The sequence below is a fragment of the Pristis pectinata genome, chromosome 2, assembly GCF_009764475.1.
Source record: "Pristis pectinata isolate sPriPec2 chromosome 2, sPriPec2.1.pri, whole genome shotgun sequence".
NCBI lineage: Eukaryota > Metazoa > Chordata > Chondrichthyes > Rhinopristiformes > Pristidae > Pristis > Pristis pectinata.
In genome coordinates this window covers 61,973,900-62,045,988 of record NC_067406.1, presented here as the reverse complement: position 1 = coordinate 62,045,988, position 72,089 = coordinate 61,973,900, and the positions used below count along the sequence as shown (strand labels likewise).

Below are 72,089 nucleotides of genomic sequence, written 5' to 3'. Positions count from 1 at the left end.
CCCATATCTCAATAACCACCTCCAGCTCTATAATTCCTCAAAATATCTGTACTCCTTCAATTCTCAACTCTTGCTTGTCCCTCATTTTAAACATGCTACAATTAACAGCTTTACTTTTAGTTGCTATTCAATCTGAAATTCTATCCTTAAACATTCATGTCTCGTGGTGTCTCTCTCCAATGCTAAGATGCTTTTTTAAACCTATGTATCTCCTGTCAAAGTTTTTTTGGTCATATATCCTAATTTTTTCTATAATGAGGTCTAGACATGAAATTTTGTTAAGCTATTGGTAAGTGACTTGTGACTCTGTTAAAGAAATCGTACAACTACAAACTGGCATTGTGTTTTGTTAGTGGAACAAAATGAATCTGCATCCATACAGATACAAGTGGATTCAAGTCAGTGTATCTGGCTGGAGAACTGTGGAAATCAAAATTAAAATAAATCCTGCTCCTGGAAGCCCAAAGGATGATGAGATGTGATTTTTTTTAGTGGCAGGGGAGGTTGGCATGGGGGGGGGGGTGGGGGTTGGTGTGGGAATTGGGGAGGAACTGGGGGCAGTTCAAGGTAGAGGTATATAAGCAGTCCTTCTGAAGGTACTCAGATGCCAGACTTTCCAGCAGCCAGGTCTGCCTCTTCTGGTCATGTTTTGATGAGGTGATTTCCTTTTGATCTGCAAACTCTGGCGAGTTAGCACTGGAGGCCAGGAGTGGGCTTGCTGATGGATTCATGATCTACAATTTTCAGTTCTACTGTAACCTTATGTAGCAGGAAAGGAAAGAACAAATTAATATACAGCTTTATAAATAAACAAATACTTGCAAGCAATATGGGGCAGAACTTTTACCTTGAATGGCACTTTCGCTTCTGGGTTTTTAAGGCAAACACGGAGAAATTTAGTTCTCATAATAAAATATTAAATTAAATTATCGATGCTTTGCCAGATATCTGTGCAACACTATTCAGTAGTACCAATATATTTCATATGATTCCAGGTCTTACATCAGAATTTATACTCAGAATTGCTGTTCCAAATTGGACATTGGTTATTCTGGAAGTTGATATTATGATGTACATAAGAAATAGTTTTCTCCATGATCATATCCATGTTTGACTGTCTCACTTTACTCCCTGACTCGATTATGGGAAAACTGACTCGTAATTTTCCCTTTCACAGTCACTTCAAAAAGTTAATGAAGTTAGTCTAAATACGTCTAAAAAACTGACTGAATAAGTCTTGTCTCTTCTTCACCAAAAAGACAGCATGATTACATTTGCAAAGCATTGAAGGCAACAGCTTTGCAATGAGACATTCCTGACAATGGATTCCCATTTGAAATTTGCAGTAAGTGGTTCGCTGTTCATCCAAGTGTTAGAAACGATTCTATGTGGCTTGCATGCCAGAGGTAACTTTTCACTGAATACTCTCAGCTCATTGGAGATATTACCTTTTATTATGGAGGGGACAATCACACATCTTTATTCATTTATATGGGACCAAGTTAAATGCTCATTGTTCACTCCCTGCATTCAAGTTAGAGGGTCATGCAGTATCTCCCACCAGGGACAAGAACATATAATCAAGGCAGTTATTGGGGATGCCATAATGAGATTGCAGGCTGCAATGTGATGATTCCTGCCATTTATTCCATTGACATAAGGAAATTCAAACTTAGTGGCTGCACGTCTGTCAGCATTCCATCAAGCAGATTATTAAAAGTGCTTGAGAATTTAAACCCTTGCCTGTCTAGCTGTTCAGATTGGCATAAAGAATGTGATAAAACTGACTGAAGAATGGTAAGGTGGTCATTAAATATTCTAATGGATTTTATACTGCAATCAATACCTGTTGTTTGTGGATCCTTACTGCATGTGAATAGTTTTCATTTTTGCCTATGTAATGTCAAATCTGAAAATGCACTATGGCCTATGTTGTATTTTGGACACCCAGACAATGTGAGAAAAAATAGCTGTGTGCACAAGTTAATTCTTCCTCATTTTAAAGAGATAGGTGAACATAACCCAATGACTGTTTATAAGGGACATCTTAATATCATGTCTTTAGTGGAGGATTTCACTTGCTGTCCATTCAGATAAAAGGAACAATCTTATTGTGTAGTACCGTTAATCAGGACAACCATGTCTTATTCACTGATGAATTAAATGCATCTTTCATTCATGTGGGAGGAGCAATTGTACACCTTTAATTCATAATGAAAGGAGTTATATATACTAAGGAAGCGTCATTGATTCATATAAAAAGGGAATTGTATGTTATCCATTCATATATAGGAAGTGATTCCTCCAGTGCCTCCAGTGTAACTTCCCCAACTTTGCTTAGGTTGTTTATCAGAGCAGTGCACCCAGAATTTCTGGACACATCCTTCTGTGAATTCAGGCCAAGTGATGCAATTGCTTCTTAGAAACTTGACATAGGCCCATCCCTGTATAGGTCTTGGTCCTAGAAAGTTGGTTATTATGCAGACAGAAATGGCACCTTGAGAGAGCTGCTATGAAGGTCTGTCCAATGGCCTGGGGCTTCCAGGCTCTTAGAAAACAGCAAATCTTATAGACTTCCTGTGGTTTGAATGCTTCTCAGGGAAAAGCCACAGGGAATTTTACCTCTTCCAGAAAGGAAGGATTTCATTTGTTCAGTGACAATTTTTTTCATATTGTTTTATAATACCTTTGAAGTTTACAATTATTGAAGAAATCAATTCCATTAACTTTAATGAAACCTAGGCAAGGATTTTTGGTGGGGTGTTAGGGGTTAGGTTCTGTGTATACAATAGTGTAAAGTGATAGTCAAGTGGCAGACAATTTCCTTCTCTCACAGTTTTTTTACTTTCGCTGAAATAAATAGTGTGTGATATCAAATGGTTGCTGATTCACTAGCACCCGCTTTGCATTATTGTTTAAATTTAAAGCCTGCCTTAAGGTTGACTCTGCCTATCATTCTGACAAAAGCTTGAATTCATAGCCTTTATTTTTAAATGTCTTGTGTTTTCTCGCACAGGGATTCAAGACAAGGGCTGGCTTCAGGTAAAGCAATGTTAGAGGATAGAGAATAATTAGACTAGGCTCCACCAGAGCAATTCACTCCCTACTTAAAGTTATACATTCTTTATTTGAAATAATTGTTTGATCTTAAATGACAATCATAGATGAATCTCAAAAACTGCAATGCTTTAAGGAGAAGCAAATTAGTTGGAGCATTAGAACTTCTCTGCAACAAGGGAAACAATCTTCTAAAAGTGATATGTAAGAATTATTAATGAAAAATTGACATGGAACATACATCGGCATAGGCACAAAATAGTTTCTAAGGGTTCAATATGGCAGTTGGTATGTGATTGGCCATTCTGTGCAAGAAGAGCATTGCTGTCAATCTTGAATGGAGCTTTCCATTGGCTTCCAAGGTTTGCACATTTAACTTGTCCCTTGGCATTATATAGATTGAATGGCACTGTCCAGAAGCTGGAACTTGGACAGTGAGATCAGTAAGTCAAACATCAGTCATAGGGAACTTCTTGGTAAAATTCTGGGGCACGGGATTAATTTGCATTTGGAAAGGCTGGGGTTAATGGAGGATAGTCAGCATGGTTTTGTTATGGGCAGATCCTGCCTGATTAACTTGATGAAATTTTTCAAAGAAATAACTTATTGTGTTAATGATGCAGTCTACATGGACTTCAGGAAGGACTTTGACAAGATGTCACATGGCAGACTGGATTGAAAGGTAAGAGCCCATGGGATGCAGGGCAATATGGCAATTTGGATCCGAGATTGACTGGGAAATAGGAGATAGAAGGCAAATGGCTGAGGTTGTTTCTGTGAATGGAAACCTGTGACCAGTGATGTACTGCAGGGATCAGTGCTGGAACCCTTGCTGAGCAGATAATTGTTTGGCTGGGTTTATTTTCCTTGGATTGGAGAAGGCTGAAGGGGGACTTGTTTGAGGTATCAAAAATTATAAGGGGCATGGATAGGGTAGATAGTGGGAATTTTTTGCCCTTAGCAGAGGTGTCAGTAACCAGAGAGCATAGGTTTAAGGGAAGGGGTGGGTGATTTAGAGGGGACGAGGAAAAGGTTTTTCCCTCAGAGGAAGGTTGAATTCTGGGACACAGTTCCTGAGGGGGTGGTGGCATCAGGATCTGAAATGCTATGGCATACGAGACTACAGGTCAAGTGCTGGAATATGGGAATAGCATAGGCAGATACTTGATGGTGAGCATTGATATAATGGGCCAAAGAGTATGACTTTATGACTCCATGAGTCTATGAATTTATGACACGGATTAATGGGTTCAGGATCTGATAACTGCCTCTACTCTTCTGCCAGTGCAATCTACTGAGAAATGCACTGAACTCCAATTTCTGTTTGCTCCTGTTTAATGCAACACCTCTACTGGTTACGAACACACAGCTGACTGCTTAGATGTAGGTTACAATAGCCAAACTACAAGGAAATGAAAGTGAATGTGAGTATATTTTTGGAGATTAGTCAGCTAAAATGTACACAGCATTTCAGGACATGCTACCCAGTAAACATCCTGTTGCTTGTTTGACTCAGAACCCACCCCACCTGCGAGATCGTTGATTTCCAGGCATTCCTGGAGTTTAATCAGAAAAACTGGTGTGTCCAGTAACTCCTCCAAGCTGCCAGATCCCAATAACTGGAAATAACGAGTAATTACCTGAGACCAGCCTGCAGTAATTATTCATGAAACCTTAAGGACTCATGCACTTTGTAATTGGAGATTATTACAAAGCAAGTTCTTCACAATGACACTTCAATTCTCTTGCAAGTGCAACAAAAGCCCCTTCACACTGAAGCAAGACGTGTATAAATGCTACAGAAATCATGCAGCCTCTTCACAGATTGTTATCTCTCTTCCCACTCTGAAACGGTTCCAGTTTGTTTCCATTAGATAAGGTCAGTCACATGTACATGGAAACACACAGTGAAATGCATTTTTTGCATAGAGTGCTCCGAGGGCGGCCCACAAGTGTTGCTACGATTCCGGCGCCATCATAGCATGTCCACAACTTCCCAACCCGTATGTCTTTGGAGTGTGGAAGGAAACCGGAGCACCTGGAGGAAACCCATGCAGACACAGGGAGAACGTACAAACTCCTTAAAGACAGTGGCTGGAATTGAACCCGGGTTGCTGGTGCTGTAATAGCATTGTCCTAACCGCTACACTACCACGCTTGCCCACCGGGGTTAACTGTATTTCATGGCTTAATCTTTAAACTGGGGTTAATTTTATTTTATCTTGGCATGTGACAACTGCAGGGTCTGATGTAGAGTTTAGCTCAAAGGAAGCCCCCAAGAGTCTATCAGCTGTGCAAATTGTGAGTGGTGGGAGGAAGGTCGGAGTTATGACAACTTGGTTTGTAAGTCATTATGGAAACAATCAATTAATTATTCATGATTAAGTTCCACAAATAACTACTTTATTATTACCATCAGGATCTTGACTCATTGATAACAAAGGATAAAAAAGATATGGAGGATAACTTGGAGATGATAGTTTTCCATTGACATCATGGCTTGACTTTCTCAGCATTAGACACTGGAGGTGAAGGAGCTGTTGTTAAAGAAGCTGCTTTGCTTCCTATAAATTTCATAGAGGAATGGCATTGAGCCCAGAGATGGGATCAGGTCGTCTATCTTCTATAATGCTGGATACCTTCAGTGGTTTTTTAATAATTTTGTCTACAATTGTTTAATTACCATCTGATGATTGGCCATAGGGAACCTAACTCAATCTTGATCTTTAGCTGAATCCCTAGGAAGTCGTTGACTGTCTAGCCCCTCTGTTGCCCTCCTCTGAAAAAATAATATAACTACCTAGGAATAAAATTATGATCCATGTCCATTGCTCATTCACTCAACGAGAAGCTCTATCTGCCACCACTGCTGAACTTTTCCCTCTTAAAGTTCACCACAATGGAATAGAGAGATGTTGATCACTGGGCTCACTGTCATTCCTCCATTAAATTTATAGGACGCTCAACAGAATCCTTAACAGCCCTCCCCCCTACTTTAGCCTACTTCCACTGAGCCTATTATACTTGATCTGACACTTCAACTTGTTTACAGTGTCCTGTCCACACATGCCCCACCATTAGCTCTAACCCTGCTCCATTTCTTCCTTCCAACTACTTAACTGTGTCCTGTACTTGTCTCCGGTATCATTGCAGTCCTCCCAGCACCTTGGTCCATTTATTCAACACCTTCCGAAATCCAGTGGGCCCAAAGACTGTATTCAAGGTTGACTTTCTGTGTGAATCACTGCTTGACACTAATATCCTTCAAATATCTTCTTTGTCTTGATTACAGCATTTATCACATTGAAATAGATGCTTAATACTGTTAAGGAAATGTCTGGTAATATAACTTCTAGAAATATTAAAACATTAGAGCATCCTGTTACTTCTGCTTGGTAGCTGACTGTGAAGATCCTCTGCTACATCTTCCATATCAAACACAGATAATGGATACACTGTACTAGTGATATTTATAAACATAAATAAGGAGCTGCCTGAGCTCACCATTCAATCTGTTCCACCAAGGATTCCGCCAAAATTTTGGCAGATTATCAAGTGATGAAGTGCACCGAGTGACTGCAGGGGAACACGCATCACAGTTATCACCATATCACAAGTTCCTGATCAGTAAAAAAAAGTCATTGTCAATACGTTCTCCAAGCAACTAAGAAAAGCTGAGATTTCCAAGGCACACTGGAATCCCATTGTTCAAGAGGAAGTTCTACCTTTAGCTTCTCAATAATAAATACTTGCTAAAATAAAAAGATATTTGAAGAATTAATTTAAAATAAGTGGAGGAGATTATATTTTTATCATAAATGCAGAAGAAACATCATGGTCAATAAGCATGTGGGTACCAATGATGTAGGGAGGACAGCTACTGAGGTCCTATACTCAGAACTTCAGGAACTAGGGAGTAGGTTTGAAAATAGGTCTTTAAAGGATTATACCCAGAGCAATGCAGCAGCAAAAGTAGAGATGGGAAGGTTAGGAAGATTAGTGTTTTGCTTGAACCATTGTGTAGGATAGCTTCAGATTCTTAGGGCATTGGGACTGGTTCTAGGAGATGAGACATCTATTCAAAGGAGTCTAATTGCATCTCAGTGGGACTACAACCAATGTCTGACCGGGGAGGTCCACTGTTATGTTTAGGAAAGTTTAAATTAAATTGGAAGGCTAAGAGCATCAGCATAACCGCACGGTAGCGTAGCGGTTAGTGCGACACTATTACAGCGCCAGCGATTGGGGTTCGATTCCTGTCGCTGTCTGTAAGGAGTTTGTACATTCTCCCGTGTCTGCTTGGGTTTCCTCTGGGTGCTCCGGTTTCCTCCCACATTGCAAAGATGTACGGGTAGGTTAATTTGGGTTTAAAATGGGCGGCACGGACTCGTTGGGCCGGAAGGGCCTGTTACCACGCTGTAAATAAAATTTAATTAAAAAAAATTAAATTTAAATTTAATTTAAAATTTATATTTAATTAAAAAAAATAATTTAATGAAGTTGAAAGGAGGAATGACATGCATAAAGAAGTGCAAGTGTTGGATTTTACCAGAGAAGTAAGTAGCATTATATTGGATAGGAGCAGATTAGTAAGGACCAAGAAATACAAACACACATTTTGGAAGTATGTATGTGAATGCACTAAGTGTGGTTTATAAGGTTGGTGAGATCCAGTCATAAATGGTCAAGTGAGAATACGATGTAATAGCAATAATGGGAATATGACTTAACGTTGATGAGACTTGCTGCTTAATATTAAGATACTAAGTGTTTAGAAAAGATTAGTAGGAAAACAATGAGGATGGGGTGGCGGTGCTATTTAGGAGTGTTTGGAAAGAGATGATATGCTTAAGGGAACAAGGACAGAATCTACCTAGTTGGCACCGAGAAGCAAAAATGGGAGTATAGCACCATGGAGGGTATTCTGTTGGCCTTCAAATACTGGAAGAGAGATAGGGAAACAAATCTGTGAGCGAGTTACAGATATGTGCAAAACCTATAGAATGGTGATACCAGGGGATACCAATAGTGATACTGGGGAACTTTGATTAATTACATGAAGGGTGGGATTATGTCACAGGGAAAGAAGAGGAAAGAATTTCTGAAATGTATTCAGCAGAATACTAGTCCTTGACTAGTTTGTTCTCAGCTCAAGGAGAAAGGAGGTGTTGCTGGACCTCATGCTAGGGAGTGAGGTAGGCCAGGTGCATCAAGTGGAAAGCACCTGGGTAAGATCTATACAGGTACCACAAGTTTTAGATTAGTAATGGAGGAGAGCAAGCTGCAATTCAATTAGAAGAGGACTAATTTCAATGTGGTGAGACAAGTCAGAATAAAATGGAACCAAAGATTGACATGAAACATGGCAACGGAACACTGGGAGATCTTTAGGCCGGGGATGTCTTAGGTTCAAGACGGACACATTCCACAAGGTGGAAAGGTTGGGGGACCAAAGCTAGAGCTTTTAGCTGACAAAGGAAAGGGAGAGTATGATGAAGAAAAAAAAATTATACATGATACACGTTAAGTGAATTCTTCAAATGAAAATGAGGTGAAATGCAATAAGCTGAGGGGAAATGAAGAGGAAAATAAGGCTTGAAAGGAGAAATATGAGAATTAAAAATAAGTTAATATAAAAATGAACCCAAAAATCTTTTACCAGCATGTACATAGTCAGTGGGTATTAAGAATGGGGTGGGACCTATTTTGGTGATAGTTGGGAAGAGCACTGAAAATCTGGCAGCTCAGTGATAACCATGACATCTGTCAAAGCCATTTACTGCCCAAACACTCAAGGCCCCACTCCACTGAGAACCAGGAAGCAGGACATAGGGTTAGTCACCACCAGCTGGAAGAAACACTTCAAAGATCTCCCCAACCATGACACTGTCGTTCATGTGAAGATCCTTTGATTCCATTTCACAGTAAACAACTGGCCCAGCTTTGACACCACCCCTGAGAGACAAAAGGTGGAAAGGCCATATGTCAACTAAAACACAATAAAACTTAGGGAGCACAGATTATGTTTATTGAAGTTTTAATACTTGGCAGTGATGAACCTCAGACACAAGTTCACAAACTCCTCCCATGTCTGGGAAGAGGAGGAAATTCCAGGGGACTTCAGAGATGCTGTATGGTGGCCATCTTCAAGAAAGAAGCCATATCTTATTGCGGTGACAACAAGGTCACCCCAGCCTCAACGGTTGACCTGCAGTATACACACAATGATTGTGCGTCTGCATGCACTCGGAGACAGAACTTTAAGTCATCGTCGCTCATTCACTGAAGCATGTGAGAGGATGGAACTTACACTCAGCATTCAGAAAACAAAGGTCCTCTACCAAATGGAGCCCCTGTATAATGCGTCTCCCTGACAATAATGGTCCATGACAAAAACCTGGAAATCATAGACCACTTCCCGTATCACAGGAGACACCTCTCAGCAAAGGCAGTCATCGATGCTGAAGTTTGCCATTGCCTTCAGTGCATCAGCATAGCCTTTGGCCATCTGAGAAAGAGATTGTCTGAAGATCCAGAGCTCAAACATAGCAAAAAGCTCATGGTAATAGCGACTCCTTCCCTCCCTCCTTCCCTCCTACCTGCTTCTGAAACTTGGGCTAAGTTAACTTGGGCTAAGGACAGGCATCTCAAAGTCCTGGGGAGGTACTGCCAACACCTCCAAAATCCACAGACTTAAGCAAACTAATGTTAAGGTCCTCTCCTCGGCTAACAATACCCATTGTACTCAGTTGGCTCCATTGGGAGGCCACATCATTTGCATGCTTGACACCCGATTATTGAACTCTCTGATCTCAGCTCTGTCAATACACAAGATTACAGTGAGAACAGAGGATAAGATTCAAGGATATTCTCAAACCCTTTTTGGATAAGTACAGTATCCCTACAGACTCCTGGGGAATCCCGAGACCATGGCCACTCAAAGTGGTGAAGGAGCATTTGAGATGGCACTGAGAACCACAAGTCCATGGGTCTGAACACACAGAAGCCTAGCGTAAACAATGGTAGGAACACAACATCTCAGGTTTTTAGGATGTAGGTGTGGAGATAGTTGCAGGGCTTGCCATGATATTCCAATCTTCCCTAGATATGGGCAAAAGCCAGAGAATTTGAAAGTGGCAAATGTGAAACCCTTGTTTAAAGAAGGATGTAAGGACTTTCTTTGTAACTACAGGCTGGTTAGTTTAACATTGGTCCTGGGTAACATTTTGGAAACAATAACCAGTGGAAATAATTTAAAATATGCTTGATTTCATTTCAGAAAGCTAGCATGGATTTATTAAAGGTAGATTGTATTTGAGGAATCTAAATTAATTTTTGATTAAATAAAGGAGAAGTTTGGTGGAAAAAAATCTGTTGTCTATGTGGATTTTAAGAAAACTGACGCAGGACTGCAGAGAAGAATGGTTAATAAAATTGACACTCATTGAACCAGAGGGCTGGTGAATAAAACATTTGGCTTGAAAGACAGAAATGGTGGAACCACTGCTTCCAACACAGAGAAGTGTGAGGTGATGCATTTTGACAGGAAATGTGCAGAGAGGCCACATCAACTTAATGGTACCATTCTAGAATATGTGCAGGAAAAGCAGGACCTGAGGGGTTATGAGCATCAATTTTTGAAGGGGCAAGAAGTGGTGAGAGAGGAGCTGGGAAAGTATGTGGGATCCTGGTTTCTTAAGTGAGTGCAGAAGCAGGGAGGTTCTGCTGAATCTTGATGAAGCTCTGATTTGGCCACAACTAGAGCATTGTGTCCAGTTCTGGTCACCACACTTCCAGAAGGGTGTGAAGCTACTCCAGAGAATGCAAAAGTGATTTACAAGAATGGTTTCAGGGATGAGTGATTTTAGCTACAAGGTTACTTTTGAAGGACAGAAGATTGAGAGGAGATTTGGAAAAAGTAGACAAGAATTGGACAATAGAGAAAGAAAGGCTGTTGCCATTAACTAATGATACAAGGACCACCAAGGTTTTGGGCATGGGTTAGAGCGGGTAAGTGAGGAGAGTGGTATTAACCTGGAACTTGCTGCCCACCAGACTGATGGAAGCAGAGATGGTCACTGATTTCAAAAGGAAATCAGACAACCAAGTGAGGAAACAAACTCGCAGGCGGGTGGAGTAGGGGAATGGAGCTGTACGGATTGCCCATGGACTCCATGCCCATTGATCCTTCCGTGATTCTCTGAAAGAAACTCGTGACTATTGGTGAACAGGTTCATGCGGTTTAAACAGCTGTGTGAAATATCAAACACCTCTTTCATCGGTGTTTGATGAAGGTGTGCGTTAAACCAATTCATTCTAGGTCCCCAGGGTCTGCCTAAGAAAAGATACGTTAAACCAAATACAAGGTAACATTTTTGATTCTTTTTTTCCCCTTTCTTTACAATATTTTTATTGAATCCATGAAAAAAATAGAGTACATGCATCATGAAAGAAAATAAAAATACTGCTGAGTACGTTGTATTAAATCGTACTTTTATAATAAAATATTTCAATTTTTTCTTCCTTTATTAACTAACTACTATATGTGATTATTAATTTAGAGCAACATTTTTGATTCTAAACTATTAAATTCATTAATAAATGTATTCATTAAATTCATTAAGTAACCCGAAACGTCGACAATTCGTTTCCCCTCATAGATGCTGCTCGATCCGCTGAGTTCCTCCAGCAGTTTGTTTTTTTTGCTATTAAATTTATTATTTGGTTACTTACATCACTTACCCTCGTTATGCAAAATAGGTACAGTGATGGTGACAACGCTTCATCGTTAGGGAGGAAAATGTTACTGCTCAAATTCCTATTCCATCGTTTTTAAAGGTTCCCGGTGCTATTTCAGCCGCTGGGAAGGCTGTTTGGGATGGACGGGCAGCAGGGCGATGCTCCTCAGTGTGTCCGGCTGGGCACTTCTCTCAGTCGGACTTTTGCGCCCTCTGCTGGCAGTAACCTGCCACATTGCGGGGTCTGTAAGACCCGCCAGCGACGGGTTCGCCGGGAAAATTCAATCCAAAGTAAAGGGAGCCCAAATGCGAATTCATAACTATCCGATGTGGGTCGATTTCAGCCGACGTTTACTCAATGTAATCGCGACTGTTAACTTCGGCACTTTTCCTGATCTCTGCTTTAATTATTAAAGAGCAGCGAAAGTCAAGTTTTTGAGGATTGAAGAGAAACGAAAATGGAATAAACAAAATGAAATTGAAGAAGTATGAACACAATAGTAACTATGTCGGTTTTAAGATGCAACTAAGCACCTTAGACCTGTTTTCCTTAGCATCTATTTCTATGAATATATCGTTAGTTTTCAATTCGTGATATACAATGTGTACTTTAATCAACTTCTGCATTTCAGCGCATAAAACGATTCTAATAAGTTTTTTTTAATAGAATTGGTATTTGTAACTGATAAAAAGGTTTAAATCCGATTCGACTTCTCTTTAATGGTACACATTGCTATAGGAAATAATCCACATCTCCTTATCAGCTGTCTGGTGCCCCATCTCATTCTTTTAAAGGATTTGACTCCGCAAAGCACCAGAGTAAACATAATTTCTAAATGGATTCACCCATTGTGCTCGTCCATTAATTACTTCAGTTCGCGTAAAAATCACCGCGGACAGACAATAAACCATTGCCAAGTTTATGCAATTAGCCCAACGTTCCTAGACTTTGTGATGATTATTGCTCAGCTGCTGAGTCGGTTTCCACCCGCAATTCCTTCATTGAAAAATTGCAGATTAAACAAAATAATTGCGCGAAGGTCAGAATGTCACTGTTCTGGGAGGCAGGAATATCCCTGTAATGTGCCATGGTCAGCGATGCCATTGTCTTTAACAGTGCTCACTTAGGCTCTCGACTTTACAGTTGCTACTCTCTAAACCCGGCCGAGCTTTGTGAACACGGACAAACAGCATTTCGCAAACATAGAGGAGGCGGCGCAAAATGTCTCTCTGTGCTCAAATTTAAAGATCGTTAGGCAACACGGTGTAATGAAACCAGATTTGTCTACTGATCCCGATACTAAATCTGTGACTCGGGCAACATTTATTACCAATTTTGGTAAAGTTGAGAGAAGTTAATCTGTGCGGTTTGTTGATCTTCGGTTAACCAGCTATTTGGACACCATCGATAACTTTCAGTCTTTCTGTCGTCTATCACTACTTAATCTACTTCTGACTGGCACTTCATGATTTACTCTCCTATTGTGGTCATTTTGGACCCTTTTGTTTGTTTACCTTCCCGTTGATTTCAGAAATAGTTCTCAATCTACTGTTTTTCGATACACTAAGGTATTTACTGTAATGCTTCATTCTGGACCATTGCGTGGACAGGCGATCTGTTTTTTCTGTCCCCAGGAGCCGCATCTTGTCTCAGGTAAGCACCAAGCGAGCGCAGGACTCAGTCAGCTGCGCGAGATCTTCAAGTCCGGGTGCGACTGAAACTGTGGTTGCACCAGGCAGCGGAGGTGAGGCGGGTGTGAAGAATTGAGCCACTGGCACTCTGAACTAGCCATATATTCGTGTACATCATCTTGGCTAAAGGTTGGGATCCAGCTTTCTGAAAGAACTCGTCAGGAAAATGGACAATTCCAAGTTTAGGAGAAGGCTTAAGATCTTCCGGAGACTATTACAGCATGATTTTTTTTTAAAACTCCCGTTTATGTGAAATTGCGATTTTATTTCCCTCTGTCCAACTCAGTAGATGCTCCTGTGGGAATTGGGCGAGGATATTGAGCTGGTCTCATGCTGCTTGGCTTTAACACATGATGCAGATTTCGAATGCGATTCTTAGATTCTCCTATCGCAGGCCAAAATCAATTTACAGCCCATTTTGTCAACAAAAGTGAAAGCTATCTTCGGGTACCATAGGAAGACAACATCTGCGTAATGAATTAATTAAAAAAAACGTGAATGGTTGGAGAGAGAATGGAGTTGACGAACGATAGACGTGTTAACATTAAAGACGTAGTTGTGAGCCCAGTCATTGTACAATGAATTAGATGGGTCAAATGGGACATGACCTCTCTCATTCTTCGGTTGGTACATAGAATGATAACGATCTACTCTGATGTTCTCTGGCATTAAAATGTACCTCATTTTAAAGAAACGAATAAGTATTTCGATCATCAGTGTTTGTGTGTGTGGTGGTAGCGGTAGAGAGTTTTTGTTTTGAGAATACTCGTAATTGAACTTGCGATAGAAGGGTCCCTAGATTGAATCCTAGGATAGGAGGCGGGGTGAGGGGCGGGCAAGAGGGGCGACTCTGTTAAAATATTAAGCTGACTGGACCCGTACCCTCTGAAGTTTAGGAGAAGTGATCTCATCTCGCTTTTGATTGAGCAAATGCTGGGATGACGTTTCCTTAGCTGGGCTTTCTAGAACCACAGTCACTGTCTCAAAATAAGGAATTGGCCTGTCAGGACGGAGAAGAAAGCAATCTTTTATTTTGTCCAAGGGGTGGTGAACTTTTGGAGCCCTTTATCCCCAGGGGTGTGGAGGCAGAGATGTTGAGATTGTACAACTCAGAGATCCATAGGTCTTTGGATATTGAGGTAATCAAAGGACAAGGAGTTTGCACAGCAAAGTGGTACTGAGATAAAAGATCAGCCCTCTGCAGGGCAAGGGGCCAAATGGCCCACTCCTATTTTTATTCCTTGTGTTCTTAAACTCATGGTTTGAATGGGATGCAGTAAATTAAATGCGTTTCAGGAGAAAGTAGGTGTTCGAAGATGCCGTAAGAAGGGCAGCCAGTAGAGGTGGTCCAATTATATGCCCCACCTGCTTTTTAAGACATCGCACTGTGAATGCGTTCCTAAATAGTCAAAAGAAGTAGCAGTAACAGATGAAACGAACACAGTGCGAAACAGTTGAAGATGGAGAACCGATCACCAGAGGAGCAAAGGATTGGGACAGTGCATTGGAAATTAATAAAAACTCTTGTTATTGAGGCGAGTCTAAGGCTGAAAGCACAACATCTCCCAGGATTTAATACTAACAAACCACCCCATCTCCAAAATAAATCCTGAGGTCTATAGTCATAAAACTAAGCTCGCACATTGAAGTCAATTGCGCTCTTTGTCACACGTGTTAAGCGTGCTTGAAGATCAACTAGTAAAACAATATCTGAAAGATGGGATCAAAAGCCACAGCAAGTTTACATTTGCAGTGAATTCGTAGGCAGCGCAGAATATGGAAATAACTGCTCACACACACTGACTCGACCCAAATAGATTAAATTTAAAACATCATGCAAAAATTAATACGGACATCCCCTCCCACCCGAAAGAACAAGAAGCATTGGCCATTACTCATATGGAAATAGAGCAATGGTTCTTTTGAGACGAAAAGCACTCACTGCGTGGGGTTGTGGTCGAGTCACAGAGCCTGGACTCTGTTAGTGCTCATACCGAACATATCCAACCTTTGTGTAGAATGAGGAGAATGTTTTACTCAATATTCATCGCATATTGGGATTGATAAAGAAAATTATTATTGTGATAGGTCACTTTGAGTCCCAGCACTGTATGACATACGGTCAGGGAGTCGGTACTAAAGTGACTGGGGACCTTCAATAAACCATCAAGGGACACATATGGTGAGCATTTTAACGCTTTCTATCAGACGCACGGCTTGATAAGAAACAAATAAACAAACAGACCCGTCAATTTGGGAGACATTTTTTTACCCTCCTACCCATTAGGACCACACAGATCCACTCAGATTGCTGGGCAGTTTGTTTAATTGCCTTTCCCGGCAGATTACCCCCATGCAAGGAAGAGGACCCAGCTGGTGCGATTTAACAACCCGCGTTCGGCTAAAGGCACGGAAAGGTTTGGCGGAGAGTTATGTTGGGATTCGCAAATAACACCCCACCGAGAAGCAACAGTCCCAGTGATAATTCACCTTGGCACTGCTCTCCCAAACTCGAGGCAATCAAATGGAGAGCTGGTCTTCTCTCGCTGCACTACATTGAGCAGATTAGCTGCAAAGTGAGGGGTGATTATGTTCCAGGCAGAGAGCTGGTTCTGCACAGTTTGTCCCTTCCTCCTGTTAGATCCAAGATCCGCAAATAAATTCTTACACAAGGGAACTTTTTTTTCGGTAAATATTTGTTAATGAGCGCGCACCAGAGACTACTCGAATGAGACCGGTAATTACAGTTAGATGGGCGAAATGAAGCTGGGGGTCATTCCTCATTCTCCAGTGAGTGACAGACAGGCTCCGCTCGCTGGCAGCCGTCCCGCGGATGCACTGAAGCTTCATCAAATGCATGATCATAAACAGGGCAATGCTTTGATTTCCGTTCTGTGACACTGCTGTTTGGAACAGTTTTGCTTGTTTAAAATGCACATCAAAGCATTCATTTTGAGTAAGGTCACAACACAAATGGAAAAGAAAATCTAAGTAATTACGGGATTCTGGATTGCGAAATATTGTAGCAAATTGCATCTTTATTCATGAAACGGAGTCTACAGTTATTACTCCGACCCACACCTGCGTGAAGCCGTCATGGTTGTACTTTTAATGTTAGGGATAAATCTCGACGTGGAACAAGTTTGCACTGGAGTAATCTGTAAATGAGTGATCTGCCATCTTCAGACTTTATAGGATTATACTGATGTGTGTTTGTGTAAATAATTACATTGCATATTGACGACCTTTCTCGACTGCACGGGTTGTATGCACGCTAACGCTGGATTCCACCCCTCCCCACCCCAATTTTATCTACATTGGAAAACAATCTAACCCAAACTAGGCTAATGCAATCTTTAACACATTGTACGTGATCCAAGAGGCCCATCCACAGTAGCATTGAAGTGAATGGTAGGTCGAGAATTAGATGGCAGCATTACAACAGTAACTATCATGATATTGCATAAATTTGCACCATTAGCTACGAGAGGTTGGACAAACTTGGAGCTTCGGAGGCTAGTGGGCCACCTGATAGAAGTTTATAAAGTTATGAGAGGCATAGATAGGGTAGACAGCCGGAGTCTTTTCCCGAGGGTGGAAATGTCAAATACTAGAAGGCATAGCTTTAAGGTGATTGGGGAGGGGGGGGGGGGGGGGGGGAAGTTTAAAGGAGATTTACGAGGCAAGTTTTTTTTACAGAGAAGGTGGTAGGTGCCTGGAACAGGCTGCTAGGGGGAGCAGATACGATGGCAATGTTAAGAAGCATGTAGACAGACATATGAACAGGCAGGGAATGGAGGGATGTAGATCATGTGCAGGCAGAGGAGATTAGTTTGGATTGGCAGCGTGGTCGGCACAGACATGGTGGGCCGAAGGGCCTGTTCCTGGGCCATACTGTTCTAAGTTCCTTCCTATTCAAACCTAACGAGAGGGGCACTGCGGCCACCGAGCGGGCGCCTCTACAGCGGGCGATGGGAATCTGATCTGACCCCACCGTGGAACAAATGGATTCCCTGGACCTGCCAGTTCTTGCCTCCATCCACTCCAACTGTAGAGTGGCGGAGCTGTTAGGACTGGGGAGCTGGTGTCAATTGTGTTGTTCGGGCGCTGAATTAGCTCGAGGGTGCCATGTTTGGCGATGGGATGTTGAAACTGGATTATCCATGGCACTCTGACCCGACCTATGCAGAGCTGTAGTAGCCAGTGTGCTGATGCGGGGTGACCATCCAGTTTGATCCTTTGGTGAGATCCAGAGTGATGGGCTGGTCATTGGGAGTGGCATTATTCCAATCTATTATTCCAGACAAACCAACGGGCCAATGCACGATGGGCATGTCTGAGTCGCCGCCCAAAGGCTAACCAAGTACTGCGAAATTGCTTGGCGTTAACAGTTCAGTAGCGGAGGCTCCTTCATCACGGCCCCAACTCCCTCCCCATCTCCCGCACATATTTCACTTGTACTCAGCTTGCTCTGTCCTTGATGTTTACATCACCCCGTCAAAGTCGGTGACCAGTTTGTTTCCAGAGACCAGCAATGGCTTTAAGAATAACACCAGAACTCCTCCTTTCCTGTCCAGCACAAGTGTCCAAGACCTGTTAAAGTCGTGTAACCACGATCTAATTCTAACCAAAGTGGATCAGTGACACTAAACCGATTGCTTATAAATTAAAGGAACGTCGTGAAAAAGGCAGCTAAAATTATTTATTATATGTCAATATGTCAGAGTTTTGGTAATTATACAAGATGTATCTAATGCATAGTTATGAACAGAAAGGGGTAAAAATAAAAGGGTCAGCTGAAAGGAGGGCGGGAACAACAGGGGAGACGCAAAGGGGGCAGGAAGGGAATAAAAACGAGTTGGAGGGGGGTGAAAGGCAAAGGATTTAATGTAAAGACTGAGAACATCCCCCCCCCCCTCCACCTTTCTAAAGCCCTGTTTATTGTTCGGGAAGTGGGCAGAGTTACACACTACTCCTTTATAACACGCCCCTGCTCCCATTTAAAACGTTCAAAATGCCCCGGCGCGGGTTGCCGACCGGTCACTTTGGGTAATACGGTATTCCCGAGCACCCACAAACAAGAGACTGCCCGGACTGGCCTGGCGTTGCCTTCAACGATTTCCTGAAACACATGTGGAAGTAATAGTTCGCCTGTACCTTCACAGCGCTGAAGATATATTACCGCAGCTAGCGGCTGGAGGCAAGATGAGAAACAGCACTTAAAGCGAAAAAAAACCCAGAACCATCGCAGCCGCTCTATTCAGCAAAGTCTGACTGACACATACTTTACCACCCGTGTATAACCCCCTGTGCTTGTTCAAGACTGCTACCCCTTTCCAATACCCCCCAAAACTTCCACAAGCCCCACGCTGCTTTCAAACGCAGAGAGATAGGGACTGAGGCAAAGAAACGTTTCAGAACAACCTTATTATACACTCATTAGAGATTTCTGCGCAAAGAGCCCGGGCAATGGTCAGCGTCACCTCCAAGCGAGCAGCAACTCAGTAGGACAGAGCAAGGGCGCCTCCTTCTTTCGCTGATGGGAGTTGCTTCAACCATTCCTCAAAAGGGCCAATTTATCACACAGCAACACAATTACATAGTGTTAAGAAATGTGTTCTGCTTTTCAAAAACTTATTTTTCCCTGTAGATTTATGGTGGTCGTAAACGCTGAGGAAAAAAAAGCGTTTAGGCTGCTCTACCACACCCCCCCCCCACCTTAAAGGCGGTCAGTTCTCCTTAACTCCAAATCCTTTCATTTTAGTTAAACTTCTTTCTTTAGGAATATTCTTGCGCAGAGACATTGCCCTGATAAATTTAGGGGTCGCCTGAGGTGAAAATCTATTCACAAAGATCGGGGAGCAAAAAAAAAGGAAAAAAAAAACATTTTCCTCCATATAAAACTTTCTTCAAAAAGCACATATGGCAACTTTCTGAACAAGACAGGCCTGGATGTGACTGTGCCCTGTTGGATAAGAGTTGAAGAGGCCCAACCTCCTCAATCTGAAGCCAGCAAGACTTCCAGCGCTAACTGTGAGCCGAGACTCTTATTCTGAAGCGACCACAGGGGCTTCATTTCCTGACAGTTATTTACTTAAAGCAAATGATTAGTTTTTTTGGAAGGATGGACTGCAACATTGAATCAATTACAAGACGCTGTTCTGTGCGCCCATTAACAACCAGAGTCCGACTCCAACGTTAAAGCTCTATGTTGCCCCCCGTTTTAAGAGGAGTTTGTGGATTTACCACTTTATGCAAGGTAAGGGGAACGTGATGTAAAATTTATTAAGGCAATGCTGGTTTGTTTTATCATCATTGATAGCCGATTTCTTAAAGAAACCGCGCTACAGAGGTGTGACAGAGGAACCCAGGTTGCAGTTTCTCTGTTTCGTTCTCCCACACGCAGACCCAGTTGTAGGATTGTTTTGAATTTATTCTGAGAGTCCGTCCCCCCCCGTATTAATTTCGACGACTATTCTCTGAAGATTGTTATCTTTGGCTTGAAAAAAGTGCGGGAGTGTGCATTTCTTTGACTTGGACGAGAGGCTGAGGTTTGAAGTTAAATGCTTGTCTGCGATTGCAGTATATATATTTTTTGCTGTGTTGCTGTTGAGTGAGGCAAGTAAACGGTTCCCTTGGATGGTGTTGTGTCACGTCAGCCCCTCGCTACATTTCACTTGGACAGCACTAACGATGATGGCTCCAGTGCGCAAATTCTATAATGACAAACACATTGGCGGTGGATGTGGAAGCCATCGGGTGCCTGCGTCAGGGATTTGAGGAATTTTGAACAAGATACAGGCTTTTTTTTCTGGGAATACTCTGCTGTCCTGGGATCGAGGGTGGAGGAGGGAGAGATTTTTGGATTGTTCAGGAGCCCTGCCATGCGGATGAATCACATAAACAGGAAGGAAAGGAGAACGGTGCCAGGACAGTTGGATTGTCTGTGAAGCGGGCTGTGCGAAGAGACTTGTGCGGAACTTTCGCTGGGAGCAAAGGAAATAAGTGGCAGAGGTAGGGAACAGAACGGTTGTTTATTTTAGTTGTGCGACTCTTTGTCTTCGAGCTTTCTGCTCCTTTCCCCCCCTCCCCTCATCACTTCGCTCTGTTTGCGCTCAGATCCCTTTCCCTGCATCTTTGGCTGTTTCTTTTAAGCATTAAGCTCTTTCCTGTATTCCGCGTCCCATCACTAAAGCAGTTCTCGTTCTGCTCTTCACTCCTATCTTTCCCAACCGCTTGCACCCTTTGCCCTCTCTCTTTCCTTCTTTCTCCCTCTCATTTAAAAAAAAATTGTCACACTTTTCCTTTTTTTCTCTCACTCCTTTCCTTCTCATCTCGCTCCCTTCTCTCCATCTCCTCTCGCCGTCTCTCTTTCTCCTCATCCCCTTCCCCCTCCCCTCTCTCTCGTACACACACTCCTCTGTAATACATCTGTACTCTATTATAAGTTCCCCTGCTCTTTTAGTTCTGTTTTTTTTTCCCTGAAAGGAATGGGACTCGCAGTTCCCCAACACCGCACGCCCAGCTACGGCGTTCTCCCCTTATCTCGGCCACAGTCTCCCCCTCTCCTATCATCCTCTCACAGTCCCCACCGCCCAACCCCAGCATTTCGCCGGATTTTCACACAGCAGATTGAAAAACAGCAGGCGGGCGGTCGCGCAACCATTTGGCCCGAAGCGATCACAGCTCTTCACCTAAATGCCAAAGCCCAGCGGGAACACTGAAGCAGCTGTCCTGGGTGGCACCGAAACGGTTAACGTGAGCCAAGGCGATTAAAGAAACTGCATAGAGAGTGGGCATCCTATCTCAGTCGGTAGCTGGCACTTTAAGGAGTGGCGCCTTGCTGCTGCATTTAGCCATGTAAAGTCTAATACAATGGAGCGCCTGTAAGACAAGCTTTTGATAAAGCAATTTCTATCCCAGGGATATCCCTTCTATTCGCCCCAGATTAATCCCTTTATTTGACAAACTTGAGGCGACTGTTTTAAACTATTATAACCCGTTTCTTTTTGTTGTGGCGATCGTGTGGTCAATGTAGTTGTATTCCGGGCAGGGAATTCAATCTTTTATTAACTTGTAGCTGCATTGGGAAAGGTTTCTAGGTGCCGATTCAAATCAGGCAGTGACGCTGGCCGCTTTTCTGAGACGCGGAGATGTTTAGTACAAACGGGGAAAGCTTTTCCTCGACGTTTGCAAATTGCCAGTTCAAATGAACACGACAGAGTTTTCATTAAAACCACCCTTCCTCCTTTTGTAACATAAGAGAGGCGTCCATTGCCCAATCGCATCTCCCAGCCTCCGAGGGGGCGAGTAGGATTTTTGCAGCAAGGGTCTTGAATGCTGGCGGTGGTGTGGTTCTGGCCCTGTCAGCCCGGATTCAGCTCCCCTTTTTGATGGACTCCAGAGGGTGAACATTAAAAGCGGTTCGCTGAGTCTGATAACTAAGACTTATGTGTCTGACTTTTACTACAGTAGGCAGGGTAATGCTTTACAGTCACAGAATCCAAGAACTCTTCAAACACGTTCTGGTATATACTTGTGCACACATAGGGCGAAGCCCATTGTCCAGATAAACGAATTTTCATTTGAGAAATCTTTGGTAGTCAAGAGACAAATAAAAATGATGAGTTATTGGTTTTCGAAGTAGAAACCCCAACCCGTACAAAACTGAAATGACCAAAGCTACAACTGATGGCTTCGACCTTGTAAGGTTCACATAGGTGCTAGGCTGTTGCACCTAATATGTAGCATTGGTAGGGTTAACGTGATTACAAAATTGTTTTGCTTTTACAAAAAGCACTGAGTTTGAAATGTAGGGACATTGATAAATGATTTATATGGCTGATTTATCGATTTTTCACGTAACTATTAGAAAAGTAATAGGACGGAAAATTACATGCATGGTGAGGAAACGAAAATAAGGCAGGTTCAATTTTGTTTTCACTGATTTAGATCGAATTATTTATAGAACACAACATCGGTAGTTAGGACCGAAGTGTACAAGTACGTTAATCTGAGGGCGACATGGGGATCTATAGCTCCCCCTACACAGTAAGAGTAGAATTGCACCCCGGGTTTAATATTGTTCCAACAGTTCTCGTGTCCCCCACTAACTGGGAATAAATGGCAAAAAACAGTTTTCAGGAAGTGGCAGTTCCAGGGGTAATTTAGTTGACCCAGTTGGTCGCAGTCATTTTATTTTTTTGTAGGGCCATAGCACGATGTTACTCCAGCTTGCAGAAGGAGAGTGATGTTTACTCTCACCACATTGTTTACACACCCTCTGGTTATTCCCTTTCGGTATCCCAAATGCATTGGAGGTTCTCAACAGACTAGCCGTAGAAATAAATCAAATCAAACACTCGCTGCACTGTTGTGGCAGTAGAAGGCACAGTGCTGGATTATTGGGGTGACATCGCCTGTACATTAATAGGCAAGCCGTCTTTACATGTACCCATGTACATCTGTTTACGCAGAATATGGGGAACGCGAATAATATGAACTTTAATTAGATTGAATAGAAATTTTAACAATCGGATGTGCTTCGCCGGATTTTGTTGAAAGGATACTGGAAAATTAAACAGTTGCTTCAGAATTTGACAAAACAATCCAGATATCTCTATTGCGCCACGTTCTCCGAAAGGGAACAGTGTTCATAAACAAAAATGTTTATTACATGGTTACCGCTTTTAGATTTACTTATAGTCTAACATAACCTTCATTTAACGAACACAGTGTATCTTTAAATTAAAATAGCCATTATATTTTCTCCGTAAGCCTGCAGTTTAAAAAAGGCCAAATACTTATTGAATCAAAAGTAAATTGTAGGATTCAAATCCTGGGAAAAATTAGACACCAGCATCTGATTTAAATTTAGCCCAGAGCCCTGGCTCTGCGTAATTAACATTACTTGCTTTCTCAGAAATAGATGTTTACAGTTTCTGCTTGTTGGGCGGTGTTTCCGTCTCACCGGCAGGCAAATCACCGGGACCAGCCCGTTTTCCACACATTCTAACTTCCAGGGAAGGATTCGGTTCTGCTCTAATTATTTCCCGCCGTAAATCACTTGCTAAAAGAGGATGAGAATGAAGGATATAGTTTTGTCTGTTTATTTCGTTTGAAAAAGTTAAAACCAAATTCAACAATACGTGAAACTGTTAAACAAACTATTAGATTATTCCCATTTAATTAAACTAAAGCATTAATTTACTTAGTTAATCTTTAACGTCTTAATGTAAACATAATGCGAATATAGAAATTATACTTTATAGCTGTTTTCCTGACCACAGTTGCTTAGATTTAGATTTGAGTTGTTTCCACGTCCAATAGTACACACAATATAACTAACGTTGGAAAAAGTACGAAATTACTGCATTAAAAGTAAATATGTGCTGTAAAATATAAAGCTGGATGCGGATGTTGTGTCTGTGTAGCGGAGTTCTGTGCGTCCGCTATCAGTGTGAATGAGAAAGTGGGGGTGGGTGTCCATGTTAAAATCCAGGCACTTCCCTGCAGCAGTCTGCTTTTCGGTGGAGACACAGCTCCGCCTCGTGGACAATCGCTCGCAGTACGAACCAAGACAGTGTTAACCCTTCACCGGCTTTCCCAGCCAGAATTCTCTCTCAAATAGACTTGCTTCCTAGCGAAGCAACATGGAAGAATTTTATTTAAATAATAATGATTAAAAAAATCAATGATAACTTTAAATGAACCTATCTGCAAGTAAGTGTGAGCTAGTTCCAAGTTTAGAATTCTTCGAACAAATTTAGATCCAGCTGCTTCTTGGGTTAGTAAATCAATATTAACCCTTGGTCTTAGACCCTCATTTGACATTATGTTCTGACTGGTGAAGTTAAAGGAAATGAGATTTGATTAGCAATTGTCTACAATTTCTTTGACACATGCCCAGTTAGTTTTTGGCTCATCACAGGTATTCTCATGCCAGGCTTTGCTTTGAACTATTGAACTGTTACTGCGCAATACAAGGACTTTTGTTTTCATAATGAATTGAAATGTGCTTTAAGATGAAACCAATTCCCATCATAACCCCGATTATAATTTTGTACAGACGAGATTACCTACCTCAGACTCTAATCTATGTGACAACAGTTTAGATAGATCACAGTGCTTTTAAGATCAGAGTGAGAGAGGATGTTGTGTTGTAGAAGATGCACACTTATGCCTTCGGGGCACTGGTTGTGTTTTGTCTTCCCCGTAAGAGCTTCCCTGAGGGTCAGTGTGTTGCCAGTTGAAGTAGGTTTTGAATGAACAGAGACTTTCTTTCCATTCACAGATCATCTGCTAAATGACTACAGATGAGTTTATGACTCTGAATGTTTGCCAATTTGAATCCATACTGAAGTGTGCAGAATTGTATTTTTTTGGAGGGGGAAGGGGAGGATGAGCAGTTCCAGCCGGTAATCAGGAAAGAGAATGAGCTGTAATTTACAATCCCTTTAACACCTCAGAGGGGGATAATTTGTCAGTGTTTTTAATGAAGTGGGAAATGGATTAAAACATTCCTATTTTACTAGAAATTCAGGCCAGAAGAAATTGGAAGAAGATTTCACCACTGGCAAGTATTAGAACACAATTCATGCTCCTTTACTCCCTTAGTACAAAAGGGTGCAGTTTTCTCAATTCATCTATGGCCCTATATCCAAAAGATATGTTTTAAGAAATGCCCAACAAAATCACAGAAATAAGCTCCTTAAAATCTATTTCTGACCAAGATTTTAGTCAACATTGAGAATATCGATGGATGTCAGCGTGTTTGAGTGCTCTTTTAATGCATCTAGGTACACTTTACGGCATTAAAGATGCAATGTAAATTCAGTTGTAGTTGCTTTGTAGTGTATTACCTGAAACACATGAAGTTCACACATTCTAGTATGTATCAAATATTTTATTTATTTTCTACCATTATTCGTCAAATCTCCTTCCATCTTACATCATTTTCTGGGAAGAATTTAAGAGCGGTCATTGTTCTCTGTCCTGGAGTTTGATATGGAATGTTTGGGGCCAGATTCCTGTCACGGCAAGCATGGCTGTCAATCCAGTATCATGCTGAGAGGAGGCTTCTTGTGAGCTGCATGTGCAATGGAAACCTACATCAATTCTTCAATAATGACTGTCTCATAGGATTGAGAAGCCCATCAGTGAAAGTGACCACACACTGGAACGTCACAGGGAATAAGCTCAGTGAAATCTCTTGAGTGTTGTATGTTCCATAAACCCTTAGCTTGTAGCTGGCTTTCAGTTACTCATACTCCCATGCGCATTTCCCCAAGAACTATGCGTTTGTTATAAATTGCTGCATTATGTGGCAGAAGTTCAATTATTGACTTCACAGGATTAGTGGAGGGAGTCAGGAGGAACTGATTTAGAACTGCTTGTGTTGAAACACTTGATGAAACAATGTCCCTGGAACAACTGTGGCCTGCAATTGAATCCAAGTTTTGTAAAACAGGGTACTCCATAATACAATGACTTTCTGCAATCAAGGCTGATTAATTCACCATTTACAAGGGTCCTACAGTGTTTAGTTGTCCATCAGAAACAAATGCTTATAAACTAATGGCAGCATTAAACTCCCTGCAAAGACCTGACGTTTACAGGTAGCTTGTTGTTTCACCAATTTAGTAGAGTTTATTGACTCACGTGTTTGCACCAATGGATTTGCAACCATGGCCTTTGTGATCTGGGGAGAAGGCTAGCAGGTTGTGTGGGGCGCAGGGAGTAAGTGAATGGCAGGGGCACATCCCTTTAGGCAGTGACATGAAGCCTTTCCCTTCTGAAAGATCACTGGGACAAGCTTGGGGAAAGTCCCCCTCTGCAGTGAGCCACAGTGAACAGCAGTGGTGTGAGCTTCAGAAATGCAAGGCTTATACTTTGACCTTCTTTCCTTTGCTCTGAGCCCTCTTGCCAAGCTGTCATTGTGAGCTACTGTAGGAAAACAGGAAACAATTTCCTAATCAAAGTATTTCCTGACTGGAACTTTCTCATCTAGCCTCTAAGTCAATCAAAACAATTAAAAATAACAATAAAATGGTGAAATAGCTTTAAGAATCATATTTTATCTTTTCCAAGATGGTTGTGGTTATTGGAGGTGAATCATCTAAGTCACAGGACATCACTGCAGGAGCTCCTTAGGTCAGTGCCTTGGGCCCAACTGACTTCAGCTGCTTCTTCAATGACTTCCTTCCATCAAGGTTAGAGCAAGAACGTTTGCTGACAGTTGCACAATATTCAGTCCCATTCGTAACTCCATTTGAAAGTGAAGCTTCCCATGCCTGCATGCAGCAGACCCAGGTGACTTTCAGATATGGGCTAATAAGTGGCAAGTAGAGTTCATGCCACAAAAGTGCCAGGCAATGGCCATCCCCAAGATGGTGCCGAATCACTAACCCTTGCCATTCAATATCATCACCAAGTTGTCCAGCATTAACATCCCAGGGCCACCATTGACTAGAAGCTCAGTTGGGCCAGCTGTATAAATACTGTGGCTTGAAGTGTGGGTGAGAAGCTGGGTAACTTGGAGTGTCCTATCTCCTGACACCCCAAAGCCTTTCCAGCATCTACAAGGCACAAGTCAAAAGGACGATGAAATACTCTTACTTGAATGGATGATAAGATAAGATCTTTATTCATCACACGTACATCGAAACACACAGTGAAATGCATCTTTGCGTAGAATGTACTGGGGGCAGCCCGCAAGTGTCGCCACGCTCCCGTCGCCAACATAACATGCCCACAACTTCCTAACCTGTACGTTTTTGGAATGTGGGAGGAAACCAGAGCACCCGGAGGAAACCCATGCAGTCACGGGGAGAACATATAAACTCCTTACAGACAGCGGCCAGAATTGAACCCGGGTCGCTGGCGCTGTAATAGCGTTACGCTAACTGCTACACTACCATGCCTGCCCGCTACCGTGCCTGCTCACTCCAATGACATTCATTGAGTGCAACCCCAATGACATTCAAAGATCGTGACAGGGCACATCATGAAAGCCCACCTTGATTGGAACATCATTCATCTCCATAAACATTCCTTCCCACCACTACTATGGCACAGTAGCTGCAGTGCACCTTATCTACACAATGGATATTACTCACCTGGGCTACTCTGACAGCATCTCCCAGAATGTAACCTTCATCTCTAAGAAGGACAAGGTAGCAGGTGCAGGGGAACCCTACCATCATCAGATTCCCCTGCAAGTTGCACTTGGAAATATGTTGCCAGTCCTTCTTTGCAACTAGATCTAAATCCTGGAATTTCCTCCCAACAGCACTGTGAGTATACCTTCACCAGAAGGACTGCAGCATTTCGGGAAGGCAACTCACCGCCTTCTCTCTCAAGGGCAATTAGGGATGGGCAATAAATGCTGGGCTTGCCGGTGATGCTCACATCCGGAAAATGAATAAGTGAGTAAATACTGTTTATGTGTAAATCAAGGGGATAATAGTAAGTATTTAGGAAGTATTATTGTGAAAGCTTGATGCTTCAGCTGAATATCCAACATTTATTCATGTCAATAGAGGGAAATGCTTTCTCTGATCCTCATCTTGATTTGAAGATTGTTCTTGTTTTCTATCCTCTCTCTTCTTATCAAACATAACCTCAATTGATACACATATTTTCCCCTTCTGCCAACAAATAATTGTTTAATTAATTAAATATTCATCAAACAAGTGAACCCAGGGACTCTAAGAACTGAGAATGCTTATGCACTGAGCTTATTTTATGTAAAAGGTGATTATTTTGTTAACTTCTAGAGACTTAACCGCAAAAAATAAGTGGACACTGGGTGACATTCCAGTGCAGTGCCGAGGGGTGGGGTATCATCTTTTGGATGATTTGTTAAATCAAGGTCTGAGGTGGATATAAGAGATCTCATGGGCTCTACTTGAAGAACAGGGTAGTTGCCTCTAGTGTGTTGGACAATGTTTATTTCTCAGTCAACATAACAGAAGAGAAATATCAGACTATTATTACATTGGTATTGTGGAAGCTCAGTGTGCGTGAGTCAGAAGCTTGGTTTCCCGTATTACAACAATTATACTTTAAAAATGCTTTCTGAACTGTAAAGAGCTCAGTCACATGGCCTATGAAAGGTGCAATGAAAATGCAATTCTCTCTTTTATCTTTTAAATGCACATATTTAAATTTTTGTGACTGATAATTCTAAAATGCAAATATTTTTATTCAGCTCTACATGGGTAAAGATATGTTTTCTACCCATTATGAATGATGTTTGCCCTGCCATCGCTGTGTATGTATTCATCTTCCCATCACCACCAGCTGCCCTCACCCCAGCCATCCCATCCCTTGGCCCTTTACGCACATGTTACCTCCACATCTGTTCATGCACATAAATAATGGTTATACATCATGTTTCATGGGGTGTGAAGTCTGCTGGTTCCTTGTGAAGGAAAACCTAATGCATCAGTAGTCAGTAGCTGTCCAAGAGCATAAGCAAAATACAGCAGATGCTGCGGATCGGTAGTTAAAAAAAAAGAAAATCTGGAACTCTTCAACAGGCCAGCCAGCATCTGTGAAGAGAGAAACAAAGTTAATGTCCCTCCATCTGAGTGGGGGAAAGTGAGAGATTTAAGTTGTGGGGGTAGGGAGGAGTGGTGGAGAGAACAAAAGGAAAGGTCTGTGACCAGTGGAGACCAGGAGGGATCGGGTGTAACGGTAGTTGTGGCCTTGGCTGAAAGAAGATGCTAAAGGCACATAACTAATGAATGTTGTATCTGGGGAGACAAATGAAATCTCTATTTGCCAGAGAAGGGGTGAGGAAAAATTCCGAATGGAGAAAATGTGAAATAGCAGGCTGGATTGGGGATTTATATGAAATTGTTGAATTCAGTGTTGAATCTAGAAGGCTGCCATTTGTCAAGCTGGTAGGTGGCTTACTGTTCCTCAAGCTTATGTGGAGCTTCAATTGAATGGTGCTGGAGGCCAAAGATAGAGAGGTCAGAGTAAGGATGGGTTGGAGAATTAAAGTGACAAGTAACTGGAGGCGCAGGGTGATGCTTGCAGACTGAATGGAAGTGTTCAGTCTTGATGCAGGGTCTTGACCTGAAATGTTAACTACCTCTGCCTCCACAGATGCTCCTGACTCACTGACTTTTTTGCTCCAGATTCAAGCATCTGCAGTTGCCTGTGTCTCTGTTCTGAAAAGTTGACATTCAGTCTGTGTTGGGCGTCCATGATGTCAAGGAGACCACGTTGTGAGCACTGCCTGCAGTGCACTAAATTGGAAGAAATGTATATGAATGGCTCCCTCACTTGGAAGGATTGTCTGGACAGTGGGAAGGCAGGAGGTTAAGGGGAGAGCAGGTGTTGCTTCTATTTTGGTTGCATAGAAAGGTGGCGATAGGGAGGGGGATGAACAAGAGTAAATTTATTCAAAGAGTAATTTGTTGGGTTTACTGAGGCTTGATGCCAGAAAGGCTAGGCCAAAAAGTGGCTTTCCTGATGTTTACCCTGGGCTTTTTGCCAATTGTGTGAAACCTTTGAGGAAGAAAGCTCTTTCATCATCCCAAGTACTTTTGCCGTCTTCAGGTCCCTCAGAATATCTGCACTTCCCGCATTTAATTTAGACTTTAGGCCCTCAAGTGTGGTGTTTGTGCATAGATTCATCCAGTTTAGCCATTTTTACTTAGCTCTAGCACTAAACCAGTATAAGTCTGGAGTGAGTGCCTGAGCTGCAGTGAAGTGGCAGTGTCCTTGGTGATAGTACTTAGCTTTGCTTTAACTGAGTTCATTAATATCAAAACTGCTTAGCTAAGTCTTATGCAGAGGCTGAAGGAAACACGGAAGATATTAGAAATACTCAGCAGGTCAGGCAGCATCTGTGGAAAGAGAAACAGAATTAATGATTCAGATCAGTTCTGATGAAATATGGACCTGAATCATTAACGCTGTTTCTCTCTCCACAGATGCCCTGTGATTTACTGAGCATTTCCACATTTTCTGTTTTTATTTCAGATTTCCAGCATCTGCAGTTTTCTTTTATCTCTGTTGGATCTTTAACAATTTCTAGATTGGCATAACCTGATTCTTAAGCCATTGAAGATCAGAGATTTTCCTCTCCCCCTGCCCTCTCACATAACATTTATATTACTAAACATTGGCGCAGGAGCTCTTCATGTGGAGAGTTCCTGCCCGAACAGGACAGGTCCAAGATGAGGAGCATTGGTGGAAAGTAAGTAGAGGTGATGAGGAAGTCTTCAGAGACTGCAGTCTGACATCACCTGGGCTTGAAACCATATGACGTGTACCTATAATGCAGGAGCAAAGCTGCCCGGCGATATTCTGTATGGAGAATGTTCAGGCACTCATGTGCCAGTTTAGTGCAATGAACCCTGATGGTACATGCTAACCAGTAGCAGCTGGTGGGGAAGATGAATGGGGGCTAATTTGTTTTGTTCAGCTTTGTCTGGTGCTTCAATGTTGTAATATTTCATACGGCTCCCATGTATCCCCAGAATTGATAAGGCCACACAGTTTTTTTTATCATTGTTTCTAAACTTGGTATTTCTTGGATCCAGATAAAATGTCTTTCACATCAAGGCTGGAGACTTCATCACTGTGCTACTGGTAGTGTGCCCCATCAGCAGGAATTGTAGTTCTCTTGTCACTCCATGGACTGAATTCAAAGTGAATCATATCCAGGTTTGCTTAGAGTTCGAAAGCTTCACTCAGAAAAAAAACTGTGCATGTGATGAGTGTGATCAGTTTAGGAGCAATGTTATGATTTTATAAATATTTGAAACTTTATGCTCAGGTGGGATAACAAATCGGGGAATGATGCTTAAAAATGTTTCATTACTTTTTTTTCTTTGGAGTTAATAAACATTGCCCCTTGGAAGGCTAGTGATAGATAACCACATCCACCCTGCTGTCTGAAGCCGTGGGATGCCAGTATTAGTTGCATTTGATTTTTGAGTCCACCTCTGCCATCTATCCCATTTACACTCTGTCTGGGGTTGCAGAGAACCCTTAGCGTCTGCCCATACTGCTGAAGGTGATATGTGATTGTTGATTCATAATATATTACTAGGTAGACCACCATGCCTGTACCTGCATTTTGAATAAACCATCCAGTTTAATTTAGCGTCCAAATTTTTTCTCTACATGGCCAATTGCCTTTAAGAATTTGTAATGGAATCTGCTTCCAATGAGATGTTGAATTATGGATCTTAATCACTTTCTGTGTGAAAGTTTCTCTTCATTTCTGCTCTAGTTCTTTGCCAATTGTTTTAAATCTTTGACAGGCTACTGACTAACTGAACAGAAACAATTCCTTGCTACTTTCTCTTTCCGTACCCCCATAACACTTCACTCTAACCTGTTTTGCTCCATGGAGGAGAATTCCAGATTCTCCAGTCTCATCACATCACCAAAGTCATTCACCCCTGTTATTATCCTGGTGAACTATTTTACTTTGGCAAGGCCCTGATATCATTCCTAAAGTATGTTGTCCAGAATTGCACACAATACACCATCTGACGTCAGACAGAGGTTTGTAAAGTTCATTATGTCTCCCATGAGTTTACTTTTGGTGCCCCTAATTTTGAAAAATGACATAACTCATTCACTTCTTTAAAGAGCTATTAGCTTTTCCTGCTACTTTCAAAGATTTGTGATAATGCAGCCTTTGGCCTCCCTGCTCTTGAACCCCATCAAAATATTAGCAGAGTAAGATCAGCTCAACTTCACTAACTGGAAAAGCTGAAGTGAAAATTAATGACAGAGCGCAGCACAAATGGTCCACTTGTCGACCATTTACATTGGCTTTGGACTTTTCTAATGGTTTTGTTGTACTCCCTCCACATAGCTTCACTTTCCTTTAGAGGGTGTCAGCCATTTGATTAAGCTAAGCATCAGATGCAGTGCAATGTTGCACTTATTAAATCTCAGCTAAGTAGGGAAACATCATGGTAAAAACTGACTGTGCCCTTGCTAGACCCCTGAAGCAGGCTTCAACCAACTAATCCCAGCCAGCATTGACATCACAGTCTGCAAATGGTTGGGAGTCTTGTGGTCGCAGGAAGAAGTAAAAAGACTTAGAGAGAAGGACATACTACAAAACCAACATTGCTGTTATCTGCTTTTACGTGCTGCACTCTGCAATCAATTTTCATTTCAGCATTTTCAGTTAGCAGAGTTGTGGGTGATCGAAATCTGCTTTGGAAATGTTCACATTGATAAATAGGGAGCTGGAGGGAGAAAGTACAAGAAAATGTGTATAGCAAAATGTCATCAGACCAGGTGAATGATCGGCATGGAATGCTGAAGAATAACAATCCAGGTCTGGAATACCGCACTGGCGTCCAGTAGGAATGTGGGTGTTCTTGGCACAGTGGGCGGAGGGTGTGGGTGTGAGAAAAAGAACGAGGCACCTTGTAAAACTGATCAATGGACAAATCTGAGTTTATTTAATTTTCAAACCATGGCCGCAGAAGGTTTACATTCTTTGCCAGCTGCCGTGTTCAAAATCCCAACAGCATAGCTCCCAAGGGAAGGATTACTTTGGAATGGGCAGATCTCCCTGTGATTTTCTTGGCTGCAGTGCTAAAAGCATCAAACCAGGCTGCTGCGTACCAGCCCGATCAGATCATTGGGTGAGGCAAAAGTCCAAATCAATGCACGAGGATGGAAAGGCAGGGCAGTGATTTTAAAACGTAAAGGTATCATTGCAAACTGTTTTCAAATGGCCTGGCAGGTAAGTAATTCTCTCATTCCCCTCCCCCCTCAAGATGCACTTTAAGTTTAGAAAGTTGAAGAATCTCGTATCATTTTAGAGTCTGATCATTACAGTCACTACTTTGGGAATGATTGTCCCAGAAATTGCTGGAATGATGCATTTAGCAGTTAACATCTCTTCTGATTGCATTATTTTTGTACTGCTAATTGCCAGAAGTGTCCAGGTGAAGGATCACAACCCAAAGTGTCGACTGTGCATTTCCCTTTACAGATGCTGCCTGACCCACTGAGTTCCTCCAGCAGCTCGATTTTGCACCAGATCCCAGCATCTGCAGTCTCTTGTGTCTGCCGGATATGTGAGCTGATAGTGATGCAGAGATGTCTGCTTGACTTTTCAGTTCCCATAAACCAATGAAATTTAAGGGTAGAGAAAGAAACAGAGAAAGCAATGGAGATTTGGTGAAATGAGAGTGAAATTACATTCAGAAAAGGAAAACGAGAGGGAAAAGAGAGTTGATTGTATGAGAGAAAAAATGATGAAACCCCTGTATGCATGATTCCTTTCCACCACTATATAACAATGTCAAGTAAATGGCAGTAACTCAGATGGTTGTGACATGGTATAGGGAATATATGCTGCCAAACACAAGTTCTTAGTAGAGGAATGTTGAAGGGAAGAAACATATCTTACACAACAATAAACTACTGCAAACCTGCCAGTGTTCCTGGAATAATGTACAGACTTTCTTTTTTCAGTAATTTTCCACAAGCATGGGCATGTTCTGGAAGATATTGCTGATCGTAGATTGCTTCTTCCTGGGAGCCTTCAAAGGTAAATCAATGTGCTCCAAGCAAAACTTCCAGAAATGCGTCTTTATAATACAAGTGAAAATATTAATCTAGTAATAAAAATCTTAATACGAAAGGAATTTGTTATTTGTTGCTTAGATTCAGAATGAAAATCTCCCAAGGATGGTGAGCTTGTGAACCACCTGCTGCAGGTTTTCATAGCTTTTGTCCTTGTTGTCAGAGACATGGGTAGGCACTAAGGAGGGGTCAGATTTCAGCCATCACCATGAGTCACCACCCACAATGTCCTGCTATTGATCTCCTCAGGGAAGCTTTCTCATCTGGGAACAACTGGGGGTGGGTAGAGAGTGAGGGAGGGGAATACAATGTCAAAGTAACCCTGCCCTTGCTGCTTTCCTTTTCCCAAGAAGTAACCCCACTGCTTGCCACACCAGGTAGCCTAGGTTTCTCTGCTGGATATACTACATAGGTACATTTTACTGTTTAATGGTCGAATCAGCAGATGACTGTATCTAACTTTGTCAACCAACTGAGAAAAACGACCCTGGGTGTAGATAGAAATGCACAGGAACTGCAAGGATCCAAAGAGGGATTGTATGGAGTACTGAGAGTATTGGAAGGATCTTCATCCAGAGAACAGTTGTAGATGTTAGCCTCTACTTGGCATGTGTCCCTTATCAGAATATATAAACATAAATTGTGCATGGGGATACATTGGCCCAGAGTGCATATTAGGAAATAGTGAGTAAGTTTCCCATAATTCTTTATCCATTTAGATAGAAGAACAGGGATAATATTACATTTTGCACTGAGTACACCCATTTGGAAAATAGTCCATGTGTTTTCAGAGCCTGTTTTGTTTTAGTATTTCTTTTTTATTATTTACTTTATGTTGCTGAAATTAATTATTCTTAAATTCAAATTTAAATTATATTATTCTTTGTGATATGGTGCCATAATGTCTTGATGATGGTGTGAAAAATTATTCATCTGGTGCCTTAGTGATCTTCCAGTTTCACTCAAAGCACCAAGGTAGGCACCAAGTAGATGTGAGGCACATGTTCATGCTGGTGGTGAACTTGTGAAAGAGTGCCTTGAACCGTCTCACAGGATGATACACACATTACACGAATTGAGTGACAGTGAATTGGAACCAGGGCAATTGTCCATCCATTCAGGTGGCGATAGCTAGTAAAAGAAGAAGGAAATGTAATAAAATGAAGAGGTATAAAACATTGTTAACATTTTACAAAGATGGTAGAAAGGTTATATAATACACAGATAATCACTTTTATAGTTACATTTCTGGGAAGACTTGATACAAAGGATGTGATGAAAGATGTATTTGTTAGCACTATCAGTAATCATATCTTGCTTGAAGGTTCCAGTATTGACTCTGCATTTCATTCTGCTCGTAGTGACATTTGAAGTAGTCAACCATTACAGAGGTTAATTGAGCAAGGAGAGGATACATTCTGTTTTGTGAATAATGATCATTACTCTTTTGCCTGCATATAGGGCCCCAGCTGGCTCAGTGCCAAAAGTTACCAGATGTTTACCCCAACAAAGTTGAAATAAATGTTACTGTCCATTCAACATTCAGCCTGAAATGCTCGGGGGAGAATGAAGTGGTTTGGGAGTTGCCTTTTAAAGAGGATACACAGAATGTCAGTAAAAAAAATGAATACAACAATAGCGGGAGCTTTGTACAAACGCTTGAGATCCACAAAGCAACAGGAATCCACACTGGGATGTATATCTGCTACTACCCAGCACTTCATTTCGATGACAATGATGAGATTGAAGGTCGGGATATCTACGTTTTCGTTCCAGGTGCGTGCATATGAGAGTGGTTAACTGCTAATGGCTTCAGTTTTCTCATGTCATATCTGCACTATTGTTTTTTGCTTACAAGTGTATCACTCTTTGATACCTCAGCCTAATAGTCAGTCTTAAGATGTGGGCCAATACTGTGTATTGCAGTCTATCATTACCTCATAACTTCATAACCATGTATTTTCCAGTGGGACATATTTCAACACAGTCAGGAACTTTGGTTGGCATTCGGCTTTCCCTCATCAGCCTGGGCATTGCCACTATTCGGAGTAGTCTGGCTGAGATCAGCCATCTCCTGCATAGATTGAAGGTTGAACTTGACAGTTCCAAGGGCAGCATGGCTGAGTTCTTGCATTTGCCACCTGAGCTGTCTGGGGAGCCACTGCTGTCTACCCTTTATGTTGTTTATACTGGGCGTCTGACTGCCCTTTGCAGTTTTAGGCTCAGTCTCCTTCTATGTTTGTCTCCGAAACTTGCGGTAGCTGTTTGTTCTGGTGATAATAATTGTTTTATTCTTCTCAGTATGTTTCTAATTCTTTCGTCTCCTGAAAGTCTTGACTTTTCTGGGATATAGTTTGACAGATGCTGTTATCTCACATGTGCAAATCTGGCTCTTGATTACTGGTAGGCTATCCAATTTTATGGGACCAGGGTTAGGAAAGGAGAACGTTACCATAAGCATGTGCCATTGGTATCAAAGAAGAATAGCACAGATATCAATAGGAAAGCTGATGATCTAACACAAATATTATGATTGAATTTTTCCAAATTTTGCAATACAGACTGAAATTCTAAAATATGTCCATTGGGGTTTGAGGGTGTTGTGGTGGGGTGCTGTGATGGGTCATCACAATTGGTGATGTTACCATAGTGGGGTTCTCCTTCTACCACATCTAATCTCAGAGTAAAGCAGACATGAACGTAAATTCCCTCTATTAACTGGGTTGGTTGCACTTGTAATGTCATATATACATGATATTGCACATTAATAACACACAAGAAAGCATTTAAATTATTTAATCTTCCTTCACTTTTATTATCTATATTTTTAGCAGGTCTGTCTTTTCCATTGCCCCCCAGCCTCAAACGGCCGCAAAAGCTAGTCCTTTGATGCCAGCTGTGGAAACAATGACTAATCCCACCGTGCTATCAACGGCAACAATAACTAGCTGCATCTTTTCATCAGTGGTAACAATGGCTAGGTTCTCTGTGCTTTTAATTGCACAATATCTATTCCCTACCATGCCATCAATCCTCCCAACCACTTTGCTTTCCTAACCATGTCTTCCATGCCAATTCTTTATGGAGTTCCACCCTAATATTGACGTCTCACAGCTGCCGTATGATACTAATACAACCACTGGCTACAACAGGCCCATCTCACCCCACTGATTGCATGTTAATGTCCAGTGACTACTGCAGAATAAAAATGAAGCGTTGTTTAAATATGAGGGCTGAAGATTGTGACAGTTTACCTCCAGGGTAGGTTTAATGTTCATGCCTTTAAAAGTTTTCACATTCCAGTTCAGTATTTGTAGGATCACAGTGTCACAACATAAAATTGCAAGCTACAGCTCAGAAATCCAACAGTAGATTTGAAGGGATTAAGGTGTTCTCATTTACTCCAAGTTTTCATTTGGAAATGTACAAACTTCTTCTAATTGGGTTGTTGCATTCTTCACGGGTAGTTTGTGTAATGGCTGTGACCCCTTCACCTGGAAGGCAAGCACAATTTGAATTGGAAGCTTTCCATGATGCTCTAATGCTTGGGTTATAGGAGTTAAAATATGAGTGACAAGTTGGGTGAAATCACTTTTTCCTTTGCTGTGAGTTGAACCTCCCTTCAGCAAACTGGCTGAGAGCAGCTGAAGTCATTCAAACCAAGAAAAATAAGTTGGTGTTTATGATTTTGTAGTTGCTATGCAGTAAGCAGTTAGCTTTCTGAAATTATAGCTCTAACTAAAGCCACTGGGGTGTATTCTTGTTCTAGTGCAATGCTGGTGTGCGTTTTATAATCAAAAGTTCATGTTGGAATTGAATGAAATTTGACTTCAGTAAAAGTCGTTAAATGGAAATAAGGCATAACATAAAAGCTTTAGTTGAAAAATTAAACATCCAAAATCTAATGGAAGGTGGCTATAGCATGTAAATCAACTGCAGAGAATAGAAATAATCAATGTGAAATGAGAGAAGACTCCAGTGTAAATCGTTCCACATAAACCGTTAGATGTGGTTATTGCAGATTTTTTTGATATCCTGAAAAATATGTCCCAAGTATATTTATCACATATTTTGAGAATTGGCAGTTTTCAGATGTCGTTGAGGTGGAGTTATTGTTAAATACTTTGACCTTTTTACAGATCCTGATCATCCTTTTGTCCCACAAATGAATTTTGAAAATATAGTAATAGTAGCAGAAGGTGAAGTGGCTGTGATTCCATGTCGAGTGTCTAATCCAAAGTTGCACGTCACCTTGAGTAATCTTGATACTAAGAACATGATCTCTGCTACCTATGATAATAAAGAAGGATTCAGAGGCATCTTCAAGGAGGGGACATACGTCTGCGTCACAACAATCGATGGTGTGGAGCACAGATCAGAGAAGTACATTGTTAATACGTTTAAAGGTAAAGTAATTCTTGATGTTGTGGTTCGTTTGATCAATGCTAGTTGTTATTTAAAAAATCCTGTTTTTTGAGTTTTAAGTTTCAAACCAAGGTATAATTATAACGTATAATAATATCTATGAACAATTACATAAACACTTAATAAGAGGATAAAATGTTTCTTGAGTGACTAAATTTCAAGGTAATTAAAGATAGTAATTAATATGTTAATTTTTGTTTATATTTTATGACCTTTGAAAGATTAAGGCAAGTTAAATTAGAAGACTATTTATGGTGATTTGGACACAATAGTAAATGGTATATATATATAATTTTACCAGTATAATTGGATAATGATAAACCAGCACAGATCATGAAATGTCTGACTTGCATTATTTCCTGTTGTATAATGTAACCTAATTGGAGATGCACTAGGGTATGAAATAATGTTTAATATTTTAGATTTCATTTCAGTGTAATATTGAAAAGCTTTTTTTACTCTTTCTGATGATACTTAAGGTCTTTTTCCATTTATAGTGAATTCATGGATTCTATGATTTTGTTCAACTTTATCACAGATAACAACCATAATCTATTTATAAACATAAAATGTCTTTAAGCCTGTTCCCACTGAGATGGGCTCTAACATTATCTTCTTGCATTTATATTTTAGTGGCAAAGGATCTGAAAGTTGAAATAGAAGCTACTAAAAAAGTAGTTAAAGTGGGAGAGAGCATCCATGTGACTTGTGTAGTAGTAGATAATGAAGTGGTGACTATCAACTGGAATTACCCAGGAAAAAATGTATGTAAAGCTGATCACTTTTTATCTTTCCTCACCCTGTGACGGAACATCGAAATTTTTTTTTTGGGAAAACATTCTTTATCTATTAAATATAATGGAGGTGTAATATTTTTGCTCATATAACTAATATTTTGGCAAAGCTAAGGATAAGGATAATCAGAACACATTGCATTCGAGTCTATAGTGCAATACAATCCCCTTGTGCATTATTTTCTGCATACATATAATGCAATTGTGTCGAATGCCTGTGAACCTTATTGGTAAATCGGTAAATTGGTTTATTATTGTCTCACATACTTGAGGTACAGTGAAAAACTTTGTCTTGAATGCCATCCATACAGATTTCATCACATCAGTGCATTGAGGTAGTACAAGGGAAAAGCAATAACAGAATGCAGAATATAATGTTACAGTTACAAAGAAAGTGCAGTGCAGGCAGACAATCAAGTGCAAGGCCAAGACGAGTTAGATTGGGCGGTCAAGAGTCCATCGTATTGTACAAGGGGACTGTTTAACAGTGGGATAGAAGCTGTCCTTGAGCCTGGTGGTATGTGATTTCAGGCTTTTGTATCTTCTACCTGATGAGAGGGGAGAAGACAGAATGTCTGGGGTGGGTGGGGTCTTTGATTATACTGGCTGCTTTAACAAGGCAACGAGAAGTGTAGACAGTGTCCATGGAGGGGAGGGGAATCTCAGAAATTTATAGTGCAGAAAGGAGGCCATTTGGCCCATCATGCCTTTGCAGGCCAAGAGAGGATCTGTTCAAATTAATTCCCCTTCCTGGCTCTCGATCCACAGTATCGTGGGTTTCTGCTCCTCAGGTGTTCATTCATTTTAATGTGATGACGGTTTATGCCTCCACCTTTATGAGAGTTTCAGATCGCATTGCTCTATGGAAGGAAAATAAGAAATCTTCGACTCCTTTTAATCCTTCATCTAATTGACTTAAATTTATGAGCTCAAGTTATTAACCTAAAGGAGATGGATCTTTCTTGTTTACTCTGCCCAGGCTTCTTAGATTAGATTAGATTAGATATTAGATATTCTTCTGATTTTACACACCTCAATTAAATCTCTCCTCAATATTTGTTACAAAGAAAACACTCTCAACCTAGCCAATCTCTCCTCATAACTAAATATTTCTGGGCCTTGCAATATCTTTCAATATCTCCTCTGCACCCTGTGATATCCTTCCCATAGTGTGGTGAGCAGAAAGTATTCTAGCTGTGGCTGAATCCATGTTTTACACAGTCCTCACATGACCTTCTTTTGAACAAAGTGGGTCACAAACAGTAATCATGCTCCAGGTCATGGACTTCCCCTTTCCCATGAGATTTTCAATGTCATGCCATCTTTTGTGAATGCGTAATGTCTAGGAATAGTGAACAAGTCAAGCATACTGAGCAGCTAATCAGATTGAAGCATTTTCAGAAACATTTTTAACTTTATACCATGTTGAAGCCAGAGTTGCTGTCAGTTGATGACAGTGGTCCCTGATAATTTTACCAACACTATAATCAAGGTTCCACATGAAGAAAGTCTGAAATCAAATATAACCTGTCAGATTGTATGCTGCACAATTTACCATTGTATCAGAATGTAAACGAATATATCGGGAGGGTCCCTGAATATAGAAGACAAATTGTATGCATTTTTCAACGGCAAGGACAGTAGTATAGACTTGCTCAATCATTCCTCAGGATACATTAGTACTTTGCAATGTGGACTGAGAATATATCCCTCCTGTGTTTACTCTGCATTTAGAGAGATGGCTCTCTCAAGATGAATTTTATTAGCTGGTGTTCCCAGTGATTTTACTTTGAAGTGATCCTAATTTTTGACTTTCAGGTGTTCATACACTTCTTGTAACTGATTGTTGAAATGCAAACAAAACTTGTTTGAATTATAGAGTTGTACAACACAAAAACAGGCTCTTCGGCCCACCATGTCCAAGCCAACCATTTTGCCCATCTATACTGATCCCATTTCCCTGCGTTAGGTCTGTATCCATCCATGCCTGGCCTATTCAAGTACCTGTCTAAATATCTTTTAAACTTAGTGATTGTATTTGACTCCACCACCTCCTCTGGCAGCACATTCCAGATATCAACCACTCTCAATGTAAAAAAAACTTACCCCACAAATCCCTTTTAAAACTCCTACTTCTCATCTTAAACCTGTGCCCTCTTATTTTTGATATCTGACCAAAAAGAAAATAATGTTATTGAAAAGAAAACAATTTACCAATCACAGTTGAGCTACGGCTTGGGGAGAAGTAATTTGATGTGTCCCCCCTCTTCCGACTTTAACAGGAAGCAGAACAAGAGCAGGAATATCACTGGACATCATTCTGTCCAAGTCACTCTACTTTCACAGCAACACATTTCCCAGGTCTCTCAGTGTCTTTGGGTTAATGTTCTGGAATTCCTTCTTAGCACAAATGTGGGAGTACTTTCACCACAAGGACTGCGTTGATTCAAGGAAAGGACAGCAAACTATCCATAGTCACCAAGGGATGGATAATAACTACAGGGACATAAGTATTGCCTGCATCCACCAAATTATTTTATTTAGAAAAAAGTTAAACTTTCCTACCACCTCTATTATATGAAACGCAAGATCTACCTGCAACTTGCACTCAGACCAAAAGACCTTGTTGTCTTGGGCCTGCAGTTTGGAAGGGAAACCTCAGCTGAGTAATCCATAAAGGGATCACTTGGAAAGATTTCTGTTTGTACATCAACTCCAAGCTATAAGCCTTTTCACAGTGATATTAATGTTGCTGCATGAGTGCAGCGTAAGAATTTTTGAGTATTGTTGCAAGATTACTTATTAATTCTCTAGGGCAAACTATAGGAGAGATCATAAATATTCATGTAGATTGCTTGATTTACTTTAGAAGGGAAAGGAAGATCTCAAGGAAGTAAAACAACCATTCATAAAGATAATGAAGACCCTTGAAATTGAGGAAGCCACACTGGAAGATGCTGGAATCTATGAATGTTCCGTGTCACATGCAACTCAAGAAACCTACAGAAAAAAGCACGTTCACATCCAAGTTTGTGGTATGTATGAATTAAAATATTTGTCTATTTTACTTTCAATTTTTATCCTAGTTCATGTACATAGACATACGTAGATTCCATCTACAATGATTCCATCTACAGAAGAAACATTAATGTAGGATCACCATATTTTTCACTCAATGTTCCAAAAGATGTTGGATTCAGATTTAAGTTGTGCTGAATTTAAATCTGAATTCAGATGCTGCTCACTCCTGAGCTCAAATCATCTGCACCAGTCAGACTTGGAACTGAGACCTATGCTAATTTGGGATAGTGATCACTGAAGTTATGTGGGTGATATCAGTGAATCCCAGCCATTTCTTCTCTGTATGTTCATTGAGATTGCCATATAGTGAATTAAAATATAGCACATATGTAAAAATGTATTCTTTTGCGGGAAAGTAAAGTTAAGACTTCATGCGGTAGCCATTGGAGGAAGAGAGAAAGAACTGTTTTGGGAAATTGGAAAGAACCAAAATTAGAATTGGTTAATATTCCATGCCATTATTGTTAGATTGCTTGAATGGTCCACTTTATAAATAAAGCACTCTAAGCAGGAGCAGAAAAGACTACTGTGCCTAAAATGATTATTAAATTCGGGAAAGAATGAGTGTAATCTTATGTGAAAATGAGAAACAGGAAAAGATCAGCTAGCTCAAGTCTGCTCCATGGTGAAAGTGGCAACTCCAATGATATATTCTCTAACTACACAATTTTCTGGGAAAGGCTATATTTTTTGGCTCATGAAACTGGGATTTTTATCCCTGTTTTTGAAGAACATGTTCCAGAATATGTAACATTTTTCCATGAATGTCAGTAGACTTTGCTGCGCCATGGGGAGACTGGCAAAGGCGTGGAGACTTGAGCACAAAATCTAGATTGATACTTCAGTGCAAAATTGTGGAGTACCACCTTGCCTTTTGGACGAGATGCTAAACCAAGGCTTAGTTTGTCCCTTTGGATGAGTATCCCTTGATTCTATTTTACTTTGTCATCCTCTGCAGTGTGCTGGCCAATAATGATCCCTCAACCAACATCATTAAAGCAAATTATTCTATCATGATCTGCTTTGAGACTTTGTTTTGTGCCTAATGGCTGCTGTTTTTCCTGTATTAAAATACTGTTTATAAAGAAGGCAAAATTACATTTATTTCCAATGGAATGTCTGACAATAATTCAGATTATACTGTTAAAAATATTAGTTAGTACACATGATTCTCTGTCCAGAACTTTAAACCATTGCACCAAGAATTACAATTAAGGGCTGATACAACTTACTTTCCTTGCTTTTCTTCTCTTTCTTAGAGAAGGGATTTATACATTTGGATCCCAGTTTTGGAACAGAAGAGTTTGCAGACCTACATGAAGTCAAGCAGTTTGTGGTCAACATTGAGGCCTACCCAGCACCCACTGTTCGATGGCTGAAGAACAATGTTACTCTGCATGAGGATAACAATGAAGTGATGATCAACACAGTAAAAACCCAGGAAATCAGGTAAAGATAGACAGCACAAAACCATTTTAATATATAATCAATAGAATTTGACACGCTTGCTAGAAGAAATCATAATCAAGTATACTAATAAGATCCATAATATTGCAATTAATTGTCAATAAACTGCTATTTCTATTCATTTGCTGCTATGCCATCTGTATTAGCATGGAAGAAAACAAAATACAGACTGGAAATTCTGCAACTCACAACACAGGAAATTAAGAGATGGACATTTTCTTTGAGTCCACTTTGCTATTCAACAAGATCATGGCTGATCTTCTATCTCAGCACCATCTTCCTGCCCTGTCCCATGTCACATAATTCTTTTAATATCCAGTAATCTATCGATTTCTGTTTTGACTAAACTTAATGTCTGAGCCTCCACAGGGCTCTGGTGTCGAGAATGTCAAAGATTCATTCCCTTCTTCTTGAAGACATTTCTCCTGATCTCTGTCCCAAATGACCTACCCCATGCTTTGAGATTGTGACCACTGGTTCTGGACTCCTCAGCCAGGGGAAACATCCTGCTCACGTCTATATAGTTGAACCCTTTAAGAATTTTGTGTGTTTCAGTCAAATCAGCTCACATTCTTCTAAACTGTAGGGACTTTAGCCCTACTTGCTTAATGTCTCCTCATATGATAGACCCACCAACCTGAAAATCAGTCTTCATTGCATTCTCTCTATAGCAAATATTTCTTTTTTTAGGTAAGAAGACCAACATTGTGCACTATACTCTTCAGTCTAGTTTCACCAAGGCTCCTTATAATTGTAGTAAGACATACTTCTGCTCTCAAAACCTCTTGCAGCTACGGCCAACCATACTATTTGGCTTCCTAACTGCTTGCTGCACCTGTTGTTAACTTTCAGTGACTTGTGCGCAAGGACACCTCAGTCCTAAGTCCCTTTGAACATTGATATATGCCAATCTCTCAAAATTTTCTTGTAAAAATTGTGTATAATTTATGTTTAATTTATGTTTTTCTTGTGAATGCTGCTTATATGATGCTATATGCCTGTGATGCTGCTGCAAGTAAGTTTTTCATTGTCCCTGTGCATTGGTATTGGTTTATTATTGTCACTTGTACTGAGGTACAGTGAAAAACTTGTCTTGCATACCAATTCATTTCACAGTGCATTGACGTAGTACAGGGTAAAAACAATAACAGAATACAGAGTAAAGTGTCACAGCTACAGGGAAGTGCATTGCAGGCAGACAATAAGGTACAAGGTCATAACAAGGTAGATTGTAAGGTCAAGTGCACATACGTGTACTTGTGCATATGACAGTAAACTTAACTTTGACTTTGACTTTAACATGCCAGGTTGGAAGCTAAAGTGCTGGTCCTCAGACTTACATGAAGCTTCATTGGAAAGATTTAGGAGGCCCCAGAGAGGTGAGCGTGAGAGAGGGACAGAGAATTAAAGTGACAGGTAACTGGAAGCTCAGGGTCACTTTATATACTGAATGGAGGTGTTCTGTAAAGCGGTCACCCAATCTGCATTTGTGTAGGGGAAAATGTAGAGGAGACCATATCAGAAGCACTGATCACAGTATGCCAAATTGGAAGAGATACACGTGAATTGCTGGTTCATCTTGAAGGAATGTTTGGGTCCCTGGATGCTGGGAAGGGAACTGGTCAAAGGGCAGTGTTTTGTCTCCTGCCCTTGCATGGGAGGCTGCAGTGCGAAGGGAAGTGGGTGTTAGTGGAGATGGAAAGGTGGACCAAGAACTTGTGGAGTGATTCTCAAATTATTGGTCTTATCAGATTTTGTGGAGTTGTTTAATGTTTCTTGTGGTGTTCTCATTGAATCTTGAGGCCCAGGCTTAATGACATGTTTTAGTATGTGCATGCTCTTGCCTTCTGCATTTACTAACTTGCTGTTGCTCTTTGTGTCTTGACTTTGTCCAGGTACCAAAGTAATCTGACCCTGATTCGTGCAAAGAAACAAGACAGTGGAGCCTACAGCATTATCGTTGAAAATGAAGATAATTGTACCATTTATACCTTCTTCTTGCAGGTGAAAGGTAAATCTACAAGCTCCATTTTGTTCTTTAACTAGCTGATGTTTATGGTGCCAAGTACATTTGCACTTCCTTGCAATACCTCACCATAGTGAACTTTTGGGCCAGTGATACATAAATTTAAAAGTTAAAAAGCAAAACTGCAGAATGGTGAAAATCTTAAATAAATGCTTGATTCTTGAAGGTCTGCCAGCATCTCAAAAGTGAAGCAGTAGGTATTATTACAGTTATGTTCAGTCATAGCAATTACCAAAGTCAGATCTGAGCTAAAGTGCAATTAAGGTCCAATCTGTGATTAACACAAGGTCTCTACATGCTTAAAACTGTGGGTTATGATAATAGCCTTCAGAAAGAGAGTTAGGGCTAAGCAAATAATTGACCTGCTCAGTTTTATTTGACTATCTGCTTGATTTCCACGGGAAAGGTCAAGTTGGCATTGCCTTTGACGAGGTCTCTGATTTATTCTGAGATTTGATTGCATGTCAATTTGCATTTTCACTCTCTTTAGTTAAACAGGCTGTTTTCCATGCTGAAGTAAGCTCTCTCAAGTAAAGTATAAAGGTAGATGTTCATTATCTTGGCCATTAGACATTGTGGCTTGATACTTGTGCAAGAAATCTAAACTTCTAACTTTTTTGAAGTGAGCAACACCATTTAACTGAGCATAAAATTGGGCAATATCCTGTATCATGTATAGCTTTATTAATGCATGTGCAGAATATTTTAAACATTGATATACTTCAATTGTTTTGGCAGTCAAGAACATTTCAGTTTTTTTTATATATGCCATTCTTCACTTCCTGTTCCAGTGCCAGCAAAGATCATCAATCTTGTTGACCTGCACCATGGCTCTGCGAATGGCCAGATTGTTTCGTGTTCTGCAGATGGGACACCCAGCCCAGAGGTTGAATGGCTAATTTGTACAGATCTAAAAAAGTGAGGCCTTAATCATTCAATCATGCTGTGTTCTTAAGTGAGCAAACTACTTACTTTAAGTAATAGTTTCTATTTCATCAATTTAAAGTGGTAACACTGTACTTCTTTTTGTCTCCAAGAAGCCAATACATTTTTTTAGATGGAAATACTGTTTTATGATCCAATACATTACTGATGGCTAATAAAAATAAACCTTAGTAATCTCTGTACCTTCTTTTAGGTGTGCAAATGACTCAATGCTGTGGAACGTCCTCCACAGCAATTCAAGTGATATAAGTATTGAGACCCATCAGACGAAGAAAAATACTGTGGAGAGTAAACTGACCTTTCAGAAAGTGGATAATACAATGGCTGTGAAATGTATTGCAAAGAATGAGCTTGCAGCTGTTGCACGTGAAGTCAAACTTGTGGCTCACAGTAAGTCATGGTTTTATTCCATCCCCTACAACAGGTATAGGTTCACTGGAAGGATAAACCGATGTGTGGCAAAGTGCCTTTCAATAAAGCCCAATGCAGTGTGATTCATTTGAGCTGGAATAATTCCAAGTGTAAAAAAAGGCATATAGCGGCTCTACATTGCAAACTTCTATGTGGGTGCTTAACATCGAGTCTGTGATTCATTAAACATTGAAGGTCCAGGTCCCCATCACAAAGTTTTTGCATGTGTAATGCATTGAATATCTGGGACAATTAACTATGAATCTCAAAATATACTTCATGCCAGGCCTTGCTTTGTCTACATCTTGAATAGGTTCCTGCTTTTTATGAGAAAAGTTTGTTGGGAAGCAGGATGGTTGGCAATTGATTGATATCTACTTTAGGGGTTGTTTGTTATAATTGGTGTTAGTGTTATTGTTATAATTGTTAGAATATGGTTTCATTTTATTTTGGTAAAGCACCAACTTTTAGGTGATACGTTTGTTGTCTTTAACGTAAATTCAATCTGCTGGACAAGATATTAAACTCGAGTTCATCCAAAACTCTGCTGCCCATATTCTAAGTTACATTAAATCCTATTCACACATTGTCCCTGACCTTCTGATGTACAACAACCCCCTGTTTGCCTGTGCCTTGATTCTGTGTCTTTTAAATCCTTGAAACCATCCTGGCATTCTTGAATCTTTTCCTCAAAGAAACTTACCAAAAATAGTCTGAAAAATAGCAAAATATTCTGCCCTATTCTTAAGCCAGAACTGATTAGTACAAAGTCTGCTAATAATTTAAAGCTATGGTCTATTGACTCAACGTCCATTAAATCCTCTTCCGAGAACCGGGAAGTCCTTCTAGTGGTATAAATATAGAATGAACATTTGTGGTTTGGCTTTTGGAAAACTAATCACTCTGACATTCGGTCTAATATTCAGTCTACTGTTAGACAATGAATCCATTGATACCCATTCCCTCGAAAGAAAGTGATCTAATAAGTGAATTTGTTATGAGCTATGCACTCCTGTAGAGTTGGCCATCAATAGCCTCTGATAGAGCTCAGAGGACAATTCCTTTAAGCTCATGCCATTATTGAGCATTTGCTCACCAGCCAGTACTGATTTTTCCACTTTCTTGACAATCTTTGCAGCAGATCATTTGATGAATTTGCTGTAACTTAAGAAATTAGCGCAGAGTTTGCTAATAAAAATGTCGATTGAAGATGGTCTGTGACTGTAGCTACAGGATATTCAGTGGCAGTAGAAACTATTTGCTTCCATTCTGATTCCAACTGTGGAGCTTTGTGGGAAGTTCATCATTTGACAATTCCTCGGTAAAGTGAATGACAAGTGCCATCAACATCTTAAAAGGGTTTTATCCTAAAAGTGAGGCTCCACAGATGGCTTTGTTTTTAGTAAATTACTGTTGAAAGTTTTTTTTTAATCAAAGTAATAACTATAAGATTTTTGGAATGACAGTCTTTTCCCAATGATTTGTAGATTTACACTCTGAATTGACTGTGGCTGCAGCAGTTTTGGTGCTGTTGGTTATCGTGATCATTTCCCTGATAGTGCTTGTCGTAGTTTGGAAGCAGGTAAGCTCTTAATTACTCTCTCTAGCATAGAAATCTTAGAATTCCTGAAATGCAACTTTTATCCAAAAGACCCATTATAGGGATAAAAATGTGAGCTGGAAGTATGGTGTCAATAGTATAATTTTTAGTCATAGAGTCATACAGCACAGAAAAAGGCCATCACATCCATGACGGTCTTTTTACCCATCTATACTAATCCCATTTGCCTGCAATAAGTCTGTTCCTTCTATGTCTTGTCTATTAAAGTATCTGTCTAAATGTATTTTAAACATTGTGATTGTGTCTGACTGCACCTCTTCCTTTGGCAGCAAGTTTCAGATGTAAACCATTCTCTCTTTGTGAAAGAACTTTCTCCTCAAACCCCCTTTAAAACTCCTTCCTCTCATCTTAAACCTAAGCCCTCTTGCTTGTGATAGCTCTAGCATGGGAAATAGATTCTCACTATGTACCCTACTTGTGCCTCCATCAGGTGACCCCTCAGCCTTTTTGGAAAGCAAGCCCAGCCCATCCAATCTCTCTCCATAATTAAACCTCTCCAATCCAGGCAACATCCTGGTGACTCTCCTCTGTACTCTCTCCAGTGCAACTGCATTCTTCCTATAGTGCGGTGACCAGAACTGCACACAATGCTCCAAGTGCAACCTAGCCAGTGTTTTGTAGAGCTGCAACATTAGGTCCCAACTTTTATATTCTGTGCCCCGACTATGAAGGCAAGCATGCCTTATGCCTTCCTCATCTACTATCTACCTCTGATGCCACCTTCAGGGAACTATGGACTTGAACCTCAAGGTCCATCGTTCATCAATATTCTTTAATGCCTGACCATTTACTGTACTACCCCTATCTGACATCTCAAAATGCATCACTTTGCACTTGTGGGATTAAATTCCACCTGCCAATGCTCTGCAAAATGTTCCATCTGATCAATATCCTGCTGTATAGACAACCTGCTGTGACTGCAATAACATCATAGTTCCAAGTGCTGTTCCATGCTCTGAGCTCATCTGACTTACCTGTGAGGCTCTTGCATTAAAGTAAATGCAGTTCAGGCTCCCAACCCTTCCATGCTCCCTAACCTGCCTCTGTCTGTTATATGATTTCTACAACAGCTTAATATAGTCCATACAGTTTGCATTCCCTGAAGGTATAATCATGTTTTATTAGAAATATTGTCATCCTATTCAAGTTCACGATTCTTCAGGTCATGATGATGTCAATAAAATTAATCTGCAAAATAGATAAATCTTAACAGATTATTAAAACATGTCTGCTTGAGACAGAAAAAAGTTGTCTTACTTCAATAATATACATAACTTATTGTTTTGTATAGAAAACCAAGGTATGAGATACGTTGGAGAGTCATTGAATCCATAAGTCCGGATGGCCATGAATATATTTATGTTGACCCCATGCAACTTCCCTATGATACTAGATGGGAGTTTCCTAGAGATGGACTTGTCCTTGGTGGTACTTGTTTTGTGGAACTCGGAGCTATTCCACGAGCTATAAATTATAATTTCTCAAATGTAAGGTAATTAGACTATTAAGCAACATCCAGAATGTCAGAAATCCTTTTGAAAGAAGTGCCCTTTCCACTTCTTTCAGTTCGATTCAGTTGTAGCATTCTTACAAGTTCAAATTTCATTCAGAGATTTAAGCACAGAGTTCAAGCTACATAGTTGAACATGGCATCTTTGGAATGAGACATTTAAACAGAGGCACTGTTTGATCTCTTAAGTGGACAGAAAAGATTAATTGCCATTATTTGAGTAAGAACAAAGGTGTTCTCCCAGTATTTCTTGCCAATTTCTTAATCAACATCATTGAACCAACCATTTGGTCATAATGTCATTGTTTTTTGATGGACCTTGCTGTACACAACTTTGCTGTTACTTTTCCCACATTACATACTTTCTTAGCTATAAAGCAAGTTAGGATGTCTTTGGGATGTTGAAATGTACTACATACATGCAATTCCTTTTTACACAAGACAATGCTCTGATAATTATCTGAAGTTATCAATAATATTCCAATTTAATTGGCTCTGTGGTAACTTTGTAATAAACAAATTTAATATATTTTATCCAGGTAGATGGAAACCACTGTTGGTCTTGACATGTTTACATATAAAGTAGACCATCACATATAGGTACATATATTTTTGAAAATAAATACATAATTACATTTTAAAATCCGGAATGGAATTTGCTCATTCTGACTTACTTTTCTGTTGCACTGTAACTTGCCCCAAACCATGCAATTTTTCTGGTAATATTTGTCATGTTGCATTAATTATCATGTACTTTGTGGTTTGTAAAGGGCGCATTCTTGGTTCTGGGGCATTCGGAAAGGTAGTTGAAGGAACTGCGTACGGTTTAAGTCGCTCACAGCCTGTCATGAAAGTTGCAGTGAAAATGCTGAAGCGTAAGTTCACTTGTATTTTACATCACACAGCTGAGCTTGGCCAAGTATTGAAAGTGACTTAAAATTTCCAATGGTATGGTTGTATTGAAAACATTTAATCCATTGGGACTGATCACATCAGCTATTTTCTTACCAGTGTGTTCAACTGGCCTGTTTTGGCTTAACTTCATCACTGGCTTGGTCTGACATCAAGTTACATTGAAGAAATCCTGTCAACTTTTGCAATACATTTTACATGGACTCATTGATATATGCAAAGCAAAACTATTTTTGTTTATGCCATGAATATAATTATTACATAGAATAGAGTTGCATGTTACTCAGAGACTTTCCAATGGTTACTTATGTCTGAAATGGATGATCACTATTAAAATATTTCAATATTACCTAATCACCTCCTTCAAGGTCACTTAAAACTGTAATATGCAATGCAGTAGAGGGACAAGTGGAATACATCAAGTTCCTCATGTACTTTGTGGTAAGACCAGAGGCTGTACTACCTTAACATCTCCTAGTGTACAGTGCATAGAATTGGTAGAAACTTAGGATCAGCCTAGATGTTGTGGTTGGTAAAGGAAGAGGAGAAAGTGAGAAAATAGTATTAAATGTGTTTTCACATGTGATCTTGAAAAAGCGATGATTTGTTATTGTAAAAAATTGTAAAATACCCTGAAAACTTTAAGATTTTGTTTGAATTTAAATGTATGTAACAGATTTTGAATTTCACCATAAACAATGATATTTTTCAGTTGTCAATTTATATTAATTATTGTTTCTAATATTTTTTCACAGCGACAGCTCGTTCCAGTGAGAAGCAGGCCTTGATGTCAGAGCTGAAGATAATGACCCATCTAGGTCCACATTTAAACATTGTTAATCTTCTAGGGGCTTGTACAAAAGCAGGTGAGATTTCCTTTTGATTTTATTTGCCCTGCTTTTTCAGTCCATTGTAGTTTGAATCTAGTAAAACGTATCTGTAGACTGGGAATGTTAAAAATTGCAAAGGAAAGAAGTTGATGTTCAAATACCCTTTCCAAGCAATCCATATGTTCACTGTTCAGCATAATGTTGAGGAAATTTCATTCTGGTATGTAGCATGCTAATTTTATTTTTCTAACCAATAGGTCCCATTTACATCATTACTGAATACTGTTTCTACGGTGACCTGGTCAACTACCTGCATAAAAACAGGGACAGTTTTATAAATCGATATTCTGAAAAAGGAAAGAAAGAAGTGGATATTTTTGGTATAAACCCGGCTGATGAAAGCACACGAAGGTAAATTCATTGTCTACAGCCTTTTATAATTTATTTAACTACTGATTATGATATCAATCAAATGAATTTATCACCTTAACAAAGTACTTTCTTAAAAAAACTCCACAGTAGTGCTTGATTCCTTTGCATGCAATAGTGAATCATTTAGATTTAGTGAAATTCTCAATAACAGAATCCCTCATTGTAGCTTTTTTGAAAATATCAAATAAAAAGTATTGAAAAGTAAGTAATGGTTACACCTAACATTTCCAGAAGTGTTATTGAATGCAAAGCGATTAGAATTTAATCTAGTAGTCCTTTTCAAGCTCAGTAATCAAATATTATTTAAATAGCAGCTTGACTCAGCTAACTCAAGAGGTTAATGCCTTATACACCATTTCAGGAGTTCTGTATACAAACTAAGCAGAGTTTTGTTCAATTCTGAAGGAGTGTCATGATGATGAATGTGCTAATATCTGAGAAATACTAACTGAAGTTTATCTGCTTGTCTAGTAGTTGAATTGGACATTTCTGTACCATTGTTCTACTCCAGAGTAGAGGGGCAATTCTACCTGGTGTTATGGTTAACATCCCACTACAACTAGTGCAATCAAAAAAGTAAATTGAGTTGATCATGTAGAACATTGTTCTTTGTGGATCTTGCTTTTCATAAAATGGCTGCTGTATTCCTCAGCAATGCTCATTGCATTTAAAGGGACCATATTCGAGAAGTTTCTGATCAACTTGAAAGACAGGATAAATGGGATGAAGATATATCATAAGATGAACCTCATTAAATATATTTAAGACGCAGTTAGATAGATTTTTGCATAGTAGGGAAATTAAGGGTTGGGGGAAAAGGCAGGTAGTTGGAGCTGTGTCCACGGCCAGATCAGCCATGATCTTATGGCGCAGCAGGCTCGATGGGCTGGGTGGCCTCCTCCTGCTCCTATTTCTTATGTTCATATGTTCTTATATGGAGGATATGCACAGTCTTGGCAATAATGGTCACAGTGAAGCAGTTGAAGAAAATTTACCACCATTTAAAATCTTCTGTTGTTTTGCTCAGTGCATTTTGTGGTACTGGGGAAAAACAATTCACCTCCAGAGCTGCAGCTACAACAATACCATTAGACAGCTGCATGGAGGCAAAGATTCTTCAGTTATTAATGCAAAATCCCTGCAGTTTGATTGTATGATTTTCAGACTAAGTCTTTAGTAAAGAAAGTTGCTTGTATGTTGAAACTTAAAACCATGCTATTGTTTCTATAGTTACGTGATCTTATCTTTTGAGAGCAATGGGGACTACATGGATATGAAACAAGCAGAAAGTACCCAGTATGTGCCAATGTTGGAAAGGAAATCCAGCTTCAAATACACTGACATCCAGCAGCACATGTAGATCACCACCGTCACAGAAAAAGAAGTCCTTGACAGGTAAGAGCCAACTTTTTTTCTATTGCATTCAGTGATACTCAAAGCAAGGTAAGTTTATCAAATGCATTGGAATGGACGAGAAGAGCAAAATCCATTAATTGACTGAATTGGTAATGTCTTCTGAATTAATGTTAATCATTCAACAGAAATTATCATCCCGAAAAATATAAGTGGCATTTTGGTGTTTTGATGGTGGTGAACCTTCCCTACTTACCTAAACTATTCTCTTAAACTTATTAGAAGAGGAATTTGCATTTATGTAGCCTCTTTAGTATAGCAAAATGTCCCAGGGCACTTCACAGGAGCATTATCAAACTAATAGTGACATTGTGACACATAAGGAAATATTAGGGTAGGTCACCCCCTCCCCCACTCCCCTTCCCCAATGTTGGTAAAAGAGGTGGGTTTTAACCAGTGTCTTAATGGAAGAAAGAGAAATAGATGGAGATGCTTGGGATATGAATTCCAGAGTTTAGGACCCTGGCAGCTGACGACATGCCCACCAAAGGTGGAGCAAATACAGGGAGGGATAGACAAAAGGCTAGAATTAGAGGAATGATGGTTGGAGGGCTGGAGGAGTTTATAGAAAAAGGAAGGCAAGGATGAAAGTTTCAGCGGCAGCTGAGTCGATGTGCAGGCTCCTGTCAGGCTCCTGGCTCTTTGAAAAATGTTCCTTTAATATTTACAACAAAATAATATAATTTCAAACAATTTATTTAGACATAAACAATAAAGGGTCCACATCTTCTTCTTAATTTGTTTACAAATGTAAGATATAATGAACTATATCATTGTGAAAAGTATGATTGCATCTTTACAAACAATATCTTCATAATATAGTTTTCAGATCATTCGTTTGGCATTTTCCTTCTTTCTTAATGAAAACTCTGTTAAAGATTTTGTTTAAGAGAGCATGTCCCATTAAATATAAATAGAGCTGTGGCTTGTTATTTCTGGACTTCATTAAGTTCTGAGTTTTTTGGTTATGGCCAGACAAAGAAGTTTGGGGTAAATTTGAATCCTGTTCCAGAAATTAAAAATCCTGCATCAAAATCACTGCACTGGCCAGTTTCCCTCCTATTCAATTTCATTTCTTGCTTCAGGTTATTTATGATGATGGTAGCAAGCTATTGCTTATATCCCACAATTAACATTTACTATTCATCCAGCAGAAACAACAGAATCTTGGAATCCTCTTTTAGATGACAGTTCAGAGGGACTTTCTTTCATGGATCTAATCAGCTTCACCTTTCAAGTTGCACAAGGAATGGAGTTTTCTGGCTTCTAAAATGTAAGTGTGTATTTCATTACCAGAAGAACCACATTGTGATCCACAGTTGCTCTCATCGTACTTTGGCACAGTATCTAATGTGATTTGGTGTTATATTGTGGTGAAGATTCAGGTTTTCTTCTTTCTTTTTACACAGTGTGTGCATCGTGATTTGGCAGCACGTAATGTCCTCCTGGCCCAAGGAAAAATTGTCAAGATCTGTGACTTTGGCCTGGCACGAGACATCATGCATGACTCCAACTATGTTTCTAAAGGCAACGTGAGTGTCAGACAAGTCATCTTAGATCTATATATAACTATATGAAAAATTCTGTGACCAGAAAAAAAAGGAATATTCAAACGTGCTCAGCTCCAAGATCAACCATTGAGAGAAACTCTATCATTGTGCTGTTATGTAGTCATAGTGACATAAAGCACTGAAGCAGGCCCTATGGACACAATGTCCATGCTGACCATTAAGTACCCACCTGTATTAATCCCATTTACCTGCACTTGGTCCATAGCCATCTATGCCTTGCATTTGAAGTGATTATCTAGATACTTCTTAAAGGCAGTGTGTTTCAGATTCCAACCACCCTCTGGTTGCAATAAACGCAGGAATAAAAAACTTAATAACATTCATTGTTTCATTCTAATTCCATATTCTGACAATGTTAGGTGTCTTACTAACAATATCCCAGTTAAATGATTATCACTTTTAAATCAATTTGAGTCTTTTCAATTTATAATTTCAGACATTCCTACCAGTGAAGTGGATGGCTCCTGAGAGCATATTTGACAACTTGTACACTACACTAAGTGATGTCTGGTCCTACGGCATTCTTCTGTGGGAAATATTCTCCTTGGGTTGGTGCAAACTATGTACACTATGTTGTTCAAAATAGTCTCATAAGCTAACAACAATTTATTTTGAATTAAGTGCTATTTGATGGAATAATGTTCAATGTATAATCCATATTTTTAGGAGTAATATTTTGGGGTGGTGATTACGTGCTGCTTCTCACCCTAATATCAATAATTGCCAATTAAAGTCATTGAATCAGGATTATATGTAGTAAATTAAACATGACATTTTTGAAGGGGACTTGGAAAGGCCACATATTATATGTATGTTTATGTCCTTAATGTAGCTAATGATTATTAGGGGTGGCATTGGGGAGGGTGCATAGTTGGTGTGCCTGCAGTGGACATTCATCTCTGACCACTGAATGCTATTGTAGCCATCTACTGCTAGCCTAACTGAGAGCCAGTAGTAAAAACCATGGTTTGAACCCAGGATATTAGGTCCATGTGGATGAGTTATTGCTAACTACATCATGAACATATCCCAGGAATTGATGCCTTGATTTTAAACATTTATATACCATGTCATTGCTCTGCAACAGTTCTCATTGATCTGATTAATGTAACTAGGTTACTATGAGGAAACTATTACCCTACAATATTCTTGTCAGTGGAATATTGGCATTTTAAAAGAGCATGAAGAAGTCACTTTAGAACAGTTGGTGAATGATACATGGTTTCATTTAAAATACTTCTGAACTTCAATGATATTAAGTGAATAGCATGCTGAAGTCCACTATAATCATTTGAATTTCTATTTGATTCACATTTCAATCTTCCAGCTTAAATGATCCTGCAATATTTATTAAAACTCAACCCCATGATGATTTTCTTTTTACTTACCATAACTGGCAAAGGCCAATTTTTTATATGATCTATGGTCTTTTTAAAGGGTCGTTGGTACCCCTGATGTTGTATATGAATTGCTTTGTGAGTACTGTATAAATAAGTTCAGCTTATATCTCATTATTTCTAAGTGGGTTATTTTCTCTGCTTTAGGTGGTACACCATATCCAGGAATGATGGTCGACTCCAACTTTACAATAAATAAAGAGTGGTTACAGAATGACTAAACCAGAACATGCTTCTTCAGATGTGTACGTTTGCAGTTGACATGCTGTGGCTTCCAGCTTCCACAAAAATTATTTAACATGAATAAGTAACTTTAGTTTTGAATCTTACAGTTAAATCTCATGTTTTCTGTTTCAATCTTCCTCCATGTAGCTATGACCTGATGGTGAAATGCTGGAACAGTGAGCCTGAAAAAAAGGCCTTCCTTTACACGCCTGGCTGAAATTATTGGTGGCTTGTTACCAGAGGCCTACAAGAAGGTATGTCCTTTTTCATGATGCATAACACCAGAATTTTAATGCATAGTAGGTGCAGTAATCAGTGAGGAAAGTATCTTGGCTTCAGTATTCTGAAAATGGAATAGTGCTCACCAGATCACAAGGAAAAAACAGCTAGGGAAGGCCACTCATGGCTTATTAACACTTTCTGAAATGCTATCAAGATTTTTCCTTCCATTATTCCAGGTGGAAATCATTTTCTGTATTCAAGGCATCTTGTGCAAGCAAGATGGTCCTGCTATCTGTCCTACTATTTTAGTAGGACATATGAGAATCTATTCTATTATATAAGAATATATCTATTTTCGTAGAACATACTATGTTTACTTGTATGACTGCATCTCCAAGCTCTGCCTTTGCAGTTACTGCTTTGCAAGTGCTGTGGTTCTATGGTGGTGCCACATTTCATTTGTCACACAGAGAATCTGTTTGTGATAATGCAGATTTAAAGAATTCACTCATGAGCTAACTTCATAACTACTGCTCTTCAGATTGTATAGACCATATCAAATTTCCAATAATTTGCACATTAGGGATGCGGGCAAGTGCAACCATTTTAGACCACCCCATTAAATATGAAAAGAGGTGTTGATGGCAGTGTGTCCGAGCAGGTGGAATACTGCCCAACAGTAATAATGATTTAATAGCCATCAGTGATGCCAAATTTAGACTGGCTTAACCAAGCAACCTAAGCCTGACAGGTTCCAACCATATAAACATATATATAATCATGCAGCACGGAAACTTTAGTCCACCAAGTTTGTGCTGACAATCAAGAACCCACCTACACAAATCACATTCTCCCCACATTTCCACCACTCCCAGATTTTGCTACTCACCTACGCACCAGGGAGTAACACACTAGGGAGTAACACTAGGGAGTTACCAACCCACTCATCTTTCGGAAGTGGGAGGAAATCAGAGCATCTGGATGAAATCCACACAGTCAAAGGGAGAACATGCAAACTCCACATAGACAGCGCTGAAGGTCAGGATCAAATCTAGGTCACTGGAGCTGCGAGACAGCAGCTCTCCTGGCTGCTGCCCATGTGTGTCAGGTTTGGATAGAGTTGGCTTGAAAAGCATCCTCAGACTTGGTGGGGTTTGATTTAGCTGTGGTTGGTTGAGGTCAGATTTTAATTTTGTTTCCAAAGCGATATCTAATCTGGACACTACAGACTGCAATGGGCCCAGCATAGTTCTGTCTGATGTTATTGAATATCTCCCCTGAATAGAAGAAAAACTGGCATTTATATGCCACCTTTCACATCATGAATTTACCAGCAATGAAGCACTTTTGAAATGCTTCTGTGGGAAACATGGGATCTGAACACAGTCCCACAAACAGTAATGTGATAATGACAAAATCATTTATTTTGGTGATGTTGTTTGGGGAATGAATATTGTTATTGGTATTGGTTTATTATTGTCACATGTACCGAGGTACAGTGAAAAACTTGTCTTGCATATTGATCGTACAGGTCAATTCATTACACAATGCAGTTACATTGAGTTAGTACAGAGTGCATTGAGGTAGTACAGGTAAAAACAATAACAGTACAGAGTAAAGGGTCACAGCTACAGAGAAAGTGCAGTGCAATAAGGTGCAAGGTCACAACAAGGTCGATCATGAGGTCAGAGTCCATTCATCGTATAAGGGAACTGTTCAATAGTCATATCACAGTGGGATAGAAGCTGTCCTTAAGCCTGGTGGTATGTGCCCTCAAGCTCCTGTATCTTCTACCTGATGGAAGAGGAGAGAAGAGAGAATGACTCGGGTGGGTGGGGTCTTTGATTATGCTGGCTGCTTCGCCAAGGCAGCGAGAAGTAAAGACAAAGTCCAAGGAGGGAGGCTGGTTTCCGTGACACGCTAGGCTGTGTCCACAACTCTCTGCAGTTTCTTGCGGTCCTGGGCAGAGCAGGTGCCATACCAAACCATGATGCATCCAGATAGGATGCTTTCTATGGCAGGGGTAGTTCATCTGTCACCTTTAAAGTGTTGCTGTGGGATCTTTTATGCCCACCTCAGAAAGTTAGTAGTGCATCTCATTGATAAGCTGGCAACTTAAGTGTCAGCCTAAATTTTGGGGTTCAGGTCTTCTGGATTTGAACTTACTCAGAACTGTATGTCGATAAGGCAGGAGTGCTACCATCTGAACCATATTGTCATCTGCCGCAGAAGCTGATACTAAACTCACTTTTCAAACCTTCTAATTACATTTTTCTTCCCAACTGAACAGAGCTACAAACAGATGAACGATGACTTTCTGAAGAGTGACCATCCAGCCGTTGCTCGCATGCGGGCAGAATCCACTGACCCTTACATTGGAGGTAACTACAGCAATGAAGATAAAAAAAAAGACCGGGAGAGTGGATTTGATGAACAAAGGCTAAGTGCTGACAGTGGCTACATCATCCCACTACCTGATATTGACCCAGTCACAGACAGTGACCCTAGTTCTTCAAGGAACCGCCACAGGTAAATTTACCTTGAGATGCAGCATGTTCAATAAAATCCCTGCATGGTTAAGTCTAGTGAATGTGGTCAAATAGTGATTATGTAATTGGTTTAGAAGTCCAAAGGCCCAGATTAATATTTGTGGCATGAATTCAAATCCCACTATGGCAGCAAGGAAATCTAAATTTGTTTAATGTAATAAATCTGGAATTAAATAGATAGTTTAAAGGTGGCCATTAAACTTCTGGATTGTCTCCAAAATGACTGATATCAATAAGGAAAGAAACCTGATCTGACCCTTAACAACATGGTTGACTCTTAATTGAAATGGTTTGCTAAGCTCTTCTTAGATACACTTTAGCTGTTCAAGAAAGAAGCCTACCACCTGGGGAATCTAGGATCGGTGGTAACAGTTTGCCATTGCCAGTGGGCCTGTATCCCATGAACGAAAGGTCAATCAATTGGACCACGTTCTTATACATCAACATTACCCCTTTTACCAGCCTTCGTAACACCTCACAGGCCAGAACACAACAGCAAGCAGAAAATTAATCCCCGTTTGAGATATTAGAACAGAATTAATTTTCCTATATGTTGTGAATTGAAGATTACTTGTGGGCAGAAGTGTTTGGGAGAAGTCGGAAGTGTATCCTGTCTGATGGCATTTATAACATTTTCAACTTATAAAGATGTCTTGAAACATTGTGAGATGCATTATGTAATAGCCTGCTGTCTGGAGATAAAATGCATGGATCCAAACCAGCAGCTTTTAATTCACAGGAGATCCATTACAGAAATGCTGATTGTAGGTTAGATCCAACCCTTAGTATTTGATTGCTTTAATATTTACATCAGGACATCTCAGCTGGGTCATTGTTTCTGCATTTGATAGACATATGCTGAAGGTTTTCACACAAAAACTTACAGGAAATTTTGCTGAAATATACAAAAAAAGAATTACTAGAAAAAGGAGGAAAGTTTATTGTCCAGTCCTAGTTAAAATATTGAGAGAAAGCAATTTTTAGCTTAACTCTAGAAATCTCAATAGAAATTAAATATATTCCCATATTATGTCTTAGAAGGAGGCCATTCAGCACATTGAGCCTGTGCCAGCTCTTATAGCAATTCCACCACCCACTTATTGTCCTGTAACTGTTCTCCCAAACATGTCCATCAGCTCCCCTCTGATTCTCCTCTTACCATCCACACTAGCAGTAATATGCATTAGCCAATTAATCTCCCACCCAGCTCATCTTTAGGATGTGGGAGGATACCAGAGCAGCCAGAGGAAATTCACATGTTCAAAGGGAGAACATGCAAACTCCACATAGAGAGAAGCAGTAGTCAGGATCAAATCCAAATTACTGGAGCTGGGAGGCTACTGTGCCACCTACGTTTCTAAGTACATTTGCTTTCCCCCTTCATTTAGGATGTCATGCATCATTCCTGGTTTAAAGGACAGGAATCTATCTGTTTCCCATCCTTCTTAAACATCATGATGTTGTCTGATGTTGATAGATAGGCAAAAACAGTCCAGGAAGACTTACTTTTATTCTTTGTTGGAGAACTGGGAGGTCACTATGGAGTGAATCATGACCCACTAATTACGTCATGTCACTCTATGGCTCAACGTAGGTCATGCCAGTTTATTGCTCCACCAGGGTATTTGCATATGTTATTTTTATTTTTTTTTAACTGGACACCCTTTTCTCTTTCAGTTCCCAGACATCTGAAGAAAGTGCGATAGAGACCGGTTCCAGCAGCTCAGCCTTTATAAAGCGAGAGGATGAAACCATAGAAGATATAGAAATGATGGATGATGTAGCCATTGATCCTTCAGATTTAGTGGAAGACAGCTTTCTGTAACCAGCTTTATTGTGAGAAAATAAACTTGCCCTATTGCAGTCATGACCTTCTCTATAACCACTTACTGAGGCATGCCCAAGGAGAGAAGTTTGAGGAGGGAACTTGATGGTACATCTTAAAACGGGACCAATTTGGAGAGATATCCTGGGACAACAATATGATTCGTATTGTAGTACATATCATATGTCTATTTCAGTGCATTATTTTTCTATTATGGTACACTCTGTAGTGTCTATTTCAGGGTGTGTACACACTGCCATTCCTCTGGACTAAACATAAGGCTATACAAAGTTATTTGTGTGTTTCAAAGATTTTGCTTCATGGTAGATGGTTCCTATATCTGGATATTTGACCACATTTATCAGACTGCTTCATATGCACATAATGATAACCATTACTAAGAATGTATGCTGTGTACTTAATGTTGTATCATATCTGCAGCGATAGATTGACAATGACTTTATCATTCTCCAGGTGGGTTACAATAACTTGTTTGCCATTGTTTTCAGATGCCAGTGTACACCTTAACTTAGCAGGCATTCTTTTTAGTGCTTACTTCCTATTAGAAAGGACTTTTTTCTGCAAAGCACAATTTTTGGGAGTAACTACATGTAAAGAATGCACTGCATCTTTGCAAGATCCTACACTTGAATATTTCAAATGTTCGTGTAAACTCATGAAAACATTACAAGCGTGAACTACAACCTACATTGAAAAGCTAAGAGCTTGGAACCCACAGTTATAACTGGGCTTGAGCCAATGTCTGAACTGACTTGTTTTTAAATGCAGCCAATAGAAAGTCAAAGGATTTGCTGAACTTGGAAAACTGGTGCATTGGAACCAGCTGTAAATGACCTGGTAGAGTTGTGGCGAAGGCATGCTAAGAGCTATGAAGAGGAGTTACTGAAGAAAATTCTCTTTAAAGTGAGCTAAAAGGAAAAGCAAACTGCTTCTTTTGAGCCAGGAACTGAAGGATGAATCTGGTCATGGAGAGCTTGGTTAAATAGTAAACAAATAATACCAATGCTTTATGGGCCAAATACCACAACTACTTCTGCAATTTTAAGGAGGATGTCACAAAGCACAGAGTTCCATTATGTAAATATTGTAAATTCAGTCTTACTAATGTATTGAAAGTCAATTCATTTTGAGGCATCGTAACTCATTGATTGAAGTGGTGATGTGATATCAAACTGAGCTTGGCTGCCACCAATAAGGAAAAAACCCTTTAAATTTTCTGGGATCTCAAGCTGGAGGAATGAAATATACTACAAAACTGAAATCTGTACAGTATTATTAAGGATTGACTTTGTACTGAACTAATCATGTAGTGACAGAATTACTATTGAATGGTTTTCTTGTGCTAAAGACCAGTAGAATGGATAATTTAATGGCAGTAGCTAGTTTAAGAATTGCTGATTGAATTTGGTAACTAGTCAATATGTTATTTGCTGACATTTACAAACAACAGATACCAGATACAACTGAGTCATTGATTATTTTTACGAATCATAAGCAAAGGCCTTTTTAAATCATCCACAATCTGGATTAAGTTTTCTGATTTTCTCTCCACATCATATATGTATACATATTTATCATAAAACCTTCCAGGGATAGTCATTAGTTAAAAAAAAACTTTTGAAAAAAATCTTTGTCAACTCAAACCAACAGCTACATTAACTTAGCTACTTCCTAAGCTGTCAATGAAAAATTTAAGCAAATGGTTAAAATGAAAACAGAAAATGCTGGAAATACTCATCAGGTCAGGCTGCATCTGTGGGAAGAGAAATAAAGTTAATATTTCAGGTGGAAGACTCTTCATCAGACCTGGGAAGGAGAGAAATGAAGCTTGTTAAGCAGCAGGGAGAGTGGGGAGAGGGTATATCTCTGATAAGGTAAAATCAGGACGACCAAGGGGATAAGTTGTAAACATGGATATCTGGTCAAATAAGTGAGAACAGACAAAAGAACCTAGGCAAAAGAACGTAGGAGTTACGAAATGCAGATCAGGAAGACCTGGCAGGTCAGATTGGGAATGTCCTCTACTCCCAGAGGAAAAAAAAGAAAAGTGGGGGGAGAAAAAACAAGTTGAGCCAATATCACAGATGGACGAATGATACAGAGAAATCAAGTTCCCTGAAGTTGGAGAATTTTTTCTTCTTTTTCTATCCGATCTGCTGGGCCTGTCTTCCTGCTCTGTATTTCATAGCTCCTGCATTCTTTTGTCTATGTTCTCACTCTCTAACTGCTCCCATTGACTCACTGACCAGATAACCTTGTTTACAGCTTATACCGCTGATCACCCTGGGTTGACCCTTTCAGAGACATACCCTCTCCCCCATCCTTCCTGCACTTTAACAAACTTCTTTTCTCTCTTTCCCAATTATGGCAAAGGGTCTTCAACCTGAAACGTTGACTCTGTTTCTCCTCCCTTAGATGCTGATCTGCTGAGTATTTCCAGCATTTTTTGTTTTTATTTTTGATTTCCAGCAAATGCAGATTTTTCTATTTTCGTTAACCATTCCTTCCCACATGAATGACTTCATTTAGATATTGTTATTGAGAATGGCTTGGAGACTAGAAGGGTCCAGTTTGGATGTTCTTTGGCTTATTTCTTGCTCAGTGAAACACCATATTTTGTGCTTGTATTTTTGATTGAGCAAAGTGCATTACTGAGCCTCCCCATTCCAAACTATTAACCATTAAGGCATTAACATACTATACATTCCATGGCACATTGTAGTTGCTGTATTAAGAGTAGCATTAGAAAATAAGTATGAAGAGAACCTGACCACAAACCACTTTTTTCAATTGCTTTCTATTGGTATGTCTCTTATCCTGACATCGGTGATACTACTCCTGCTCAGATCAATATTAGAAATCACAAAACACTCCTTCATATCCAACAATAAAAAGAGAGCAAATATATTAAGTTACTATTGGAATGCTGATGAAGAACCTTTTTCAATAACTTGTAAGATAAAATGTAAAGAAAGTAATAAGTGGCTAATATGTTCAGTGTTTCCATTCAGAGGGGTATTTCAAATATTAAATGAACAAGCTAATGAGGCAGATCAAAATGATGTAGCATTGTCCAGGAATCATGACTTTATCTTTGAATGGCTTGAATGTTAAAATGTGGTTGAATTTTATCCAATGGTTCTACTAAGTTACCAGGCACATTGGATATATATGATGATGTTATACATCATTTCTGTATATATATACATATATATATGTGTATTTCCGTGTAGTCTTTTGAGTTACTGCCATACATTTATGAATAGCTGTATCACTGCCTATGTTTATATTTTTTGACTGTGATGTTATCCACAGGAACGTTACATGTTGCACTTTTGAATGTCTTAAAAGTTATATTTTAAAATTTAAAAAAAGCGAAATGATTTCAAAGGGATTGAATTGTTAATGAGTATCTCGACTATATGTAGGTTGAAGTCTCAAACATTTTATTATGACGAAATTACAGTTTTAAATACTTTTTTAAAAAGAATTTCTTTATGTTACATCAAATACACATTGTCTAAACTCAGAATTTCTATTTCAATAAATTCAGATGAATTTAGTGACTGATCTTGTATCATCTTTCCCTCACTCTTTTTTACAAAGTAGACTTTATTTTCATATGCACAAGTACATGTATGCACAGGTGCAATGAAAAACTTACTTGGAGTAGCACCACAGGAGCTACCATCACATTCATTACATGGATGACACTGAGCTTCTTATGTATCGTTGGAACTCCAGGCATCCATGCATGTGAATTGGATTTTGTCACACTCCTGACCAGTGGCTTATAGGTGGTGGCAAGGTTTCGGGGAGTTGAGAGCTGGGTAATTCACCACAGGAAATCCGTTCTCTAACTGGCTTAGGTAGCAATAGTATTTATGTGAGGCTGGTCAATTGTGCTAAGAATATTGATGCTGAGTGCTTGGTGATGTTAATGCCACTGAATATCAAGAGGAGTTGGTTGGACTTTTATTGGAGAAGATAATTTGTGAACTTAAATTTGTGAACTTCTGTGAATTTCAATTGTGAAGATCATTTGTGAACTGAAGAATGCACTTGTGGGGTGTGAATATAACTTGTCATTTATCAGCTGATGTCTTAATTTATCCAGGTCTTGCCGCAAGCAGCAGTTGACTGTTTAATTATGTAGATAGTATCTGGCAGGTGACCTGCAGGCATCTGCTGCTTATTGGTTTAAGGCCTCATGAATAGCCCCAGCACAGTGCCAGGAAGCTAAAGGAGACCAAACAGAAAGTTGGGTCCCTCATGGCCCTGGATTAGCTATGTAACATGATTGAACATCTTAGATGTATAAAACGATAAGAGTGAAAGTTCAGGAGTCTTTAACTGGAATCATGGACCCTTACAGAACATAGAAGGCCATTCTGCTTATCCTTGAAAAAACAACTTAATTTTTCCAGGTCCTTTTTACATTGCCCTAAAATTATCACCATTTCAAGTGCTTATCCAATTATCATTTGAAAAATACTTTTTATCCTGCTTTGACTGCTCTTTTGGACACTGCATTTCATATTGTAACGACTTCCTCTGTGGGGCAGAAAACTTTCTTTCTTTCCTCTATCACTTCTGCAAGTTAACTTAAACATAGACCAAAGAACATAGAGCAGTACTGTACAGGAACAGGCCCTTCAGCCCACAATGTCTGTGCTGAACATGATGCCAAATTAAACTAATCCCTTCTGCCTGCACATGAACCATATCCCTCCATTCCCTATGTGTGCCTATCTAAAAGCCTTTTAAACACCACTATCATATCTGCTTCCACCACCACCATCCCTGCCAGGCACCTACAACTCTCTTTGTATAAAACTTGCCCTGCGCATCTCCCCTAAACTTCCCCCCCCCCCCCCCCCCCAACCCACCTCACCTTAGAGCTATGCCCTTAGTATTCGACATTTCTACCCTGGGAAAAAGATTCTGACTGTCTACCCTACCTATGCCTCTCAGGTCTCCCTTCAGCTTCCGATAAAAAAACATCCAAGTTTGTCCAAGCTCTCCTCATAGATAATACCCTCTAGTCCAAGCATCATTCTGGTAAACCTCTTTTGCACCATCTCCAAAGCCTCCACATCCTTCCTCCAATGGGACAACCAGATCTGCACACAATACTCCAAGTGCGGCCTAACCAAAGTTTTATACAGCTGCAACATGACTTCCTGACTCTTATACTTAACACCCTGACTGACGAAGGCAAGTACTCTATCTACTTCTGTTGTTACTTTCGGGGAGCTATGGACTTGGGCCGCAAGATGGCTCTGTACATCAATGCTCCTAAGGGTCCTCCCATTTACTGTGTACTTTCATCTTATATTTGACCTCTCTATGTGCAACACCTTAGACTTGCCCAGATTAAACTCCATCTGCCATTCCTCTGTACATACTGTATGTAACTGATTCATATCTTGCTGTAACTTTTGACAAGCTTCTTCACTCACCACAACTCCACAAATTTTTGTATCATTTGCAAACTTACTAACCAATTCATCAACCTTTTCATCCAAGTCATTATAAACAACAGAGGTCCCAGCAGTAGTCCTTGCAGAACGCCACTGGTCACAGACTTTCAGCCAGAATAGCACTTTTCCACCACTATCTTCTTTGAGCAAGCCAGACCTGAATCCAAACTACCAAATCACCATGGATCTTCTGGATCAACCTACCACGAGGGACCTTGTCAAAAGTCAAAGTTGAGTTTATTGTCATATGCACAGGTGCAATGAAAAACTTACTTGTAGTAGCATCACAGGCATTTAGCATCATAAAGGCAGTATTCACAAGAAAAAAACACAAATTAAACATAAATTATACACAATTTTTACAAGAAAGAATACAATTAGAACAAAAAACAAAGTTCATTTTTGTGCAAAGTGATCAAAGTGGTCCAGAGTGTTGCTAAACCATAGTGATGAGAGGTTTGCTAGTTGGTTCAAGAACCAAATGTTTGAAGGGAAGTAGCTGTTCTTGAACCTGGTGGTGTGGGACTTCAGGCTTCTGTATCTCCTGCCCAATGGTAGCTGTGAAAAGATGGCATGGCCTGGACGGTGGGGATCTTTGATGATAGATGTTGCCTCCTTGAGGCAGCGCCACCTGTAGACACTACCGATGGTTGGAGGGGATACGCCTGTGACGTATTGGGCAGAGTCCACTACTCTTTGCAGCTTCTAACTCCCATGCATTTCAACTGCCATGTTGCAACCAGTCAGGATACTTTCAACAGTACATCTGTAGAAGTTCGTTAGAGTGCTTGGTGACAAGCTGAACCTCCTTAACCTCCTAAGAAAGTAAAGATGCTGGCATGCTTTCCTTATAATTACATCTATGTGCTAGGCCCAGGACACGTCATCCGATATGTTAACGCCCAGAAATTTAAAGCTGCTGACTCTCTCCAGCCCCGATCCCCCAATATAGACTGGCGCATGTTCACCCTCCTTCCCCTTCCTGAAGTCAACAATCTTCATTTTGCTCTTTAGCTTTGCTGACATTGAGCAAGAGGTTGTTGTTGCAGCACCACTCAACCAGGTGTCCTATCTCGCTCCGGTAAACTGACTCATCGCCACCTGTGATTCATCCAACAGCAGTAGTGTCATCAGTGAATTTGAAGATGGCACTGGAGCTGTGCTTAGCCACACAGTTGTGTGTATAGAGAGTAGAGCAGGGGGCTAAGCACGCAGCCCTGAGGCACACCTGGGTTGATGATCAGCGAGGAGAAGATGTTGTTACCTATACTCACTGATTGAGATCTGCCGATGATAAAGTCAGGTATCCAGTTGCAGAGGGAGGTACAGAGGCCCATGTCTTGAAGCTTGTTAAATATTAAGTCAAATGCCTTACTAAAGTTCATGTAGACAACATTCATTGCCTTACCTTCATCAATCACCTTTATCACCTCCTCAAAAAACTGAATCAAGTTTGTAAGACATGACCTGCTCCACAGAAAGCCATGCTGACTGTCCCTAATTAGCCTATGCTTTTCCAAAGCAAGTAAATTCTATCCCCAAGTATCCTGTCCAATAGCTTCCCTACCACTGATGTTAAATCTATAGTTAAATCAGTTAAATCCTGAAGATCCTGGCATTAAAATCTTTACTTTTTAAATTAAAGACATAAAATTCTCAGGAATTCTGTTATTCCATTTTCTCTGTCGTACGTTTTGTAGCAACAGCCAAAAGGCAATACACCATGTATCCTGATACGTAGGCATCCAGACTCAAAAGTTGGTGGTTAATATGTAATGCCTAAATACTTATGAACAGATTATCCATGGATGTTGAAATCTGGGGTCAATTTTGACAACCTTGCCGGTTTAAAGACTTTCTAATTCACTGTCACTGGTTCTTGAGTGTGAGCACTCCTTTTGTATATGAAATGTTTATTGTCATCACACAAACTAGAGAAACATTATAGAACTTGTGAAAGAATTAAGAGGTCCTTCATCATATGTTCTCTTCAAATCAATGTTGCTTTTAATACACTGCTTGTTAAAAGATAATAGGCATTGACAAAGGACAATGGATGCATATCTGACTGGATTGTGTTTTCCTCTTCAACATCTGTTCATTCCTACTTTGATCACTGGCTCTTATCTGAACTCATGCTTCCATGACTAATAATTCATGTCCTATCAATCTGTTTCACAGATGTGATCCGATCTGCTAATATTTCCAGCATTCTCTGTTTTTATGCCAGATTGGATTTCATCAAAGTATCACATTTGGTCCAAGTGGACAGGCGATTCAATACTGGATAGAAAAGGGAGCACCAGAGGGCTTGAGTATAGGCTATGTATTCAGAGCACTTGGTTGCCTCAGTTTTTCCAAATACTTTACATCTGTTCCAATGCCGACGCCATCCACACCAGTGCTTCTGATATGTCTTCCTTCCTCCTCACTGTGGTTTCCGTTCCACCAAAGTTGACGGGGCTCTCGGCTATGTGTGTTCCATTTCCTGAGCTTCTGCTCTCACCCCTTTTCCTTTCATACGCAGAGCAAGGATTCTCATCTTCTGTCGCAGCAGACCCCACACTTAACATATTTTCCAAAACCTTCAATATAACGTACATTACCCCTGCAGGGGTGAAAGTAGCTTATTGGTGTGCCCATCCTGGCCAACTTGGCCACTTTACCCACACGCTAAATATTTCAGCCATTCTCCTACTGATATGCCACACCAGGCTGCATCCGCTTAATTTCACAACCTCTTCAGAATTCCAAATGAACCATTTTCTCTGGGATACAAACTCTTTTTCTCGCAGGACATCTCCACATAACCTCGGGAGATGCTACCCCTGCCTTTTTACCTCCTCCCTTCCCACTGCACAGAGCCCCAGACACTCCTTCCAGATGAAGAAACGCTCCTCTTGTACTTCTTCCAAGTAAAGAGGACTGACCTGTGCATTTCTTGCATAAAGACTTTATTTTGGGACCCCATTATTTATGATTTTCTCATTTTGTGCATTTATATTCTCTCACTGAATCTTGATCTGTAATGACTACTTGCAGCTTTAGGCAGTTGTGATATGCATGTAGAGATTTCAAAGTAACCAGTCTGGAAATAGTGATTCATACATATTTGCTCTGTGAGCACGTTGACATGTGTGTTAAGAGTAGTATAATAATGTGTCTGAACACCATTGATGCCAGTGAAATAAGAGTTCAGTACTGAGAGCAAATACATCTGTGAGACATGAACCCAATGCTTTTAAGAAGTTCGCACTCACTTTCATTCACACAAAGCAAATCTCACTTGCAGATATTCATTCCATTATTAATTTGTTCATTTGAACATTGATGGGTAAATGCACTTTCCAATGACCATTAAACAGTCCTTTGAGGTCAGATACAGTAAACAATTATCACCGAGATCTTGTTATTAAAAGTTATTTCAGGACAGAATTAGACTTCAATAATTGCAGTACATGGCAGACAGCAGTGAACATTGAGACGTGCTCTGTAGAATACCTCCAGGCAGTGGAACCAGTGGTCTGTTCTATCAGACTGTGTGTAGCAGCATGGAATTTGCATGTTCATACTGCCCTCACATGCATGAGTTGTGTGCAAGAGTCAAGACCCACATGGTTAGTCGACAGCCCTTCTCACCTAACAGCCACCCTTTTCTTTGTTGTGGATTGTCAAGAACAGAAGGAACAGCTGACTGCCACGGAAGGAAAAAATTATGACTGGTGCTAGGAACCTGAATGATGTGCTGCAGACAGTCACACACCGGCAGGTCACTGTGAGTAAAATCGTTCTAGTTGTGAAAAATGTCCAAGCAGTGTCATGTGGTGGTTGCAGATTGAGAGGTGTGCAATGAATGCACACATTCGGGACGTTATTGATTTCTTCAGCTCCAGCCTGGAAGGAGTCAGAGCACAAAAGTTAAAGGGAATCATGATCTTCAGAGCCAATGGCATAGTAGTTCTTCCATGGTTCTGCAGTTGACATTGGGGCTGCATCATGTGGCAGCTCTCAGTGAAGACATCCTGACTGGATACTGCCTTCTTGAGGCACCGTCTCTTGAAGGTGTCCTTTATGTTGGGGAGGGTTGTACCCTTGATGGAGCTGGCTGAGTCTGCAACCCTCTGCAGCCTCTTTAGATTCTGCACATTGGAGCCTCCATACCAGGTGGTGATGCAACCAGTCAGAATGCTCTCCACCGTACATCTGTAGAAATTTGCAAGAGTCTTTGGTGACATACCAAATCTCCTCAAATTCCTAATGAAGTAGAGCCACTGGCATTACCTTCTTCATGATTGCATCAGTGTGTTGGGCCCAAGATAGATCCTCTGAGATGTTGACACCCAGGAACTTGAAGCTGCTCACCCTTTCACCGCTGATCCCTCAATGAAGACTGGTGTGTGTTCTCCTGACTTCCCCTTCCCGAAGTCCACAATCAGTTCCTTGGTCTTGCTGACATTGAGTGTGAAGTTGTTGTTGTGACACCACTCAGCCAGCTGATCTGCCTCACTCCTGTACGCCTCGTTATCGCCATCTGAGATTTTCCCAACAACAGTGGTGTCATTGGTGAATTTATAAATGGCGTTTGAGCTGTGCCTAGCCACACAGCCATGAGTGTAGAGAGAGTAGAACAGTGGGCTAAGCATGCACCCTTGAGGTGCACTTGTGTTGATTGTCAGTGAGGAGATGTTACTACCAATTGGCACTGACCGTGATGTCCCGATAAGGAAGTCGAGGATCCAGTTGCAGAGGGAGGCACAGAGACCCAGGTTTTGAAGCTTTTTGATTAGTACTGAGGGGATGATGATGGCTCTTTCCTGAGACATTGCCTCTTATACTCACTTCAAACAAATCACTTG

General features: G+C 40.2%; 1 protein-coding gene and 1 long non-coding RNA gene across 2 annotated transcripts; one reads left to right on the top strand and one right to left on the bottom strand.

The window, feature by feature from the left end:
• Window positions 1-13,791: 13,791 nt before the first annotated feature.
• LOC127587408 (uncharacterized) lies at window positions 13,792-16,113 on the bottom strand. The gene is made up of 3 exons (XR_007958776.1): window positions 15,978-16,113; window positions 15,430-15,495; window positions 13,792-13,954 (listed from the first exon to the last, which is right to left on the bottom strand). It is a non-coding gene; the product is annotated as an uncharacterized LOC127587408 (long non-coding RNA).
• A 3,347-nt stretch (window positions 16,114-19,460) lies between these two features.
• On the top strand, window positions 19,461-63,797 carry pdgfra (platelet-derived growth factor receptor, alpha polypeptide). The gene is given in 26 exon segments (XM_052045700.1): window positions 19,461-19,746; window positions 33,963-34,038; window positions 35,535-35,849; window positions 38,213-38,479; window positions 39,132-39,262; window positions 42,162-42,327; window positions 43,633-43,822; window positions 45,736-45,851; window positions 46,658-46,784; window positions 47,005-47,201; window positions 48,710-48,804; window positions 50,136-50,268; window positions 51,124-51,228; window positions 52,021-52,131; window positions 52,353-52,506; window positions 53,758-53,883; window positions 53,885-53,922; window positions 55,095-55,213; window positions 55,350-55,472; window positions 55,948-56,059; window positions 57,056-57,095; window positions 57,097-57,153; window positions 57,281-57,320; window positions 57,322-57,387; window positions 59,646-59,884; window positions 61,582-63,797. Coding segments are annotated over 25 exon segments (3,276 nt in total). The 5' UTR covers window positions 19,461-19,746; window positions 33,963-33,977; the 3' UTR covers window positions 61,730-63,797.
• The last annotated feature ends 8,292 nt before the right edge of the window (window positions 63,798-72,089 follow it).